Source organism: Simochromis diagramma, unplaced genomic scaffold (assembly GCF_900408965.1).
Source record: "Simochromis diagramma unplaced genomic scaffold, fSimDia1.1 OVJJ01000361.1, whole genome shotgun sequence".
NCBI lineage: Eukaryota > Metazoa > Chordata > Actinopteri > Cichliformes > Cichlidae > Simochromis > Simochromis diagramma.
The window spans coordinates 18,842,052-18,902,999 of NW_024386860.1; the positions used below are offsets into that span (position 1 = coordinate 18,842,052).

Consider the following 60,948-nt stretch of genomic DNA (forward strand, 5'->3'; position numbering starts at 1 on the left):
GATCAGACACCTGATCAGACACCTTATCAGTCACCTGATCAGTCACCAAAGTCTGGGAGCATTACCCCAGAAAAATGCTTTCTGGTACCTTTTCAGTCACCTGATCAGACACCTGATCAGACACCTGATCAGTCACCAAAGTCTGGGAGCAGTACCCCAGAAAAATGCTTTGTGGTACCTTTTCAGACACCTGATCAGACACCTGATCAGACACCAAAGTCTGGGAGCAGTACCCCAGAAAAATGCTTTGTGGTACCTTATCAGACACCTGATCAGTCACCTGATCAGTCACCAAAGTCTGGGAGCAGTACCCCAGAAAAATGCTTTCTGGTACCTTATCAGTCACCTGATCAGTCACCAAAGTCTGGGAGCATTACCCCAGAAAAATGCTTTCTGGTACCTTTTCAGTCACCTGATCAGTCACCAAAGTCTGGGAGCATTACCCTACAAAAACGCTCTGCCAGTGTTTCAGGCTCACCCAAGGATTCCTCTGACATGTCAGAGATGAGGTCTGTATCAGCGTCATCTTCTGATGCTGAGAGAATTTGCAGTGACCTCGCCATTCTCCTCATGATGAGAGTCATCAGAAAATCTAACCCTGAAACTCACCACTTTTTTGCCAGTGCAGCATGTACTACAAAAGAACCTGAGGCGATCCTCAAGCGTCTGAGAGATCTGATGCAGCCTGAACTCAGCAGCACAGAGTCCGTCACAAGTCTGATGAATGACAAGAAAAAGTTCATCAAGAAAATGACCAAATGCCTCATCAAGGAGTTTGGCTCCCCAGACACTGTGTTAAAGGCTGCGATGGCAAAGGATGCGTCTTTTGATGAGGTTCTGACAAAGCATCTACAAATGCGCCTCGGAGTCATCCCCGGTCCTCCCAAAAAGTCCAAAATTTCCAGGTTTTTTTCAGCGTTGGGAAAAACTCTGCGAAAACCCTTCAGGTGGTTCACTAAAGCCAGAGATGATTGAAATGACCATCCTGGCTTTTCCCCGCCGCCCTGCTTCTTTTAACATCTTGAAGCAGAATTTTAGCACCAATCCAAATTCTAACAACTGTAGTTCACGCCATCTCGTCTCCTTTTTGATTTCCATCCCCCCCAACCGGTCGCAGCGGATGGCCGTCCCTTCTGAGCCCGGTTCCGTTGGAAGTTTCTTCCTGTTAAAAGGGAGTTTTTCTTCCCCACAGTCGCCTCGTGCTTGCTCAGAGGGGGATCGTTTGATTGTTGGGGTTCTCTGTAGTACTGTAGGGTTTTGACCTTACAGTACAAACAGGGAGGAGACTTTGTGATTTGGTGCTTGATTATGCAAAATATCTAATTTGGCATAAAATAAAAATTTAAAATAATTAAAAATACATTCCGACTTTGTTTGTGTTTTTCTTCTGTTGTCAAATATGTAGAAAGTGTTGCACGTGTGATTTTAGTCATTTAGCATCAACATGTAGCCAACATGTGTCTGTTTGTGATCCTGCTGCATCTGTTTTTGTCTGATTTGTAATGATAATAATAATAATAATGATAATACTTTTTATTTATAGGCGCCTTTCAGACCCTCAAGGTCACCTCACAGTAGCACGTAAACAATACCATGAAAAACATAAGAAAAATGTATATATAGCAAACATGGTAGATAAAATTTAGACATAAACAGTCATAAAAGTATAAAAGCAAATATAAAAACTGAGCAGGTAAAAATGGCCTAAGACAGATCAGCTGTATGCAATTCTAAACAGATGGGTTTTGAGTAGTGATTTAAAAGTATTGAGACAGTGTGTGGTCCGTAGAGCAACTGGAAGTGCATCCAAAGTCTCAGGCAGAACAACTAAAGGCTCTGAGTCCAATGGTAACCAGGCGAGCAGGTGGAACTGACAGAAGGGAAGCTGAAGAAGAGCGGACTGTACGAAGGGGCGAGGATGTGTGGAGAAGATCGGATAGATTCTCACCGGGCTGTTTCTGTCTATCAGCTGTGCCCGCTCTCATTATTAGCTTTGCTATTGATTGTGAAGAGCAGGTAAAGCATCCAATCACCTGTGAGGATGGATGGATGTAGAGGAGAGACAGAGAGGCCTCTGCTTACCGTCTCTACTTTTTTCTGCTTTCAGGACAAAATGTTACCAGTGATGTCATCATCATCATCATCATCATCACTGTAACCCATTAGTCACATACTGACGGGGAGCTCAGCGCCTGCTTCTCAGCAGTGCGCACAGCGAGCGTCACACCGATGCCTGCGTGCTGCAGTGTGCTGGGATGGCTTGTGCTCTCCTGCCATGCTACAGTCAGCTGTCACAGACTTCACCGTCATGGGCAGTTTGTTCTGATGCATCTCTCCTCTGGATACATCTGCAGCTGAGTCCTCCCAAGCTTTTGCTCAGCAATTTCTATCAGAAGAGTCATTTGTTATCGCAACAGCAGGTTCTCCTTCAGCCTCCTGTCGTCCATCTGAACGGCCTCGCTGTTGAACACTTGCCTGAGCTCGCACTGGATCTTGGAGGCAGCAATTCATGCTGAATGTTGCTTTTACTGCACTGTTATTGCAGCGCATTATTAGGTCACCCCGTGGTTGCAGCATCACAAATATTTGCAGCAAATCTGTCCGATAGAATGAAAAATGAAATCCATCTTATTTCCTTCTGTTTTGCTGCTGTGATCCAGCGGTGTCGCTTTCTTTCTCCCAGTTTAGGATTTCTGTGGCTGCAGTAAAGTTGCCTCCATGCATCACTGTACTGAGGTACCCACGGATCCCGTAGCAAAGCACATTGATGATGAAGAAGCACGCATCAGTTCATCTGGATCACAATCGTGAGCGCACACAGCGTTCTGCGTGCAGAGGAAACTCAACAGGAAGTAGTTTTTATTCCAGCAGTGTGATGTTGAACAGCTGCTGTAAACACTTCAGATTGAGAGCACGGAAAAAGCTTCCTTTAACAGAACAAACTGCAGATTATGGCATCCCCTCTGCAGGGGGAGGAGGAGGGCTGGGGGCCAAATGAAACTCCATGCATGTGTTTGGACTGTGGGAGGAAGCTGGAGCGCCTCGAGGTGATGAACCACCGCCAACAAACAAGCTGCTTGAGTTCTTTGTTTTCTAACGTCTGTCTTGTGCAGAGCGCAGCCAGATTTGCGTGAAACAGTAATCGCAGCCTGGATCATTCACTGTGATGTTACTGTGAAATTCATCTTTAACTTTGGTTATTTTGTGTTTATTCAGACGCACTTACACATTGTAATGAAGTCATAGCAGCTTCCATGAGCTCATTTCGAACAACACATCTCTGCACACGAGGTTTATGCTGGAAAAGCACGTCTGTTCCTACCACCTCATTTACAAGTCAGTATTCAGAACGACTACTTAAGGAAGGAGAAGCCACTACATGCAGTTACCTTCACGTGTTTTCACTTCTCGGGCTCTATAAAGAAGCTTCTTTAACCCTCATAATGTCCTCCCGATTTCCATACACCTGTGGTCCTCAGGGGTCAAAAATGTCCCCACTTCATTTGAGTGTTTTTTAAAGTATAAAGTATAAATTGTCAATCAATTCAGTGTTACATCTTAGTTTAACTTAAGACCAACACATTAACACAAAATTTACCCTACATTATATGTTCTATGGCCACCAGACCTTGTTTACATAAAGCATACTTTGATTTTGAGCGAAAACAAAATGACACAATAAAATATTTAATTGTTTAGATAAATTTTACTATTTGTCTAACTACAGAGTGCTGTATGTTGAACTTTAGTGAGAAAGTTTTTTTTGAAGCGTTTATAAATTTTAAATGGCAGCACATAATCACAGCTGTGGTCCTCAGGGGTCAAAAATGTCCCCATCTGGTTTGATTGATACTTAATTAATATGAAGTGGATTTTTCCCCACTTTTAATTAAAACTTAATTCAAACATTTTGACACAATTTATTTTATTCCATTTCAAATTTAAGTCTGATAAAAACCTCATAAAAATGATTTTTTTCTTTGTTTTCGGGTAAAAAATAAATTAAATCATCAGTTATTGTGATTATTGTTTCACAACCAGAGTCGGCTGCTTTAAGGACTTGTTTTAGACGACGTGACGGCCGGAGAGAGCAAACGCAGACAAACTCTTTGTCTTCACACTGTTGCTTCTGTTTGCTCTGAATTTCACACTCTTTGCTAAAATCGAATCGATTTTTCTTTAATGGAAACACGAGCAGAGCGTCGTTCACGCACGCAGCCGAGCACGCTCGGATTAACGTGCACAGAGGCGAGGAGTGCTGTACATTTACGCACTGCAGTACAGTTTTTATGTCCTTTCTGCTGCTTTCTAGGATTCGTGTGGAAATTTTTGTTCTTTGTTCTGCAAACCGCTGATTTGAAAATGTTCATTTCTTTATATTTTATTAGATATAAAACTATCCAGCTGTTTCCAGCTGTGACACTAAAGCAGGGGTGGGCAATCTCAGTCCACGAGGGCCGGTGTCCCTGCAGGTTTTAGATGTGTCCTCGAACCAACACAGCTGATTTAAACGGCTAAATTAGCTCCTCAACATGTCCTGAAGTTCTCCAGAGGCCTGGTAACGAACGAATCATGTGGTTCAGGTGTGTTGACCCAGGGTGAGATCTAAAACCTGCAGGACACCGGCCCTCGTGGACTGAGATTGCCCACCCATGCACTAAAGGGATGATTAATGAATCAGGTAATGTCTGTTTAGGATTCTGCAGAATCAGTGCGTCTGCTTTATGGACTTTAAGTGTTTTTGAATACTAAATCTTTCCCTAAAGTTATGGCTGTTATTAAAGGATTACGAGTTCTTGACAGTACGAGAGCACCGAGCCAAACACGAATCTGAGAATCAAACCCACCGGACAGATCTTCTGATGTCCTGTGGGCGCCGCGTGCGTTTCGTAAAATACCTGAAACCTTCGTCATATTACGTCAGTCTGCAACCAAAATACTGCAAAATGCCCGACGCACTTCCAACAAGCTGAAACACCCAGATGTGTTTTTCAGAAGCTGATTTATGATCTGCAGCTGCACGGGTCCAAACAAACACTTACGATGCTGTGATCACCGCAGAGCGCCATCTGGTGTCCACATGTTTAGTAACATGTCACAAATGTGATGTTCTAACAAACTGAAATGAGGAGCGCGGTGAGACGTTCTGAAAAAGCAAGAATTGATCCAAGTGTGACGCAAATTTGTCCTTAAAATGAGAAGTCCCCGAAAATAGCAGCAGAGACAGCAGCTGCGCAGAAGAGCCACAGACGACGGCCCTGGATGGGAGTCGGTCCTCCTCGGGCTCTGGGGGGATCTCCTCCATGCCTGCCTAATGACCTGTGGGGGCGGGGCCATGGCTCCCCACTCCCACTATCAGACACTTACATGGAGAAACCTGATGAACACAAGCGCTCACACACACAGGTGTAAACAGACACACACTGTCTGGGTTGGCTGCTGTCTCCAAACATCTCGTGCGTTATCAGTCCTGTGTGCTGCTCAGTAACATTCATGTTTAGTATTGACTGTTGCTGATGCTGAGGTTGGCTGTTGCCATGGTTTCCCTGCTGTCTTCTCTCTCTCTCTCTTGCCCTCTTTCTTTCTCTTTCCCATCGCCCGGTCCTGTAATAACTCCAAATAAAATCAAAATGAATAATAATAATAATAATAATAATAATAATAATAATAAAAAGACTGGATAAATATGACAATCAAGTGGACCAGTATAGCAGGAGCAGTAAAAGAAATCTGTTGGGCATTTTTCTTATCCTTCAGACAGGACAGGAAAAAAAGATTGGGGGACAGAAACATTTAAATCTTTATTGATGAGGTTCCTTTTATTAAACTTACATTCATGTTTCCTGTAAAATCACAAATAAAAGGCTGTAAAATCCTCTGAAATGACCCAGATTGTGGAAAAACTAGCAGATATTTGTCCCATAAAGAGTCTGGAGCACAGGAGCCAACAGAGGGAGGAGAAAGTGGGCTGAAGCCAGACAGAGTGGATGCTGACGGCGGTTCCAGCGACGGTCCGTCAGAGGAGGTCCATGCCTCGGCCCTCCTCCTTCCGGCTCAGTTCCACTTTGTTGCAGCGATTCCTTCTCTCCTTGGTTTTGTACCGAGTTTTCAGCAGCAGCCGATCATCCAGCCGCAGCTCTTCCTGTGCCCGGGCCAAGCTGCGAGCCTCTGTCTCCTCGTCGTAGTCCAGCTGGAACAGCCTGAGGTTGGTCTGGTCGTTCAGAGCCCGCCTCTCTGCCTGCTTGCTCTCTGAGAACTCGGAGCCCTGGCGGGGCCGGGGCCGGAGCCGGCGGACGGCCGACAGCACGTCGCGGTACTGCTGCACACTGGCCTGATCTGGCTTCAGGACACGTTTCAGTCTGCTTCCTGTCCTCCTCATGTGGACCAGCTGGTGGACCAGCGTCCCCTGATAGAACCTGGAGATCATAAAGAGAAGATGGAGAATGTTCGCTCTGCTGGATTATTTGTCCAAACCAGCCTTTAACTAAGCTCTGCTCTCTTTCTCCTTCCAGACAAACATGTTGGTTTAAGCAGGCGAGTCCAGAGCGCTCTGAGCTCATGTGAGAACCTCCTGAAACTCTACAACACAGTCCCCGCTCTTTGCTGCCACTTTTTCATCAAACTGTGAGGGAGGGGCTCCATCCATCCATGGATCAGGAGCCAATTGAGGCTTTTCCATGCAAACACACAGCTGTGTGAGTCTGCCTGCATATGCACATTTATACTGTGAAACAGCTGCGAGTCACTGATCCTGCAGAGCGATTGTACAGAACTGTACTGATTAAAGCCTCCGCAAACACAAACGTCACATAGAGGAAGTCATGTAACGGTTTCTACAGCGCCCCATAATTAAAAACACGCCTATGCACGTTTGGCACACTGATCTGCTCCACGCCTACAAACGACCTCGTGAACAAGCGCTTTGAGAGAACGCCTCACCGTGCGACGTCTGGTTCAGGCAGAGGGAGGCCCAGCAGCTGGTTCAGGTGCATGCTGTCCTTCATGCACACCTGCCACTGGCTGAAGGCGTGAGCCACGCCCACATCAGGCTTCTGATGACAGCAAGCCTGCACAACTGCAAAGCACACACACACACACACACACACACACACACACACACACACACACACACACACACACACACACACACACACACACACAGAGGGACTTATTTAGAAACATTTTTAAACCAACAAGATTTCTGCAGCACTGAAAGAAGAAAAACCTTCAACTAAACATAATAATAAAAACTAAGATCAGAAGAATCAAAGTTTTAAAAGCTGATTTTATCTTCAGAATCGTAGATTTGAACCTTTCTTTGTCGTGTAATGTAAAACAGACTAACACGGTTGATATTTCTGGACTGAACTGAGCCTGGAGATTATTTCACAGGTAATAATATCCATGATACAGTCCACACACACGTCTCTGCTGCTAATAAACCTTTAGCCTTAATCCAGTTTAAACAGGTGAGCACTGTCCAGAGAATGTCCGAGAACAGAACAGTATCAGGCTGTAAACATGTTTATTTCTGCTGTAGTTTTAACATGGGACTCTATGGGGACTGACTCACTGCTGCCTCTGCTGGACACCAGAGGAACTGCAGGCTTTGGTAACGTCTCCTCTGGTTGTGTTTCCTACCTGCGCTGAGTCGCGATGTGTCTTTGAGGTTCATTCCCAGCAGCAACGACTTCAGCAGCTTCAGGTCCGGACGAGGCCGAGCTCTGTTCCACCAGTAACAGGTCACAGCCACTAGGAGGCGCAGCTGAGGCGGCAGCTCGTTCAGAAGTTCCTCTTTCACCCCGAGAGCCTCGAGTAAGACCTCCAGACGTTCAGAGAGCTGCGCCTGGGGCCACGAGACAGCCGGACGAAGAGTCGAAACGACATTGTGACAGACGTTAAAGTTAGCTTGCTGCACTGAGGATTAAAAACACAAACCGCAGTTCATTTCCACTAAAACTGTCACCTCATGCAGTGAGTTCAGCTGGAGCCGCTGAGCCACTCGACTGAAGGTTGGTTTGATTCGGATGAATTTCAGCTGGAGGTCCTCCCTGTCTCTCTCCTCCACCTTATATGACGTCTCTTTGCCCAGCAGCAGCCCATACATCACCTGGCGGAGAGGTCTGGAGGTCAAGTTAGCACTGGGCAGGTCTTTGTGGTCCACGGGGGTGCCGAGGGTCAGCCTGTGCAGCAGCAGTACGTCCAGGGTGTCCCCGGGTAGCCGGGCCTGCATCACACACAGCTGCATCCAATCTGGGATGCGACCAATGAGCTCCTGGAGACCAGGACACGAAGGTTTTACCAGACATTTACCTCAAGTAACATTTACATTTACAAACCCTCTGAAGTGTAAATGTCCCAACTCCCTAACCCTTTGTTCAGGAGAATAAAACTGTCATTTTGGTGGGAAAAAAGACATTTTGATGTTTTTTAAGTGTTTTTTTTTTTCTAGTGTAATTGCCAGTAGCTAGGAGAATCCTCCAGTCCACCCATGTTCTGCAGCACATCCACATCCAGCTCACAGGCACAGCAGGCAGGACACATCCTAACCAGACGTCCTTTAGATGTAAAGGACCAGCAGCTCTATTTTCCTCCTGAGTGCCTGAACTGCTCATCCTGTCTCTGAGCCTGGACGCCCTTCAGAGGAACATCCTTTCTGCTGCTCGTATCTGAAATCTTCATAGCAATTGGTGAAAGTAGCTGTCTGTAAATTTACAGCTCTGGTTATAAAGCATCAAGATCAGAGCAGATGCTGGTAGAACAAAAACCATTCTGATATTTATGGCGTTTGAGTTTAGGATATGTCAGAAAACATATGTACTGATCGTCACGAACTAATCTGAAGGCTCGTTTGCCCGATCCCTACAGAAGCTTGCCTTAGTTCCATCAGTAACACTAACTTCTTGGACCTGACGATGGTCAGATGGACATTTAGACTGTTTCCAGTCTTGAACTTGTAGCCATGGTCCTGAGTTCTGCTCCCATTTCCAGACTCTTCCACCTGCATCTGCAGCACTGAACCCTTCCAGCACGTTATACTTAAAGACCGTCTGAGGACCTCTGTCTCTGAGAAGAAGAAATCACCCAAAGTCCTTTTTTCTAGACTTTGGGTCCGGGGAGAAAAGCCGTCCACAACTTGAACCATCCCTGAGTTCACATGTGATCTAGGTCCTCAACATATAAACCTAAAAACTTCTTAAAACAGTGTTTGACTTCAAAGGGTCAAAGACTCAGATGGTACAGAGTCTTGTTCTTCATCAGGGAACAGCCACAGACATCAGGAAAGATGGACACAGTTTCCAGGTCTGAAAAGTGAGGCCAGTGAGGAGCTCCGTCATGTCTGCATTCTTGTCAGTAGCCAGCAGGTGGCGATAGCTGTAGGGGGAAGCGGCTTCCTGTCTTTACCACTGTAAACACTTTATGTGATCAGTAACTCGTTTTAGGTTTTTACTAAATTAAACATTATTGCACTGTGTAAATGCATTCTTGAGGCTTCAAAGCAAGACTTCAAAAACCAATGACTGCTGTCGCAGCTTTGCCTCTATGAGAAAACAGAACTGACCTTCTGCACTCCAGGTTGGAAGACATTTGGTCTCCACAGTGGAACGACAGACCTCAATAAAGGACATTTTGCTTTGAATGAGAATCATTACCTCATCTAGGAACGGAGGAACAACCCCACGGACGAAGAACTCCACCAGCGAGCTGCGAGGTAGTTTGTATTCCTCCATCCCCACAGACAAACTCTGCAGCATCTTCTCCTTGTTCTGGCTCTTTCCTCCCATCAGCTCCACTGCTGCCTTCAAGGTGTCCTCTGGCTGCTCAAAGTCCTTCATCCAGCACAGCAGGCCCTCCAGGCGGCTCTGAGGCCTACTGGCGTCTGGGGCAAACCGACTCCAGATAAACTTCGGCAGCTTCACGTAGTCGTTCCCAGCCAGGGCAGCGAAGGTGGGCAGGAGCTGGGGCTGGATTTCGAAGTAGATGCAGAAGCTGGAGGTATAGTACCTCTTACAAGGGATGTAGCTCTTTGAGCCATTCCCCTTTACATCCTGCCACTGGAAGTAAGAGATGGGCAACAATCCTGCTGAGAGGTTGAAGATGTAGAAGTCGCTGTCGTTGGAAAGCACTGGGCACTGCCACTTATCAGCTAGGGCGGCTATCTCCCGGTCGGCCTCGCCAAAGCACTGGGCGACCGGGACCTTCAGCCGGGTCAGCGTCTGTCTGAACACCCACTTGGTCATAATTGGCCGGATGTCTTCCTTACCCCCGTCCTTTGCTGCTCGATGGGCTCTTTCGATCCGCTGCTCTGCCCTTTTTGTCACAGTTTCGAGCTTCTTGTCGGTGTGGTCCGAGCCTCCGTCCAGCACCATGTAAGGATCGACCTCGCAGGTTCTGAGGGCTGTGATGAACCTCTCAATCAGGCTTTCATAGGCAGCATACTCCCCGCCGTGATTCTGGTCCAGACCTGAAGAATCAGCCAAAACAAACACAACAAAGAGACTCCAAGAGTCAGTTTTGCACGTGGCGACAAACCATGCTGAACTGACATCAAGCAGAAACTGTCTGAAACAAATGCTGTCACCATGCTGTGACATCAGGAAGCTCGAGAAGATGTCAGGAAGGTCAAAGAATACTGAGGCGAGTAGTTTTACATATCCAGGACATGCGTAATGTTCACCACGTCTGAGTGATGAAAGTGTGCATGAACTCAAACCAGTACTTCAGATACTGATCCTGTGATGTTCCCTCAGCACCTTAAAGGCTTCCATACTACACATATATATATATGTAATGTGGTTTTTATAGATTCTGGTTCTGAACAGTGAAGCTGTAGGGACTTAGGCCTCCAGCAGGGGGCGACTCCTCAGGTTGGGAAAATGATCTCTGAGCTTAGTAATCTCTCCTGATGAGCTCAGTCTGTGGGTTCAGGTCTGACTGAATCAAACGTGACTGTCTACAGTCTGAAGGTGTTTGAGTTTAGTGCTCCATCAGCTGATTCTGGGTCAGTAACTCACTAAACTCTGCACTCTGTGACTTTGTGGTTGGTTAGGAGCAGTGTTGGTCAAGTTACTTGAAAAAAGTAATCAGTAACTAATTACTGATTACTTCCCCAAAACCGTAGTCAGTAAAGTAATCCCGTTACTTTACTGATTACTTATTTTCAAAAGTAATTAATTACTTAGTTACTTAGTTACTTTTTAAAAACACGATTTACAACCTGAAGAGGTGATAAAGCGATAGATCTTTCAGCCCAATTCTACTTTTTCTGCATAATCCATCATACAAAATGTAATCAAATGGAAAAGTCTCTTTTTTAACTTGTTTAATTAGTTTTAATCTTTTAACTTTATGCATCAAGCAAAAATTTAATTATCTGCAACATTCTCTGAGTTGAATAAATTAGTTTAACATTTAAACCTATATTCTGCACATTCCAGCACATAAAATAAAATATTTTTTGTGTTTACACTCAGTCTTTCAAATAGATGCAAGTAAAACACAGCAGAAAATAAATAAAGTCAAAGACTCAGCGGTCCTGTTGCTCTATTTTCACCTGTAAAGCAGGAGTGGGGTAGGCGGAGGTTTACCCTGGTGCAGGTGAGTCTCAGCGGTCAGTGGAAGAATCCGCGAGTTTCTCTGTGAGTTTCCCATTACGTCGTAGCTACTCGGTGCTTGTTTGGAAGTTTAGGGGTTTTTTTCGCTGTAAAAAGAAGTTTTCTTCCCACGCACAGCGGACGCTAATGTTTTTGTCACTTTTTATGGAATCAAACTCAAAGTAAGGTCAGTACTTCCACGCTTTAAACGCTGCACGCTCATACTCTCTCCCGCACTCGATATATGATCCATTGTTGATCTGCACACAGCTGTTGTCACGAACGGCGCACTCGCTTACGTCGCTGTCATGAGACATTCTCGCAAAAAACTCACGGTTTTAGTAACGCAGTAACGCAGCCTTCGTACGGGAAAGTAACGGTAATCTAATTACCGTTTTTGCAATAGTAATCCCTTACTTTATTACAGTAACGCGTTAGTGGCTGAAAGCCAAACATCCAGATCACACACCAGAGCAACATCTGCAGAGCTCAACAGCAGCGGTCAGGTTTCATAATTCTGCGGTTTAATGACTCAGACATGTTTAAAATCTTATCTGTTATAACATTCATCACACGTGCGCGCATGGGAAGACGTGCGCGCGTGCACTATGTAAGTAAAGTTTATTAAGCGCTTTTCACAGACAGGCAGTCACAAAGTGCAGTACACAATGATTATAATAAACAGTACACTCAACAGACATTATACAAGGTAAAAGGTTTAAATGCAAATTAAAAATGTGAAGAATATAAAACACGTAGATCAACAAAAGGCTTGTTTGAACAGAAAAGTTTTTAACTGCTTTTAAAAAGAATCCACAGAATCAACTGGTCCACAGCCGTGGTGCCACAGACTTGGAGGCTCCGCCCCCTGTTGTCTTCAGACGGGTTCGAGGAACAACCGACAGACTCTGAGTCTGTGCGCGGAGACACGAGCCGCAGAGTGTTTTAGAAGAAGCTTGGATAAATAATCTGCGGCCGTTTAATGCTCTGTATGTTAAAACAAGAATTTTAAAACGAATTCTTGCTTCTATAACACAAACACACGCGCGCACACACACAAATACACACGCGCACGCACCATAATAGACACACACTTTTTGCCGGTCACACCTCCGTTTGTCCGTTTGTATTAACAGCAGTATTAATAGTAATAGTACTAATACTTCTTATCAGCAGAATCAGTGACGATAATGACGTCAGTAAAGAGGGTGCGCATAAACCTGCAGATCACAAACTGAACAGACTCCTGGAGTTCAGACCGGAGCTGCTCACCTGACTCAAAGTACAGCCGGTGGTACAGGTTGGATCCATCGATCACCAGCCGGCTCCTGCCGAACTGGACGTCCCGGTAAATCTTCTGGTGGTTGTCTAAGAAGGTGGTCAGACCCTGAACCCCCATCCTGGGTGTGAGTGCGCCGCGGATCTCTAACTGCGCCTCCTCCGCTCTGTGTTTCCTTAAGTTTCATTTCTTCACATCAGCTGATTACAGCTGATAGCAGCGTGCACGCGCTGAGAGGGGCTGGGTGATATTTGGGTGATCCACCAAAGTCAGCCTGCAACAGCGGAAATATCATATGCAGAGATGGGCAGTAACGCGTTACTTGTAACGCGTTGTAACGCGTCAGTGATTAGTTACTGATTACTTTTTTCGTGATTACTCTTTTTGGCCAGAGGGGCCGATGGCGCTATATGGCAGCCTCGCCTCTGTCAGTCTGCCCCAGGGCAGCTGTGGCTGCACCTGTAGCCTCCACCAGTGTGTGAATGTGAGAGTGAATGAATAGTGGCATTGTAAAGCGCTATATAAATGCAATCCATTATTATTATTATCATTATTATTATTTTTTCAAGTAACTTGACCAACACTGATCATGTGTTCACGTGCCTGTGTCCCCCCAAATGTGTGGCCATGGAAACAACGTCCTCCTGCCCTTCGACAGAAATATAGAAAAACATTCATTACAGAGATGTACAGTAATGTCAGTGATTACATGAAATAAAGTTACACGGGACCTCGTGTTTATCAGGGCAGGCACGTGCAGAGGGGGGGGGGCTGGAGGGGCTTGAGCACCCGCCCCTTTCCTGATGGGTGCCCAAGGTGCCCTTTTGTTGAGGCAACTTTTTAAAAAAAAAAAAATTCATTTTTTAATGTGTGTGTGCGTGCGGAGTCCTGTCTGTGCCCCTCAACAATAATATTTAACTATTAATCACAGTTTTGCTAAATAAAAGGATCTGGCTTGCATCAGTCACATGATCACATTTAACCAATGATCTCCCTTGACGGCAGAACGCGCTGGTTACGAGCCGGGAACGAGCTCACAAAGAGCACGCGCATTTTTAGCGGTCCGGAGCTGTAGGAGAAACTGAAACTGAAACAAACGAGCGTGCTGTGCGTGCAACAGCGCGACAAACATTACCTGTCCTTTTATTAACTGCACAAGTAGTGCTGGTCACAGCTGCTGGCTACCTGTGTAAGGCTGTCATGGGTCTGTAGCTCTGTCACCGTTTTAGGGAACATATTTAGTTTTAAAGTAAGTTACAGAGCTTTTCCTGCCTTTCTGGAGGGATTATATTTCACTAAAAAACGATCTAATATGCATGTCCACATAATTATGCATTATTATAATTATAATATATTAAAACCACACGCTGTATTTTAAAGAACATACATTAAGAAGCAGATTATATTAGATTTATATTTTAAATAAGACAAAATTTGGATTTTACAGCAGTAAAATGATTGTATCTCTACAGTTTAAAAATGTAATAAGCTTTGCCCCTGCACAGAGTGGATAGTGAAACAAATGGAATCATCATAATGACATTATTTCATATTTATTACTTCCCCCTCCTCATTGCTTTATTATTGTAGCTCTAGTAATAAATAATAATGTAAGGATTCTGGATCAGCACCATGATGCCCATAGTATATACAGTATTCTGAAGAAGGTCTAAAATGTCACTGTGTGTGCGTGCATGTGTGTGTTTTATGTATATGAATAATTTTAAATTATTATTCGTGATATAACATTGTCCAGACATGCCTGGTAAGGACATGAGGAGGAAACAGTAGAGCTGTGTGAGGCTACTAAAGGCAGTGCTGTAACATTTTTCTGTCATCATTTTATTTTAAATTAAGTGCAAGAGTTGTTAGGTGTGGATAATTAGATTATAGTTTATTGCAATAGCAAGTTGTGCCTTGTTCTCAGATAGACAGCAAGTGGAGCAGTGGCGGCTGGCCCATAGGGGGCGCTCGGGCTCCGCCCCCCCAAATGTGGAGGAGTAAAAATATATATTTTTAAAAAATTCATCAATGATAGTTTTACTATGTGTGTGCCCATATACAGCCAGGCGTATTTTAACATTTTCACCAGCTGACTCATTAAAGTTCAACCAACAAACGGTGTTTTTCTTCTTCTGGGGCGCTCGTCAAAGCGCCCTTGATATGCAGCGAAATAGCCTATCATTAAATGGTTGCCAGGGGAAAATAATAAATATTTGACCTATCAGCGTCGCTGAATTAAATGGTTTGGGGGCGCTTAAAATTGCGCCCCTGCAGAAAACGCGCGAAGATTTGCTGTTCTAGAATTTTACCTCAGTCAGTAGCCTAAGTGAGCTATAAGGTCAGAGAGAGACGATGGCAGCGGTATTGTTAACGGTTGAGGCACAGCCTCCCCCAAATTCGGTTAGATCGCTTCTAACCTACCCTTTTGCCAGAAGGACAATGGCAGAAAAACTGCAAGTTAAAGAGTTGGGACCTGACAAGCCCGAAATTCAACTAACCCAGGCAACGAAGGAGAAGTCAAAAGCATACAACAGGACTTTTTGTCGGAGTTGGTTCCAGCGCAAGTCGTGGCTGACAGGCTGTGCATATTGATTTATATGATGCAGCCGGCTTTATATTGTTGCTTGATTACACCACACAACATTGGATTGATGTAGCCTAAGTAATGAGTAAGTGGACACATTCATTTTTGCTTAAAGGCTACTGGATGCTAATTTCTTTCGCTTTCTACCTGTAACTTATGTAGCTAGAGGAAAGCTTTCTGTTGTGTGTTGCCATCTAGTGGGCATGAGGTATCACTGTATGAGTTAATCACCTAGCAACAAATTAAAATTGTGTTGTTTGATGTACTCATTAAATGGGTCATTTTAGTCGATATCATAAAAATTGCCCCCCCTGAGATTTTTTTCAGGAGCCGCCACTGAAGTGGAGAGTGATATATGAAATGATGGAAGGAAGAAGAGAAGCAAAGAGTGATTCACAGGCAGAGCCTAATTTATTTCTCACAGTTTTTTGTTGCCTTATGGTTCCAAGCGCTGTCACCAATCTTTGCATTTTGTTATTATCTCATGACACTTGTTTAATCTGCTACCATCTCTCCTGTGGACTTTTTAATGTCTACAGTCTCAGATCAACACAGCCCTGCCCTTCCCATATTAGATTCCTGATGAATGTGTGTTGTTGTTATTCAGCCTGGTTCAACGTGCCCCTTTTTAACTTTGAGCACCCGCCCCTTTAAACCTCTCTGCACGGCCCTGTATCAGGGTGTTACATGGATTTTAAGAATCGCACGCTACGTGTCAGACACTGTCTCAGCTGTAAGAAGAAAAATGATGTGATGGTTTCTGATGAATCTGGATGAGGTGGCTGCAGATGCTGCAGTGTGCACTGAGCGGTAAGAAGGTGCAACACTGAGCCCAGAGTGCTTGTGTTGTTCCTACATCGCCATAACCATGCAAGGGATCAATCGCATTGTTATGATGTCATACCTTTGCAATGTGGGGGGCGGGACCTTTGTTTATATCAAACACTTTTCAGGAACCAATGTTATCTTTATCTGTTATCCAATGTTATCCAGTGTTATCTTTATAACATACCTAATATCAATCTAGGTTTGCTGTCAGGCAAATTTAAGCAAGTCGTGTTGGTTTAGTGGTGATGCTAATGCTAAACAAAGCTGCAATGTTTGTGTATCTGGACTAAGGTTGTCATGGTGATGATCCCACCACTGAACCCACAGACATGATCACACTGGAGGGTTCCAGTACCTGTGTCTGGCAGCTTAAACGCGTTGGGTTAGGGCCCGAGCCGCTGAGGGAGGGGCAGTCATACCCCGACTGGGTGACAGCAGGCTGCTGTTACTGGGAGGCGGAGGGGGGAGGAAAGAAAGGGCCGGGACCTACAACATCACATGATCAAAAGCATCAGCATCCCAGTTCCTTCATCAGGCTGCCACAGGGTGGCGGTGTATCTGGACTGGGAGGAGGGCATCCTGTGCTTCTACAGGAAGGTCCCTGACACACCTGCACACCTTCTTCACCGTGGGTTCGGAGTGTGGATGAGACTCCTCTCTCAGACTGTGCCAGCTGCACTAGGCCTTGGCTCGGCTTCATAGACCACTGTGGGAGATGCTGATGGAGGCTGAAGAGAGAATATCATCAGCATAACCTCAGACCTGCTGGTAACCATCACTGAGCTTCACTCTTTTTCACCTTTATTCTGTTCCTCTGATCATGTTACCACCACGACGATGATGATGGTGATGATGGTACTGGTGTGGGTATGTGTGTTTCTCCCGCCTCTAAAAACAAACTTGTCCCCGGCAGAGACAGGGAGCTCCGGCCAGTGTTGCCAACTCCCCAGTAAGGAAAATCGCTATTGGCTGTCCTAAAAGTCGCCAAATGACGTCATCGCCTAATTTGCATAATTGGTCATGCTAATGTAATTGTAACCTACGCTGTTGGAGAGAGAAACAACATCGTGGAAGAGACAAAGTGAGTAAAAAACGTCCTAAATGCATTTAGAGTTTATTTAGAACTACGAATTAAATTTCTTTTAGCAATTATTGTTTTTTAATGTCACAATTCCAACCCTGCTCCTTTATCCGGGCTTGGACCGGCAAAAGTGACCCGAGATAGGCACTCTGGTGGAGTTACTGTGTGTGTGAGAGTGTGTGTTTATAAGTAGTTTTAAACCTTTTGATCCACAAAACAGCATCACAGTAAAAGAACTGACTGCGTTATGCTGGGCAGACACTGTGCGACGCACGATGAAGGCCAAAATCGGGCCGATCGCCAAAACGGTCGCACGACTCAAAAATCGGCTCAAAATGGGCCAAAAATCGCACAGTGTAAGCCCAGCATTACTCTCAACAAGCAGCGGTGCTGCGGTGGGCACCTCACCCGTGCCAAAGCGCTCACGGGCGGAGGACAGTCCTCCCCCAGCTGCTATCAGGGCAGGAGACGTTCATACCTGTGCGTCCAAACGGCAAATGAATCGCGCATGAGTGACGCCGCTGCTCCCGCACTGACTGTAATGCTGGGCTCACACTGTGCGATTTTTGGCCCATTTTGAGCCGATTATTGAGTCGTGCGACCGTTTTGGCGATCGGCCCGATTTTGGCCTTCATCGTGCGTCGTGCATCGTGTAGTATACGTGGGGTAACGAGACGCGATTGACACCTCACGACCAGCTCCCGATCATCAATCGCTTGGTCGCGAGGATTTCAAACCTGTTTGAAATCCTCGCGACCGTCTTGAGGGTGTCACCGCAGTTTGTCACACTGCGCACGCGCAAACACAAATGTCAGCGAAAAAGACGGCGCAGCACGGCAGTGCAGCGTGTGATCTGGACACAAGCGATGGAGGCACAACTTGTAGAACTTTGGAAAGCTCATCCGAGCCTTTTCGATGTGGCCTCACAAAATGATCACGACCACAACAACCATGAAAATAGTTGGATCTACACTGCTGCTCAATCACAGCTGCCTGATCATGTTTTTCATTAGCAATTTAGCAAAGTTGATGGCGGTGGTGTGTCTGTGTGAGTGAAAGACAGAGAGAGCGAGCGACAGAATTTCTGTTATAACCTTCATGTTATGGACGCACAGTGTGAGCACTCAGGTCGCATCAGAGCATCGGGCCGTATAGTGTGAGACCTGCATCGTGACCTATGAACTTCTAACCCCTGCGAGTCAACCGTACAGTTTGAGCAGGAGCTGAATCGCGCGACTGAAAAAAATCGCACAGTGTCTGTCCAGCATAAGAGCGATCCGCGTTTTCACGTCAAAAAGTCGTCATAAATAAGTCTCCAATAATACCAGAAAAAGTCGCCAGATTTGTCGCTAGTCGCTTTTTAGGAAAAAAGTCGCTAAGGGGCCTGAAAACTCCCTAAATATAGCGACAAGGTCGCTAAGTTGGCAACACTGGCTCCGGGCGGAAGGCTCACTGCGTTTGAACGGAGTCACGTGACTGTCGCACCGGTTGAAACCGACGGAAAGCCGCGGGAGGCTCCAGCTGCAGACCTGCGCGAACGAACGGATCAAACATCCAGCATAGAGTCCGGCTCCCCGGCTGCACACCCCCCGGTATGTCCGCTGCTGTCTGCGTGCTGAAGACCCGCTGCTTCCTCCGGCAGCTCCTCCCCGGCCTGCCCGCCGCCATGCACAGAAGCTACAGCCTGGATGTCTCCGCTCCGCTCCTCCGGACGCAGGGCTACGTGGACGGCCGCTGGATCTCCGCTGCCTCGGTGTTCCCCGTCCTAGATCCGGCCACCGGGCAGGAGATAGCCCGGGTGTCGGACTGCGGCCCCGCGGAGGCCAAGCAGGCGGTGGACGCTGCGTACAAAGCGTTTCACTCCTGGAAGCAGTACACGGCCAAGGTAGGCTGCGCTCTCACAGAACTCCACTTTAAAAACCGACTATTTAAAATTAATGTCCCATTTCCGCCCTGAAAATTAAACGAAACAACCCAACGCTGGCATCTTCCCGACTGACAGAAGCCAGACATTTATTCGGATGTCATAAACTTCACCGGATACTACGATATGTGCAGGTTTCACTGTTTAAATTGGACTTTCTGCCCTCCGTAGTCAACTCAAAGCCTGGAACTCTTACGCAAATGATTGACATTGACTGACGGAGTTTATCTCAAAGATGTTATACACACACGTCAGACTTTAATACGGCTAACACAGAAACCACCTGATTTACGGATTTTCACACAAATCCAAAACTTTCTTTCACGGTCTTCTCCGCCCTCCGTACTCCACTAAAAACCTAAATTTACCTTAAATTATAATAATTGACTGAGTATGGCGTCAAACAGCTTTCGTAAACGTTAAATGTTTGGAAATGTTTATTCGGTTAACTCATAATTCACAGAAATCCGTTTTTAGACTAAACCCAAACTTTAACAAGTGTCTTCCTGCTGCCGCGCCACTCGGACCGGATGCGCACAAATCAAAGGTGAAGAATGACTCGCAGACAGGAGACAGACACGTGAGCCGAGATGAGCACCGCCCCTTAAACAGTCACAAAACAAAGCTGCAGTCAGGAGACGCGGTTTCCCCGCTGACAGCACACTCTACAATTACGCCGTATTTGAACGGAGTTTGGTGGACAGCAGGTGTTTAATGCAGGTATCTGCCAGTGTTGGTCAAGTTACTTGAAAAAAGTAATCAGTAACTAATTACTGATTACTTCCCCCAAAAAGTAATCCCGTTACTTTACTGATTACTTATTTTCAAAAGTAATTCATTACTTAGTTAGTTACTTGGGGCGACTGTGGCTCAGGGGGTGGGAAGCGCATCTGTAACTGGAAGGTTGCTGGTTTGATCCCCCGGGCTCCCTGTCCTGGTCATTGTGTCCTTGAGCAAGACACTTTACCCTACTGGTGTTGGCCAGAGGGGCCGATGGCGCGATATGGCAGCCTCGCCTCTGTCAGTCTGCCCCAGGGCAGCTGTGGCTACAACCGTAGCTGCCTCCACCAGTGTGTGAATGTGAGAGTGACTGAATAGTGGCATTGTAAAGCGCTTTGGGTGCCTTGAAAAGCGCTATATAAATCCAATCCATTATTATTATTATTATTATTATTATTATTATTATTATTATTATTATTATTACTTAGTTGCTTTTTAAAAACACTATTTACAACCTGAGTAGGTGATAAAGCGATAGATCTTTCAGCCCAATTCTACTTTTTCTGCATAATCCATCATATAAAATGTAATCACATGGAAAAGTCTCTTTTTAAAACTTGTAAGCAAACATTTAATTATCTGCAACATTCTCTGAGTTGAATAAATTAGTTTAACATTTAAACCTATTTTCTGCACATTCCAGCACATAAAATAAAATATTTTTTGTGTTTACACTCAGTTCAAGATGCAAGTAAAACACAGCAGAAAATAAATAAAGTCACAGACTCAGCGGTCCTGTTGCTCTATTTTCACCTGTAAAGCAGGACTAGGATAGGCGGAGGTTTACCCTGGTGCAGGTGTGCCGCGGTCAGTTTCTCTGTGAGTTTCCCATTACGTCGTAGCTACTCGGTGCTTGTTTGGAAGTTTAGGGGTTTTTTTGCTGTAAAAAGAAGTTTTCTTCCCACGCACAGCGGACACTAATGTTTTTATCACTTTTTATGGAATCAAACTCAAAGTAAGGTCAGTACTTCCACGCTTTAAACGCTGCACGCTCATACTCTCCCCCGCACTCGATATATGATCCATTGTTGATCTGCACACAGCTGTTGTCACTAACGGCGCACTCGCTTATGTCACTGTCATGAGACATTCTCGCAAAAAATCACGGTTTTAGTAACGCAGCGTTCCTACGTGAAAGTAACGGTAATCTAATTACCGTTTTTGCAATAGTAATCCCTTACTTTACTCGTTACTTGAAAAAAGTAATCGGATTACAGTAACGTGTTACTGCCCATCTCTGGTTATCTGCTGTGAGGCGTCAGCAGTCAGTGTGTGGATGCTGCTGAGCTAGGTTAAATGTTTAAACGCTCGCAGCCTCAGACACAAAGTCCGGCTTTGTTAGAGGTCAGCAGGGTGACTGAGCTCCACCTCCATACAGTCACCAACACAGGAGGTGACCCGCTGAAGGATGAACCAACAAGCAGGGACGGAAATCTACAGGAGCAAACTCAGGACGGGATGTGTCCTCACTCTGGTCCTTCACTCAAGTTTATATAGATTTTTTGTAAATGAGAGAATTGTTTGTGTATTGTTGATGAAACTAAAGTTCTCTCTCCGAGTCTCCATCAATGTGAAGCATGTTGGCGGGGGACAGGTGCGAACGGTTAAATGTGACGATGAAGGCGTGCAGGTGACCCGTGCTGTGCTCTGATTGGTCGTCCTGCAGGAGAGGAGCGTCCTGCTAAGGAAATGGTTCGAGCTGCTGACGCTGCACAAAGATGAGCTCGCCCAGCTGATCACGTTTGAATGTGTGAGTATGACACATGAACTCACCTGTAGGACACCTGAACATGCAGTACATGTCAGCAACGAGTGAGTACTTGTACTGTAGTACTTTTCAAATAAATACTACTTTAAAATGTTTGTTTGACGAAATAAGAAAACCTCAAGAAGTTTTTGTAAAAGTGTTTATTGTAACAAACACTCATCTTCATCCTGCTGCGCGTCTCTGCGTGTCTCTGCGTCTGCGTGTCTCTGCGTGCGTGTCTCTGCGTGCGTGTCTCTGCGTGCGTGTCTCTGCGTCTGCGTGCGTCTCTGTGTGTCTCTGTGTCTGTGTGTCTCTGTGTCTGTGTGTCTCTGCGTCTGCGTGCGTGTCTGTGTGTCTCTGTGTCTGCGTGTCTCTGCGTGCGTGTGTGTCTCTGCGTCTGCGTGTCTCTGCGTGTGTGTCTCTGCGTCTGCGTGTGTGTGTTGCAGGGTAAACCGATGCGCGAGTCTCTCGGGGAGATCTCGTACTCCGCCTCCTTCCTCGAGTGGTTTTCTGAGGAGGCGCGGCGAGTCTACGGTGACATTGTGCCATCTCCAGCCAAAGACAGAAAGCTCCTCCTCCTGAAGCAGCCGGTGGGCGTGGCCTCCATCATCACACCGGTGAGCAGCTCGTTAATGAATTGATATCACGTTATCCAAGCTAGAATCGATTTTAATCGATAATCAAACCCACCCCTAATGAATCCATCACATGACGTCCCGCAAAGAATTTGCTTTTGGTTGTTTCCAGTGGAACTTCCCCAGCGCCATGATCACCAGGAAGGTCGGCGCCGCGCTGGCTGCCGGCTGCACGGTGGTGGTTAAACCAGCTGAGGACACACCGCTGTCGGCTCTCGCTCTGGCAGAGGTGAGTACGTCAAACATCTGGATAGGGGTCGGCACATTGTTTCCTCGTGGGACACACATTGTTGAGTCACTTCCTGTGTTTTGGCGTGTTTTTTTTCCCCCTCAGCTGGCGGAGCAGGCGGGGATCCCGGCAGGGGTGGTCAATGTGGTTCCGTGCTCCAGAGAGTCGACGCCCTCGGTCGGGCAGGTCCTCTGCACAGACCCTCTGGTGGCTAAAATCTCCTTCACTGGATCCACGGCGACCGGGAAGGTCAGAGTGCAGCGCCACCCGCAGCGCCGCCCGCAGCACCGCCTGCTGGCTGCGGGTAAGATCCACATAAAAAGCAGAAACTCTTCTTTAAATAAAACTTCGGTTTCAGGTGTTGCTGAAAATGGCCGCTGACACCGTGAAGAAGGTATCCATGGAACTGGGTGGCCACGCCCCCTTCATTGTGTTTGACAGCGCAGACCTTGACAAAGCGGTGGGCGGAGCCATGGCATCCAAGTTCAGGAACTCAGGCCAGGTGAGGGTATCTCCTGCTGACCTGTTCCACAGGTGAACGCCACCATTGTGCACACTGACGCTTCTTCTTCCTGCAGACGTGCGTGTGCTCGAACCGGTTTCTGGTCCAGAGCGCCGTCTACGACCGCTTCGTGGAAAAGTTGGGGCGAGCGATGGATGCCGAGCTGCGTCTGGGTCACGGCTCGGAGCCCGACACCACGCAGGGGCCGCTCATCAACACCCGCGCCGCAGAGAAGGTAAACGCCGTTTCCACTATTAACCCCGATTGTTTCGTCCCCGTGACAGAACAGAGAAAACCGACTCAGCGTTAGAACATTTATTTCTTTTATTCAATCATCTTCTGCAGAGACGCCTGCACAGCCCAGACGCCAGTTGCAGCATCTCTAACGTTAGAATCATAACCTGTGTCTCATATAGGTGTTATTTTGGTACTTTACACGTCACAGTTTCAATACAAACATTGTTATATGGCAAACTTCCTCTTTTCTGTCTGGCTTCCTGTATTTATTAACATGCTGTACAGCTCTACACTTCCTGTTTTCAGCCTGGCTGAGTGCTTAGTTTGTGAGTCTACAAACCTTCATTATTAAAATACATAAAACAATAAAATAAGGATACTAAGGATATATTAATTACATGACACCACATTACTGCCGACGATAAATGACTGAAGTTTGTTTAAAGACCGCACCAGCACGCCGCTGAACGCTGTCTCTGCCTCCCAGGTGCTACATCAGATTTCGGACGCCGTGTCCCGCGGGGCGAAGGTGGTAAAAGGCGGGAAGCGCCTCGATGGCTCCTTCATGGAGCCGACTCTGCTGGCCGACGTCACCGCCGACATGCTGTGCACGAAGGAGGAAACCTTCGGGCCGCTCGTGCCCGTCATCAGGTGAGTCCAGACAGATGATCGAGACGGGATTTGTTGATCTGCGGGTTTAATCCCGGCTAGACGCAGATTCTTGTTCATCGTGAAGCCGTCTGAGCTCGCCTGTGTCTGATCTGCAGGTTTAACACGGAGGAGGAGGCTCTGGCTATTGCTAACGCGACCAGCGTCGGGCTGGCAGGTGAGTCCACCTGCGTGCATGCAGCCGATTGGTTCCTAGACTGCAGATCGCGGGCTGTTCATGCGTCGTCGCAGACGTGTCGGTTTCTGAGAGCAGGACTCAGAGCTGTAAATTAGACTTTAACGTCTGACCCTGTAGAAGAAAGGTTCACGTGGCGGCGCCTCATAGTTCTAACCCCCTCCTTTGTTCTCAGGTTACTTTTACTCACAGGATGTGAGTCAGATCTGGCGGGTGGCGGAGGCGTTGGAGGTGGGGATGGTCGGCGTCAATGAGGGGCTGCTGTCCACGGCAGAGGCCACGTTTGGTGGGGTGAAGGAATCCGGCATGGGCCGCGAGGGCTCCAAGTACGGCGTCGACGAGTACCTGGAAGTGAAGTACGTGTGCTTTGGAGGCCTCAAACCGTGAGGAGGAAGAGGAGGCGGTACAAAAGCTGTGACTCGGTGGAGGTGGTCTGATTCTTTTATTAACACGTGATAACTCCTTCAATAAAGTTTGAGTTCATGCAGGATCAAAAACGTCCAACCCCGGACTTTGTAAATCACATTTTGAATCAGCTGTCGCTTCTACACTCACACACTCGGCACCAGCACGAAGCTTAAACTTATCTGAACCCGTCTCAGACTGGTTGAACTGCCCAAACTCACACCAGTAGGAGGTGCTACTCAGTCCGTTTATCTGCCCTGTCTGCTGTGATTGGCTATCAGCGTTAAGGGATTGTAAACTGAAGGGGAGGGGCTAACAAACCGCCACATTGTGATGAAACTTGTTTTTAAAAATTATTTTCTGCTTCACCCGTGGCGCAGCGAGTGTCCATAAAGCTTCCAACTCGCATGAATCCTCCTGAATCGTGAAACTTGATTCATTCCTAAAGAAATTGTACGTGATGAGCGACACGCCTTTGGAAACGAAGCCGACAGAGCGACAGCCGGCGCCGCATCGAGCCATGAAAACACGAACGGGTGCAAACCTGTCGACTCGGCTCGTCTACATGTGAAACGTTCTCGTAGCAGTTTAATGAAGTCTGTAGCAGTTTAATACCTGGATGTTTGTCTCTAACTTTAGCTGATGGGGTCAAAGTTCATGTGTGCGTTTTGTATTCTGACCACATTAAAGACGAGTTTGTGTTACTTCTGTGTTGGTGTGTTTATGTCGGAGGTGTCGGCTCACATCCTTCGTCTCTGATTCACACGCTGCTTCTCGTTAGCCAACAAACGTTGATGAAGTTTAACCCGGCGGACGGCGTCTGTGACCCGGGCTCAAACGAACCACGACCGTGTGATCGGACGCCGTCGTCAGCTGACTCTGCCGTGTTTCCTGGTGAGCGCTCTGTTAGCTAACGAGCTCACAGCTGTGAATCGGGCACGTGGCGGTGGTGCGATGCCTGATGTGTCCCGCCCTTTTGCTCTTCCTCTTATCTGTCCGAGCAGACGCGCGTCCGTCCTCCAGGTCTCGAGTTCCTCGCGTCCTTTGAAATGGGACATGTTAGCATTCTCTTGAAAACTGGGTAATGTGGTCCCTCATACACGTCCCAGAATGCACCATTCTGCGTCTGCGAGAGGTCGGCCGCCCCGTCATCCGAAGGCGTCGCCGTTGCGGGCAGCCATGGTGCTGATGCGGTTCCTGCTGCGGACCGGCCGGTCGCGGCTGAAGATGGTGTCCTGGTCGCTGTCCAGCTCCGACTCGGACATCATGAGGCTGGAGTTGTGCTCCGTGCTGCGGTGCTTGATACCTGCACAGGGGAAAGGTCAGCGGGGGTCATGGTTTAAGTCTCAGTTATTGAATAAAGATGGAGGACGACCTCCCGCCGCTCCGGGGAAACGTCTGCTCTAAAGAACAGCGGGACATTCCCAGGAACGTGGGAACAGTCAGGCGCTTTAAAAGAAGGAAGCGGCTTCGCTTTGGTTCATGAAGACGACTCTGCTCTTACCTGAGGTCCCGAAGGTCGCTGAGCTGAGCTCAGTCACATGACCCAAGGTGGGAGTCCTTTAGGAGAACGCATGGATCACCTGGGAAAGGACAAGAGCGATGAACCACACCCTGGTCACGTGATAGCTGCAGAGTGAATCAGCGACCCCGCAGGACCGCCTCCAAGGTGACGACTAACTGAGCCGCAGTGAAACGACTTCATGAACCAACAAGAACGCCGCCGCAGACCGACCCCGACAGCCTCCGCAGGCGGACTATGGCAATGTGACTCACTGAATTTGGGGCGGAGCTCCACCCTCTCCTGCTCGTCCATGTTGTCCAAGATGGTGTATTTGGTTTTCTTCCTCGCTTTGGTCTGTCGTCTCCTGAAAGCAGCAGAGACCAGTTCACGCACAGAAGCACACCTGGGATCAGTCTATCACCTGCAGCGGCGTCCTCACCTCTTACAGCAGCAGATGAACGTCCAGCCGAGCGACAGGATGAGGACGACGAGCACGAAGCTGGTCAGGATGACGTACAGGACCCTCCACTCTGTCAGAGGAGCACAGCCGACAGGTCAGCGCCTCGTGCGGAGCTTCACCTGAATGTGTGCTGCGTGATGCGTACAGGTACATTTACAGGTGTGTGCACAGGCTTCACTGCTCGTTTGGAGGCCAGTTTGAATAAAGAGCTCTCCCCCTCCGTGCACTCAGAGACCAGCTTACCATCAAATCTGGTTCCTGCATTAGTCTCTGCTGCTGTCGGCCTCGTTTACTTTCTTTTATTTGGCTTTTATTGATATCTAATTTTATTCTATAGTTCCAATGTACAGCACTCAGCTGGGGTTGTTTTAAAGTGTTTTATAAATAAAGGTGACGACACTAACACAGGGTGTGGCGCACAGTTACCAGGCAGAAAAGTCCCGCGGCGCTCATGTTTAACATCAGCATCGCTTTCACAGCGGAACAAAGAAATTCGCTGCAGTTACATTAATAACACGCGCATCTGCTGCAAAGCTGCAGCTGCGCGTGTAAGTCGACAGCCGCATTAAAGAAGTGTCGTGAAAAGTGCGAACACGTGGGCGGGTCTGTCACGCCCCAGTCCCGGGTTGCAGCACCGCTGTGCGGCTGTCGCCTTACACGCGCAGCTGCAGCATTTTGGCCACAACAACAACAACAGGACCCAGTTCTTTCTGTTTTAAGCCAGCGAGGCGTGATTGGGGACGCTGCTCACAGGCCCCGCCCCAGCTCTGCAGTCAGAAACGGGCTGACTGCAGCCAGTAAGACAGAAAAGTATGAAACTCACTACATGATGTTTCATCTCCATTCACAAGTTTCTGGACTTTAAGACTGAACTTTGTTTCACATCCTGTTCAACTTGCTGCTGCAGACGAACGAAGCAGTCGAGGGACAAACGTCACAAGTTTGTGTGAAAGTTGTTTAAACAGAAACGACTGAAGGATTCGTTGTGAACGAGTTTGTAAATAAAGTTTTCTGTCGTTTCTCGCTGTCACGTGAGGAATGACCCGCTGCCGTGACCGAAGATACTTTACCGCAGTTGCTCTCTCCGTCGCCAAGGTAACGACGAATCAGGTTCTCGGTCCAGAAGGGGTCGCAGGCACACTGCTTGGTGATTGGATCGCACTGACCACGCCCCGAACAGCTGAGCAGACACACTGAGGGAAAAACGAGCGTGTTAAACCCAGACAAACGCCCCGCCCCTTTCTGAGATGTCACAGGTGAGCCGTGCCCCGGCTGGACTCACAGACGGTGTCCACCCTCAGGACTCTGAACAGCAGATAGTCGCTTTTCTCGAAGAGCAGCTGGCTGCGCAGCACGCCGACCAATCGGGAGGCAGAGAGGGGCCCCGAGGCGCCGTGCACGGAGAACCGCAACACAGTGCTGCAAGCAGAGAAAACATCACAGGTTATGGCGAGCCGGCACATGGAGGGGCAAGTCCGCGGTGCGTGCAGGTACCTGATGTGGGAGTGTCCCTGCAGCGCTCGCACGTGGAGGTCGCTGTCAAGGACGTGGATCAGAGCGGCGAGCTGTCGGACCACCGTGTCTCTCTGAGCCACGCTCACCTGAGACACCGACACCAGCATCTCCAGCTCCACCTGCTCGCCGCCGCCGGGCTCTGCAGACACGTGGGACAACACATCTATGTCAGCGCAAGCCTGCGTAACACAAAACGGGACGAACGGCGAGCTTCCAGCCTCACCTGGTCGCACCTCCACAGTGGCCGTGGCGGAGCCGGAGCGCCCCTGCGCGTTGGTCACCTTCAGCTGGAACAGGTAGGTGCCTTCGACCAGGTTGGCGAGGTAGAGCGAGGGCTGAGTATCTGAGCCGTACAGTACGTCCTGGAACCAGCAAAGGTCAAAGGTCACTCCGTCACACACACACACAGTGTGAGGTCGATGAGCCGCCACTGATTTAAACTGAAGTTTAGTTTCCCGCGGGTCACCTGCGCTCGTTAATAAAGTTTGATTTGAAGCGTCACAGCGCCGGTCGGAACTCACCCCGGCAGCAGGACTCTGGCTGTCCCGGGTCCACAGGAAGTGCACCGCGGTCTGATCGGCGTTGGTCACCGAACCTCTGAGGACCAGAGAGTTGTTGGGCAGAGTGAGCGAGTGGCTGCCGCTGGCGTGGGCGACCGGAAGAAAACTACCGGCTGGAGTTTGGAGGAAGCAGACGACCTTAGATTAGCGTGTTTGTGATTTAAACGAGTCTGACAGGAAGAGCTCCGCCTTCCACGAATAACACAGAGTCGCTCACCTTCTGGGACTTTGACGGTCAGCGAGGCGCTGTCTGTCGCCCCCTCCTGGTCAGAGACAGTCAGTCTGAAGGTGTAGCGCCCCGCCCGAACCCCCGAGGCTGTGGCGACGGGCTGATCTGCGTCGTCCAGCCTCAGCCCGGGAGGCCCGCTGGAAAACACGAAACCCGACCGAACAAATTTGATCTTTCAGTCACAGAAACATGAAAAAAGGCTCCAGACTTACCTGACCGCCTCCCAGCGGTAGCTGACGATGCCGCTGTCGTCACTGCTGCCGCTGCCGTTGAGCAGCAAGCTGCTCACCGGGAGAGACAGGCTCCTGTCGGGGCCCACGACGGCCACCGGACCGCGGTTTGACCCTCCAACCTGTGACACCGACGCTGAAGCTGGAAAAGCGAGAGGAGGTTTAAAGAGACGGCGTGAAGTCGGTGTGAAGCCACAGAAAGCATTAAACCCGTCGAGTTTACCTGCTGACTCAGTCGCCGTCGTAGGGTTAAAGCTGGCTGCTGACAAGGTCGGGGTAGTAAGGTCAGAGGTCACAGTCAGGTGGGTGGTGGAAGGTGGAGTTCCGGCTGCAGACTGAAGCATCTTCACAGCGTCTGTGCGAGAAATTAAGGTTAAATTCTTCCTTTCATTTACCTGCTTCCTCACCTGGTCTCTCTGAGGTCACCTGTTTGTCTTTAAACTGAACTTTGACCTTCACACTGTCTCAGGTGAACACCACCCACTTACTAAAATGAGTCACCTCCAACCACCACAAAGTTTCTCCCGGGCAGTAACTACACTCCTACACGCCGCGACAGTCTCTGGTTTAACATGAACCATCTACAGTGACCAGCAGGGGGCGACTCCTCTGCCTGACATGAACTCAATAACCTGTTTTTCCTTAAAAAAGACTAAATAAAAATATTAAAAAAGATCAAATGTTGATCTAAACAAACATTTTTTAGTCATAAACTCACCTGACGTGGGTCTGCTGGTAGGTTCAGGAGCAGCTGGAGTGGCGGGTTTCACTGTGGTCGCCTCTACGGGGTTTCCAAGAGACACCAGCAGGGGTGGAGCTGCATGTGGAGGACAAGTTACTGCTCCACTGGTCAGAGGGACAGGACCTGTGAGGCTCTTCAGACACGTTTGCTAAAGTTTATCTTTAAAACAATGAACTGGAGTGAACCTGCAACCTGACGGAGGTGTGCTGACCTGACCTGACGGAGGTGTGCTGACCTGACCTGACCTGACCTGACCTGACGGAGGTGCTTACCTGGGTTTGCTGTGGGGCTGCTGGAGGTGTGGGCTGGCTCTGAGCTGGTCTCGGGTGTCAGGGGTGGAGAGGTGGAGCTGCTCTGCGTCTGTAGGGAGAACAATGACAGGCTGCAGACTGGTCTCCATGGAGACAGTTATCATATGAGCTCACGCTCTGAACTCACTGATTCCTGTGGCGCCACCTCCGTCGGTCTCTTGGCCCCACCCTCCTCTCCCTGGCGCACGCCCGGGGCCGCGCTGCTCTCTGTCGGCCTCCTCTCTGGACCATCCTCAGCCTCTGATTGATTGAAGCTGCCCCCCCCCTTTCAAAGGTGGCTGATTGGTCTCCTGTTCTGGGCTGGCTCCACCCCTCTCCTCCTGGCTGTCCTCTGAGTACTCGACATCCAGCATCCCGGGGTCCGGGAAGCCTCGATGTGGCGTGTCGAACAGGGAGAGATCTTTCAGGGCCTCCAAGTCGCCGGGCGCCTCAGACGAGCGTGAGAGGGGCCTCCAGCGCCCGCCGTACGGCTCCCCCCTCACCAGGGACTGAAGCACCAGCGTCTGCGGGGACGGGCGTCGCAGGAAGGCGAGGAACGAGTCGGCGCCAGGCGTCTGCCGGGGCTGGCAGTTCTCCCTCTGCTGGCAGCTCAGCACGTAGCAGCGGCCCTCGAACAGCCACGCCAAGTCGTAGCCGGGCAGGTCGCAGCACGCCGCCACGCACTGCGGCAGGGACGACACGCTGGGCACCCGCAGAATACCGCTGCTCTCGACCACGGGAGACACCACGGCCTCGGAGAAGGTCGCCCCCTGCCAGCACTGAGATGCCACTGCAGCTGCAAGAGAAACGGGTTTAATAAGATGCATGCGAAGAGAGACAGCTTTACATTTTTCCTGATGAACTGCGGGCGTCCGCTCGCTGCAGAGACACCCGCAGCCTGCAGACGTCTGAGCTTTATACTGCAAAGGGCAGTTTAAAGGCAGCTCAGCGTCACTGCACTGCATAAGCTACCATAAATGATGCTCCGCCCTCACAGATTAAGATGAAGTCAGCTTCTTTAAAAGTCTGATCGTCTGAGGGGAAACACCACGGAGCCTGCTGCCCTTCTCTTTGTGTCTTTGCTGCACACTTATAATTGATCCTTTAGTTTTCCTCCATCACCAGAATAAGATTACAGGCTGGCAAGTTCAACATTTCAGTTCAAATAAATGGATTAAAGTGTGTTAAACACAGTGTTGGTGAGTAACGGAGTACATGTACCGCCGTTACGTATTTAAAATACAGAATATGAGTAACTGTATTCCGTTACAGTTACCGTTTAAAAAGGTGGTATTCAGAATACAGTTACTTTGTTGAAATAAATGGATTACACGGCGGTATTTTCCTGTTTCATATGTTCGGCTATGCCCGCTCTGTTTTTGGTTTCCACGCCGATGGAAACCCAAACCAAACACGCATTAAGAAGCTCTAAGCATGTAAATATAATAATAACCTGCAGCCAAACAGAGAGCCTGACGAGCCCAGCTGTAAGTAAGCTGTTAAGACTCGACTGTACGCTGTGTTCCTGTTTTCCTCTGAAACAATAAGCTCTGTTGCAGCAGCCTTTCAACGCCTCTCTCTGTCTCTTGCTAGCAAAGTAAAGCTAGTTTTCAGCTACGAGCCAACACGAACCCGATGTATTAGTCAGAGGTCCCTTTACTATGGTTCGGAGCCGCGGACCTGTTTTATATACGAGATCACTGCAAAAAGTGCAGCCTTACCCAATGTCCACCTACTGTTACTCATTTATATTAAGATTTAAACATCTGGTTGTGTTGGTGTGGAGAGTAACCTTCAGTAATAGTAATAAATCACACAGCAATAGGACATTCATGTAGTTGTAAAAAGCATGATAATATATTAAGTAATCCAAAGTATTTAGAATACATTACTGTCATTGAGTAACGTAACGGAATAAGTTACAAAATACATTTTGGGGCATGTAATCTGTAATCTGTAGTGGAATACATTTTAAACAGGTTAAACAGTCCTGGGTATGACACGTTTTAATCCATGCTGACATTTTTGACACGTCCACATTTCTAAATGGTTTTACCTTCCACCGCGTGGATCAGTAGCAGAAGCATGTTTTCCCACATGGTTGGTCCGTCAGCCTGAAACGATCGATCACAGCAGGTTAAAAAATCATCGCTGCTCCTCACACACCTGACAGCAGTGACGTGGTCCTCCCTGCACGGTTTCAGCACCGTCACGGTGGACAGCGCTACCTGGAGCCCCGCCCAGCAGCACGAAGCAGCCACGCTGTCACTGAAAACAAAGCTTCGGCCCCGCGAGGCCAAAAAACCTAATTTGATATTAAAAAAATCTCCCCATGAAGCAAACACGTGCTTGTTTATCAGGAGCTAAAAGCGCAAAAATCACATCCCAGGCATCGCTCTGGCTGTTCCACGCTCCTCAGGGTACCATTCAGAAAATTACTAGTTTATATTTCATTATTTATAAGTAAATATTCATAAAAGATTAAGCTTCATTCATAAAAATTGAAGGGCCCAAATTAGTCATCCTTTAATTCGGCAAAGGTTTAGGCCAGTAAACCCGAAACCTTGCGCTAAAAAATCAAACTCCGTGAGGCCGTTTGAGGGAAACCTGATAAACAGGACGAGGCAGGAAAAAAGCACCACCACTTATAAACGAGCCGAATCACAGCACGTAGTGAAAGAAAACTGAATTCACGTTAGTCATCTGATTTTTTTGTTCTGCTGAATAAAAATCTTTAATTTTGCAGATTTTTAAATGTAGTTCTGCATGATGAAGGCTAACAGCGCAGATTACGACGAGAATCCAACACCTGCCGTCGCAGGTCGCCGTTTTTAACATTTACAGCTCCAAGACAAAAGCAGACGTCTCAGTGTTCGCACGTTTCACCGATTACACCGTCCTCGCGCCGTTTGCGGGTTTTTATTATGGAACCCGCAAACGGCGCGCGGGTTATTAACCTGGATGTAACGCACCTGACTCCTGCGGCGCTCCGGGCCTCCCAGCAGGCCTCTCGGCTCCTCAGTGCTCCTCCCGGCCGGACCCCGTCAGCCCCGCGGGCCTCATACTGGACTCAGCGGTGGGGGTTCAACCACAAAGATTTACCTGCTCACACTGCGATGCTGAGAAAGCACGAGCGCCGTACAGTCCGAGAAAATCACACGCATACACATCCGGTCATACCTTTCAAAATAAAGCCTACAAATCCTAGTGTTTGAAATGAAACCGTTATATCAGCACCATGTCAGGGGAAATGAACAGGGAGCGAGCATACACTGGACGTTTTTTTATGGATATCTGCTTCATGTAACGCAATTTTAACACATTTATCTTTGTTTGAAAAGTTTTGTCCTTTACTGGAAATTTCAAAACCCAACTATGCTTTTATTTTGTCGGGAATAATGTGCGAGTTCCGTTGCGGATTAAACGAACTGCATTAATTTGCTCTTTGCCCTCCATTGTGTGCCTTTATTTTCTCTCCTGTGTGTTATTTATTCCTGCACAGTTGGCGTGGAGCAAAATGACAATAAAAATAAAATAAATTCTATTCTGTTCTATTCTTAAATTGTATTAAGGCTGAAGGCATTTGGGGCGTGGCCTCTTTGACTGACAGGCGGCGGCTCCATCCGCTAGCTTCACCTGCACTCTGAGCTTTTGACTATTTTTAATAACGTCATGTGACGATGCTGTGAGGTTACGGACGTCGGAGCTCCAGTTCAAAGAGAGATTCGCTAAAATGCTAACGTGGAAGCTTCACAACGGTCGAAGTCCAGCAGCCCGCACCAGCTGTGAAATATCACACCAAAATAATCATAAATTTAATGTATTTGCAAACTCTGCTCACTTTTATTTGTTTTCTTAAAAAACATTTACAACTGAAATCACGAGCATTTATAAATTACAACAGCAAACACAATATCAGTTTAAATACGCCCGCCTGAGCCGGCTCTAACCACAGGCGGTCAGCTGGCTGGTTACGGACTCAAACGAGTTTAACCACAGCTTGAAGTTCACGCCTGGCTCCGGGGCGCTCGGCTGCAGCAGGAACTATTTCACTGATGACGCAATCGTCAGCGTGAGCGTGCTTTAGTCTCATAACACGTTACAGTGCCCCCCCCTGTAAACCAAAAACTCACATTTATTCGGCCATCTGCCCCCCGCATGCTTCTGCAAGCTGTCCAATCAGAGGAAAGCTGGCAGCTTAAGAGACAGTAGCCAAAGCAGAGGGTGACTGAGGGGCTGAGCCCTGACACAGGAGGATTATTTTGAACTGTGAATCATGCAAAGCTGCTCCATGACACTAAAAATATGAAGCTGGAAATATCAGTGAGAAGTCGCCGGTTTGATTCCTGCTGCTGCTGAGACGCCCTAGAGCAAACTGTTAGCTTTGTGGGTCAGCTGACAGACCAGACGTGAACGGGCATCTGGTTCAGGACAATCACACACGACCCAACAAAAACATCAGCCGTGCAGCGATCGTGGCCTCAAAAGGAAATATGAAGTTTTTTGTTTTTTAATATTTAAAAAAAACTAACAAAAGATCTGCAGAGGCTCCACCCACTGCTTATCTGAACAACCAATGAGCTCTCAGATCAGGTCAGGTGTGTTACCCAGAATGCCGTGGGCACAGTGATGCGGCACTCCTGACTCCTGCTGCTCAAAATAAGCAGGGGTGCTATTTTTGACAGAAACCACACCAAGCTACTCAGAGCAGAGAACAGGAAGTCAGAAACAAGCCACATTTCAAAATAAAAGACCCCATGCAGGCTAAATGCTCCTGGTACAACTTGAAGACCCTCAGAGACGTGACGCAGTGATTCAGGATTCAAATCATCTGGACCTGCGGATTCCTCGGTCAGGCCTGAACTGTCTAGGGTAGCTGCTGGTGCTCGCAGGGCGGACAGGAAGGAGAAGGCGACGCCTTCGAGGGGAACTTGTCTGTAAATTGGATCGTTTATTTCCTCTGACCTCGCTCGTCCCAAACCAGACGCTCTGAGCTGAAACCAGCGAAGCTTTCGAGCATCAACACATGACAGCGTGCATTAAATCCGTCCTCTTTCCTCTTCAGCCTTAACGCTGAGTCGCTGAGCTCCATCAAAAAGCTCTGCTCTGCATTCTGCCGCTGAAACAACCTGTTTATTACACCCTCTGCTTTATTAGAGCCATAAATATCTACACTTTGTTATAATACAGATTTCACATCACACAGCACTTCCCGAATGAGTGCGTCGGGCCTCCAGGTGAGTCTCCAGGTCCAAACAGAAGGGAACTTCCTGTACTGCCATCTGGATTCTAACAGGAAATAGTTCGAGCTTCATCGTGGAGGTCAGGCAGCGGGCGGTGGATGAGAGGATTACAGCCGTGTGTGTGGGAGGTTATTCTACTCGTTATGATCGGTGATCTTTGTCGCCGGTCGGGTTTTACAGGTGACCGCTGTTGTACTTAGCTTGCTAACTCGCTCTCCGAGACTTTCACTCCGCCTCCGTGGAAGCTCGTGTCAGGTCACCTGCTTCAGTCGTGCTTCGCTGATGTGCACCAGCACCACAAAGCTACAGAGGGAATCCAGCGGTGACTGGAGGATCTGAGAGGTTCGGGTTTTTTGCCATTTCCTGTGTCCTAACCTTGGCCTCTGTGGTCACATGGAAAGACTCAAACTGCAGCTTCATTGTGACGGGCCGACCATCTTCTGGAAGACTCCCAGCACAACGAGTCGTTCAAAAACACTAATAAAAAAAACGTCTGAAAGTCCTTCTCGACCACGCTTTAAAAACAAACTGTGAGGCTCGCCCGTGACCATGCAGTGCATCTTTAAATCAGGCAGCCCGGCCCGAGCTTCTAACCAGCCCTCGCCTTCGACGCTGCACCAATCACGGCTCAGAATGCTGCTGAGAGAAGTGCGTTCCTTTTGTCTCCTGCTGCCGGATCTACTTTCAGGATCGTTGATGGAGCCGTAGAGCGTCTGGATTCACACCGACGAGGCAAAAGGACAGGACAGGAAGGAGTGCGGCACTCCGACCTCCAGCTGGAGGCAGCAGAGAGGTGAAGAACACGAGCAGGTGAAGGCAGCGGGGATCCGAAGGCTCGCCGTTTTCCCTTCGCAGGGATGAACGAGCGCGGGGGACGTCACCAGGACCCGTTTCAGCATTCGAGAGGCGGGTGGAAGCTGCGTCTGCAGTCGATGGCCTTCGGGCTGGGAGGCTGTGCTCGCTTCTTCCGCAGCTCCTCCCGACCCAGAGTACCGCTGAGCCGAGAGTACGCCGCCTTGTACTTCTTATCGAACGCCGCTGTAAGAGAGAGAGGAGGAGGAGTTACCATCGAACAGCTGACCTCAAAGATGTCGAAGGTTAAAATATGCGAGTCTGTGACTGAACTACAGACCACACCCATGTAAAGGAACAGCCGTCGTGTGCTTCCTCTGATTTAACACTGTTTGACCAGTTACTCTGTTCTGCTGGGAGCAGTCTCCACGCAGCAGCATGAGCACGTCTGCTGACGGTGCCGTGAGGAGCTCTGCAGTCATACTGCAGAGTGACACGACAGGAGGATGGACCTGAGCGATCTTCGAGCCCTGCAGGGCCTCACGGTTTGGCTCTTACTCCCTGAGTGTCTTAAAGACATAAAGACCCGGATGGCCGCTAACTTTCTGCTTCTTAACTCAGATCAAACTGAGGTTGTTGTACTCTTGTTGGTTTTTCTATCTATTATTGTACGATCTACTGTACAATATAAAGCGCCTTGAGGCGACTGTTGTTGTGATTTGGCGCTGTATGAATAAAATTAAATCGATTGTGTGGCGATCATCTGAAACCAGGCTCCACCTCCTGATGACGTGTTAGGAGATTAAATGGTGGACTCCAACAGTTAGCACCATCAATTTAGTGATGGGTGGGTGGATGGATGCATGTATTGGTGGATGGATGAGTGGATTGGGTGGATGGACAGGCGGGCAGCCTCGACCTTTGACCTCCAAAATCTAAACATTTCTTCCTTTGGTCCATGTCTGTAATTTATTCACAGACATCAGCTTCACAGGAAACGCCCACAAACACGAATGCAGAACATACTAATAATAATAATGCTAGCTGCTAGCCTGTGGCGTGTTCTTACCGACGTGATCTTTGCCCATGGCTGCCAGCGTGAGGAAGAGGAACTCTCTGTACAGACTCCTGCCAGACAGAAAACACAAAATTCACATCTCACCGCATCAAAGTAAAACCTCAGCTGAACGTTTTTCAGGTCGTCTCGCTGCCGCCCGTCTCCGTTTCACAAACTTCTGCGCCTGCCGGCTCACCTCTGGATCCTGGGGGTTCCCGGCTGTTTGGCCAGCGTGTCCAGGAAGAGCGTGACGGCCTTGTGCACCTCATTCATGCCCACCCACCGCAGCACCTCCTCCAGGAAGGACAGGGTGAACGGGTGGTTGTGCCTCCGCCAGCTGTAGCTTCTCATCAGGACGCCACCTGTTGGAAGGAAAGAAGGATGGCGGCTTAAATGCTTAAATGTTAAAAAGTCAACAACTCAACAATAAACGTGTGTTCATCTCACTGTGGATCCTCCAGAGGACGTAGAGGGGGGGCCACTGGTCTGTGTCGGGGGTCAGGGTGTCCCACAGGAGTCTCACTCTCACTGCCGAGTTCTCCGACTGGGAAACACAAACGACGAGAGTCAGCCAGGCGTCATCTAACCGATAACATGGCTGCTGTGAGGTCACCGCGGCGTGAGCTCAGGTTTTATTGGGATGTCACTGATTAGCAGGTGTCCTGTACAGTCTGTCGATGCAGACAAAAAAGCCACGCTGCTGGTGGACGTGATGCCAAAGTGCAGGCTTCAAATTCAACATCGAACCCCAGCCGGCACAGCACCGAGCCGACCCCACATTCACCACAGTCGACCTCATTTTGCCCTTTTTGTTTTTCTCTCCTCTTGGACACGCCCACCTGGCTGCCGTAACTTCACCTAACTGTGTTACCTGTGTGAACTGGCTGACCAGCGGTGAGGCTCGGACCAGCTGCAGCAGGTTGTTGGGCAGGCCGAGGCGCTGGAAGTACCACACCAGGTTCCAGAAGATGATGGAGTGGTTGTCCAGGAACTGAGGCTGGGCCAGGACCGCCTCGCCTTCGTTCTCCAGCAGACTCTCCAGCTCCTTCCTCAGAACCAGAGGGCTCAGGTAGGCCACGGTCACCTGGGGAACTCCGCCCACTGACGAACCCTGATGGAGGGGGTGGAGTCTGTGAGTGAGACGTCCGGTGAGGATGATGTGTGAGAGAAACGGCTTTGCGGAGCATTACCGTGGTGGTCCTGCTGGTCTCGGAGTAGCTGCTGGTCTCGGAGCTGGAGTCCTCGCTCAGCCCGTTACACTGGGGTCGCAGGGACGCCTCGTGACCACTGGGGGGCCTCACGGCACTCTCCACCTCGTCCTCCAGGTTCCAGTTGCAGCGGTCCGCACTGACAAGGCAAAGAAAAGTCAGCTCCGGAAAAGAAGCACCTGTCAATGCGGCATAAACGATCTATGCTTCTGGAGTTTGACCACCAGCAGATAACGTCCGTCCTGCAGGAACACCTCTGGTTACCTTAGGCCACAGCAACGTGCTAAACCAGCTGTACCTGCTGACGGGTCCAAGGTCACAGATCTCGGCGTTCAGGAAGGGAACAAAGGAGGAGCCGCAGAACGGGCAGGAGGAGTTCAGGTTGGAGTCGTCCGATGTCCAGCCCGCCATGATCTCCTCGTCGTAAACCAGCGAGTTGCAGCTACGACAAAGCGAGCAGCTGGACATCAACACCTGGACACACGGGGGGAGGGGCTCAGGTTAACCGACGGGACCAGTCCAGTTGCTGCAGCGTTCCTAAAAACGCTCCATTTACCTCTATTCCCACCCCCTCCTGATTGGCGTCCCAGGACCGGCGTAGAGGATACGCAGGACTCGGCACATCCATCAAGTCGAGGTCGCTTCCTACAGACAGCGAGCTCTGAGAAGACAGGAAGTAGATTAGCGACAGAGACTCTGTTAACACCTGCGAGGAGCAAAAACAAGGAACACTTTAATACTGGAATGTGTGCAGACGATGCTCACGAACCAACACCCGACACAGACTTCCATCAACAGCAGCAAACAGCTGCAGGCTCACATCACACACCTCCGAGCAACGATCTGACACGAGCAAACGCGAAGACGCCGCCGTTACCTCTGACGTGGCGTTGACCAGCTTCTCCTTTGCTTTCAGGAGAGTTTCGGCCACTTGACCTTTCCTCGACGGCCTCTGGTCCGACACTCTTCGTCCAATCACTCCTCCTCCCGCTCCTCCCCCTCCTCCCGGGCGCCGGTCGCCCACGCTGGCGGCTCGTCGCACGGACACTCGGTGTTTGGTCGGCGTGAGGAGTTGCTGCAGTTTGCCCGCCAGTCCTCCTCGGCTCGGGGAGGAGACGTTGTTGTAGTTCTCATCTACAGCTTTGTTCCTGCCGGACGAGCCCTGCACGTCGGCAGGTCTGAGGATCAAACACGCACACGGGTGAAGAAACGTCCAATCAGAGGCCAGAATCGATGTCAGACAGGTGAAGGTGAAACTGACCGTCTGTCTGCCTCAGCGGGCAAGTCCAGCTCCGAGTCGGCCGACTCCACGCACTCTTTGTAGAAGCTGGAGAGGCAGACCTGACTCCGCTGAACCAGAGCTCCACCGGAGGGCGCTGGAGGCGGCGTGGACGTGTCCCGCCGTCCCAGCGGGGGTTTACGGGAGACGGCGTCTGCGCAGCCATTGGCCCCCGCCTCACGGAGGACGGACTTCTTACCCGGTTTGACCTCTGTGGGGCAGAAAGGAGAATTAGTGAGACGATGATGTCACAGAGGAAGAGGAGGACGCGGCGAAGCTGAGCAGGCCGCCTCTTACTGTCGCTCGCCATCTTCATGCTGCTCAGACTGTTGCTCTTCACCAGCGGGCCAGTCAGAGACTCGTGACTCGAGCTTTCACTCAGACCGCTCCAACTGGACTGACGAATCAGAGAGGAGTGGGGGCGGGGCCTTCGGTCAAACTCCGCCGCCGTTTCTGTAACCAAACGTATAAATGAAAGGTCAGGGCTACTTCCTGCGTAATGGTGGGGGTCATCCATCAACGCTCCCCGCCGTCTGAAAATTAAAATCATAAACTTAAAGATGTCTGACCTCCACGCGAACCCACGGAGCCGCTCTTCTGCCGCCGTTTGATTGGCTGTCTGAACTGGGCCACAGCCAGCAGGACGTTCCTCAGCTTGGCCCAGCGGAGACGCCCGCCCTGATTGGTCGACGGCCACTTGCTCTCCAGCACCGCCTGAGGAGAGAGAACGGCGTCAGCGAGGACGTTCAGAGTTCACGCCGTAACATCAGGAAAACACCTGAACAGGTGACGCAGGTGACGCGCACCGTCCTCGCCACGTCACTGTGTGTCTGTGCATGTGTGTGTGTGTGTGTCTGTGCGTGTGTGTCTGTGTGTGTGTGTCTGTGGGTGTGTGTCTGTGGGTGTGTCTCTGTGTTGTGTGACCTTGTTGTAGTATCCGTAGGTGATGGTGTTCGGTGTGATTCCCGCCTTCTTCATCTCCAGCAGGACTCTGACGGCGAGGACTGGCTGCCCAAACTGACCACACAGCTGCATCAGGATCCGGTAACACACCTGCACGCGCGCACACACACACACACACACACACACTCAGTATAACCTGGTGCTCATATCATCATATTCGAGTCCTCCGTGTCAGCACTCGGGGCTCCAACGATCTGCGAGTTTGTCACAGCTGACACTCGGGCGGATTTTTCTAAACGTCTCAGGTCAACAAGTCAAATAAACATGTCACGGCAGCGACCTTTGACCCCGTCCGAGCCTCACCTCATCCGGCAGCACCACCTTGCGGTTCTCCATGTGTTTGAGGACGTCGTAGGCTGTGTGCAGGGCGCGGACCTTGGCGGTCTCCGCACGGACGAAGGTGGGCAGGTAGATGAACCAGAGGCCGTAGCAGTGACCCAGCAGGCACTTGGACCACATGTCCGGCACTGCCGAGTACTTCTGGGCCCGTTTCTGAGCCAACTTGATCTCCTGGAGAGAGGAGGAGGAGGAGGAGGAGGAGGAGGAGGAGGTCAGAGCAGGTGTTCAGCGTCTGAATCATGACTTTAAAATCAGCGTTTTAGATTTAAACACAGAAATGTGAATATCACAGCATCACGTCCGAGTCACGCGTTAGAGAATAAACTGAGCACTGGCTGCACGCTGCATTACAGCCTAAACAAAGTCATGCTTACACATTTAGCCCTGAGATTATTCTGGGCTGTCAAGATTATTGCAAAGTTTTTAACTTGTGTTTTAATGAAAGGCTCTGAAGCTCATCTTCAACCTCTCAGTGAACAGCGCAGAGTCTCCTCCAGTTTGGATCGTTTCACTGTAAAAAACTGAGGAAGGTCCAAGTTTCTACACCCAACACGCACCAAGCCGTCTAACAGCCACTTCTAGGACTGGAAGCTAAATATTAGGGGTGCAACGATACTCGTATCGATATTGAACCGTTCGATACAGTGCTTTCGGTTCGGTACGCATATGTATCGAACAATACAACATTTGTAATTTATTTTATCAACTTTCCTTCTGACTATGCTGTCTGTGTGGAGCGCTCAGTGGATCTGCGCTCGACAGTGCAGCCTAGGCGGAGTAGTCGAACGCAGATTCACTGAGCGCAGGGCAAGCTAGCGAGACAGAAGCTAAGCTCGTTGCAACATGGACCTCCCCCACTCTCATTCAGATCTGGCGTTTGGAATTATTTTGGTTTTCATGTGACGTATGACCCTGAAGGTAAGCGAGTCATGGACTAAAGTAAAACAGTATGTTGGATGTGCCACGCAATGCTCAATTACATGGGTGGGAGCTAGTGCGTTATCACGGTTTGCTCGTTAACGTGTTGGCCGTCCAGCCCCACGCACGGGGCGATCCGCGGCAGCTCGTTAACGGAGATTTGCCGTGTTGTGGCGTTAACGTCATTTCAGATTAACGCTGACAGCACTAGTGGGAACACAACGAGTATGACTGCACATTTACGCCGACATCATCCTAGTGCAAAGACAAGTGGAAGCAGACAAAAACAACAAGCACGCATGCTACAAACTTTACCCGAGTCATTTAGACAGCCGTTAGCACAGGATTCTCCTTATGGGGACCTGATATGTTTAATATGCTGCTGAGAATATAGCCCAGAAGAAGCGGATAGTATAGCTTTTATTTTGAAAGAGCCATTTCTCTGTAATAAACTCTCTGTTCCAAAGATGAGGGATTCCTCGATCAGATATTTATTTTTTTATTACTTTGTTGTTTCAGCAACATTAAATTTAAAAACTGTACTTTTGAGTTAAAATATATATTTATAATTTTAATAAATGACAAATTAAAAAGGCATGAACATCTTTTGTATCGAAAAAATATCGAACCGTGAATTTTGTGTATCGTTGCACCCCTGCTAAATACAGCTGTAAATGTTGGTGATCGACCTGCAGAGAGCACGTGCAAAGAAAACAGGACGGGGTCCCGAGACAGAACCCTGTGGAGCTCCACATGGTCCCGAGCCTGTTGCAGGGTTTACAGAGTGGAAGCCTGCACTGGTCTCCGACCAGCAGAATCAGGATCCCTTCCTCTGCTCCCAGCACCGACGCCAGCCTACAAACCTGTGACAGTTTGACCTGAGTCATAATCTCAGACTTTAAACTCACAGCACTCAGAGTCCAGCTGAGGATCGGACGCATTATTGAATGTTAGCGGTCTAACAGCTGACCGGCGTCGCAGCAGCACGCTGCTCTTATTCAGCTCTTTGCGCACAGAGTGTCAGCACTTCCAGGAGCATCGCTCACAGGAACCAATCACAGCTCTGATATTATGACTATTAGTTTAATCAGGATGCCTGTCGTCTGTGTTTGCAGAGCGTCCAGTGAGTTAGCTCGACGACAGCAGAGAGCGGGCTGAGGCTAGGCGTGGAGCCTCAAGTGGACATGGGAGGAACTGCAGGCTGTGACGGTTTTCAGCGAGCAGTAGAAATGAGATTCACTCCCACTGATGAAACTGCAGCTCTCCTGCAGGAGGAGCTTTAACAGCACTGCTGCGATGTGTACATGACTAAATCCTCCCAGCATGCTCTCCTCCTGCTCAGATCAGAAAACACCGTCTGTGCCGCTCTCAGTCACGCCGTCTGTGGCCTCTGCATGTTTAATGAGTGCTGAAATATTGATACCAGTTCATTAAATTACAATGATGAATGGACGCCTGTTAAAGCTCCTCCTCTCGCTTCCACTCTGAGGGAAACTGGGTCACAGCTAGCTTCAGCTCAGAGGATGGGAGGAAACCTCCACGCGCGGCGCTCCCCTGAACGCATCGCTGCTCCCGTCGGAGCGTGCTCTGTACACACGAATGAACACAACACGGGACCAGATCATTTCTGCTCAGCATCTTTGTCTTACCTGTTTGGTGCGGCGGGGGGCGGGGCTACTGGGGGCGCTGCCCTTGGCTGGGACGCGGAGTTGGTCCTGGGGCTGGTCGAAGAGCTCTAGTTTGAGGGTGGGGAAGGTCTCATAACTGGACAGGTGAGAGGGAAACAAGTGTGAGCAGGTGGTACGGCTGACGTGGCTCCTCCTCCCCGAGAGGACGCCATTCAGTCTGTTTGCACGCAGCAAATAAGAACGTGTTTAATGAAAAGTGTTGAAACCGTCTGTTCACATCGAGACGCTCCGTGATGGCAGAAGGATGGAAGCTCATTGGCTAACATACAGAAGGAAACGGGTCACCTGGGTTAACATCCTGACCATCCTCCCACCTCCACAGCAAACAAGCCACCCCACCCATTTCCACGGCCCCTGAGGGCGGAGCTGTACCTGTAGAGGGCGGGGCACTCAGACCCATCAGGTTCCTGCGGTTCCTCGGGAGGCATGATGAAGACGGTGTGCTCGCCGCTGTGCGTCTCGTCCAGATCGATCAGCCTCACCTCCTCCGGCTTCTCCACGTCCACCTGCTTAGCAAGAGAACACCAATCAAAACCTTAGCTGGGCGCTAGCCGAGCAACGCGAGAAAGCATCGCCGCTCTGACCTTCTGCACGCACTCGTCGAAGAACTCGAGGCAGGCGTGGCGGTCGCTGACGAACGAGCACTCCTCGATGAACTGGGTGAACATCTGCGTCTTGGTCAGCTGGGTGTAAAACTTCTGCTGCGTTCGATCCCGAGACTTCAGGAAACCTGCGGCACAAAGAGGAAGAGGCGCAGCTTCACTCACAGGGCAGCGTGTGCATCACACGCCCCGATTCACAGCTCTGCACACAAAAGCCGCCAACGTTACGAAGGGCGCACCCTGCAGGTTGAACAGGGAGCTGCAGTCGGTGGTGGTGTCGGACGGCGCCTGCGTGATGGGCAGCAGGAAGGCTCTGTAGCCTCGCAGCAGGCAGCTCATGAAGCGCAGGAAGGCCTCCTGGATCTCCAGCTCCAGCTGCTTCTGACGCCTGTAGATTTGGTCGTAGTCGGTCAGCAGGAACTCCAGCGTCGCCTCCTCCTGGCCGGGAGTGCAAACTGCAGCCACAAGAAGTGAGAGTCACTAAATGACGCAACCCTGTTTACACACTGGTTCATGTGTTCAGCCGTTGCAGTCGCTCACTTTTCTCCAGCGTCTTGTGGAGGTTGGTGAGGACGTTGAACAGCATCTTGCCGTGTTTCCTGGGTAACGAACGCCATGACAGTGGCTTCTTGTCATCTGACCTGAAACGAGGAAAAGGAGGAGGAAAGTTTTCTCCAATGAAGATAATGCTGAAACATCAAATGCTGCAGTTCCTCTGACGTCCAGCAGAGGCAGCAGAGAGGCAGCCCCATAGACTCCCGTGTTAAAACTATTCAGCAGAAATAAACATGTTTACAGCCGGATACACAAACTGTTTGGTTCCTGTGGATAATCAAAGATTATCAGAGCAGATGCAGGAAGAAGACTGCTGAAGATACGAATAAAGGGAGTTTTTTAACCATCTATCCTGGGCTCGGTGCACAGGTGGCGTCAGACTCACTGGAAGATGGTGTTGGCGTCCAGGTCAACACACACCACATCGGTGGGGGGGTCGTGCAGGTCGAAGTAGCTGGAGTGGACGCCCACGATGAAGGGCATCGGTGCCAGCAACACGTCTGCCATCTGCAGCGGGCACAGAGGGATGTAGGGACAGAGCCAGCGGAGCGGGAACGTCATCTGGACACAGAAACCGGAGTTACAAACTTCCAGGACAGATTCAGGCCTGTCTGCAAACCATGAACCTGCTGACGGGATCACAAGGAAAGATTTATCCTCCCGCCCGGAACAAACTCTAGATTTGCTTTGGATTCAGTGTTTTCAATCCGTGGCTCAGGGGCCAGCGGGGGCCCTCATTTTAATTGGCCCACGAGAATAAAGATGAAGCATTGGGACTTTTGTCATTTGGAATGAGGGCGTGTGCGCGTCTTACGGAGACGAGGGCCTCGCTGACGGAGGTGAGGACGTCAGGTCGGAGCGAGTGCAGCAGCAGCTTGTGTTCGGTGAGGACGGCGAGCAGCAGCGTGCAGGCGTTTTCTGGGCCGAGGTTCTGCAGCAGCTTCAGGAAGCTCGCGCCGCTATCGTAAACACACAGGGGTCAAAGGTCAAACACAGGCGTGACGGTAAAGGTACTTTGGTTCGTCTGGATAAAGCTGGCACTCACCTGAGCGGGAGCGGCGAGGAGACGGGCTGGCAGAGCAGCAGGTTGTCGTACGGCGAGAGCTGCGAACACACACAGCTGGCATCAGTACACACACACACACCCACACACACACACACACACACACCCACACACACACACACACACACACACACACACACACACACACCCCACACACACCCACACACACACACACCCCCACACACCCCATCTTCTCAAGAACTAAAAGGATCTTTGAACCGAGTACCAGACAAAGAAGGATTATTCTGAACTGTGACTCATGCAAAGCCGCACTGGTAAAGTCCAGGAATAAACGAGCGACTGTGACGTGATTAATCCAAATCAAGTAAAATCACACGTGAAGCCCTCACTGATCATCACCCAGGTTTGTTTCTTGTTAAAAATCATGATTTCAGGATGAGAGTGATTCATGGAGAGGCTCTGAGTGGGCGCCGTTACCCGGTTTGTTCTGCAAACAGATCGCCTCCTACGTCCTGTCAGGAGGGAGCAAAGAATAAAGTCACAGCGTTTTCGTCCATCTACGCGTTTCATCAGAAAAACACGATCCGATCTACAAAGTGAGGATAATTACACAACGTCAGTCACGTTTGATCTCAGTTTTATTGACACCGTCCATCAGAGGGAAAACTTGGCAACTGTGGGGAGGAAGAGCTGCCACAGGAAGCAGTCACACAAACAACACATTTGTCCACCGTGCAGCGTCGAGGCGCTCTGCAGGAAGAAATCTAATGCAAATGCAATGACCTGGAGGACAAACACTTCCTGCTCCAGCTCACACAAACCTGCGTCAGGTTTGTTGTATCAGTGTGGAACAACATGACTGCGCTGTGAACTTTCAGAAGGCGAAACATTTGCACGGTCGGTTCGTTGGGTCTTACCTGAACGAGGATTCGAGGACGCTGCGGGGAAGGAAACGGGACGTTGTGCATGAAGCTGGAGATGTGTCTGCAGGAGGGGAACAAAAAAAACAAAACAGGAAACGGACATCAGGACACATCGCTTCTGTGCACAGATCATACGTGATAACGTGTTTTTAATCAGCTGGCAAGCGTTTATCGGTCAGAGGCCGGTGTGAAGGCCTCTGACCGAGAGAGAAGACGGTTCACGGACTTCTCGATCGGCAGCACGTGGGGCCCGGAGATGGAGTATCTGTAGACGAAGGTGAGGAACTTCTGGAAGACGGTGAAGAAGGGCCAGTGAGAGAGGACGCAGATGCTCTTCTTCACCTGCAGGCTGCGGTTGGTGATGGGCCGCCGGTCGACGACGCTCAGCAGACCGAGGCGGATGCTCTGTCGCTCCGACAGCAGCTCTCTGCAGAACGACTCGTAAAACTGGATGGCGGCGCCGTAAACCTGCAGGGACGAAGCAAAGATGGAGACGTAACAGCGGTTCATGCTCGAGTTAGGAGCCAGTTTATGGTTCAGAGGTCGGACTGAAAGACGACCTCGCTGCTCTGTGTAACAATGGTTTAAAGCATCAAAGTTGTAACTGCACAGTAAACAACACAACGGATCACCTCCACCCGCTGATCATCTGTGGTTCCAGTTAACCCACCTTGTCCCCGGAGGCGGAGGTGAGGACGAAGGTGGAGAAGACGGGCAGCTGGTACTTGGTGTTCTGAGGCCAGCTCTCCACGGTGACGCCCATCGGCAGGCAGAAGACCGGCACCGACTCGGGCAGAGGAAACGAGTCCAGGTCCTCCTCCGGGTAGCGGCTGATCAGATCTGCAGGCAGCGATACTCTGATTACTCCAGCACAGATCCTGCGATACTCTGATTACTCCAGCACAGATCCTGACTTTTCCTGTTGGATTTATTGCGACCCTCAGTTCTGGTTTTCCACTGGGAGCGTACTGGGAGCTCCATATGATGAAAACCATCACCCATGTGAGCAGCTGGGAGCTGTGCTGCACAGACTGGGGAAACCTCCCCGTGTCTCTGCAGCGTTTCTAACTCTCGCCTCCTGCAGGAGGCTGAAAACACACGGGGTCACGCGGGTACTCACCGGCCTCGAACACCAGGGCATTGGCTGTAGCCACGGCTCTCTTGTAGCACACGTGCAGTGCTGGGCCCCACTGCAGACACACAAACAGCAGCACAGCGACAGGGTCAGTGACGCAGCACTCACAGGGGGCTCAAACCCCTGAAACACCCCCGCCTCCCCGCACTCACCATGCCCGTGTTCAGGTTCTTGTCGACTCTGCAGAAGGTGTGCGGCGCCACCTCGCCCTTGCTGGGCAGCAGCAGGGCGATGTCGGTGACGCCCAGCGTGTGGAGGCCCTGCGAGTCCGGAGCCCGGCGGTACGTCAGGAAGACCCGATGAGCCGTGGGGGCGCCGCCCGCGCTCAGGCTCGCCGAGCGGCTGTACGGCGTGGTTTCAATAACGTACCAGCCCTGCTTCAGCTGCTCCTTCCCCTCGTACAGAACCCTGCAGACAGGGCAGTGCATCAGAGCGCCTCCATCGGTCGCACCAGCAGTGCGATGATCGCTAACCACAGCCTGAACCGCCGCAGGGAGGAACGCTGCTCACACCTTTTCTCACCCTCTCCCTCCCTCACCCCCAACCAGGCCCTCAGACGACTGTCCTTCCTGTTTAAACACAGTTCTTCCTCCCCACTGTCACCTATCCTGCTAACAGGAGGCGGACAAGGCTGGGTTCCCTCTGAGGTTGGAGGTCTGTCCAAACCTGCAGCTCCACCTGCTGCTTCACTCCATGAAACACCTAATCTGAAAGGACTAAGCTCGTTATTTCCCAACACTGAGTGTAAACTAACGAGGCGAGCACGACGGCCTGCCCACTGCGTTACATAATCCTGTGGATGACATAACCTCGGCTTTAATAAGCACCGCACGAGCCAGAAACCCTGCAGCTGCATCAGAGCCTCGCACGCTCCAGCTGTTACTGACAGATACCACGAAACGAGCGCTGGATGAAAAAAGCCTCGTGTTTAGGGAAATCTTCACACTGTAAAGAATAACGAGGATTTCTTATTGATATACAGCTGATGCAAAATAAAACACGTCGAATGTTTTTAACGTTAAATTCTCACAAAAATGAAGAAAACGTTTTTTCATTCAGCTTCAACTCTGAATCGACAAAATCAGTCGGCTCATAACCACAAACGTGTGTGCGTCTCACCCCAGGTCCAGGATGGGCGGCTTGTCCCGCCCTCGGCGGTAACACAGGTACAGGTGCGGGTTGTTGATGAGGCCGGCGCTCAGCTCGGCCGAGTGTCCGCCCAGCGTCTTCTCGATGCAGGTGAAGCCCTCGGGAACGTCCTCCCCGAGCCCCCGGGCGATCACCACCAGGTCCGTCACGGGCTCTGCCGCCCGGCCCGTCGAGGACGAAGACGAGGACGTCGTCGAGGAGGCGGCGGCCTTCCCATCCTCGTCCAGGGGCCTCCACGGCCCCGCGGGGTCCAGGCCAGCCACTACAAAGTAGTCCACCAGCTGGGGACATTTCTCCTCGGTCATGCCTCCTGTCGATCCTCCACTGCAGGACAGAGAGCACAGGTCACCACAGCAGGCGGGCTGCAAAGCAGCTTGCAGATGAACAGCAGCAGAAAATACAGTCAGTCACACCAAATACATTACTGCAAACGTGACATCACCAGCAGGCGTGGCCCAACGCCGGTATTTACACCAACTCTGATACGCTCCAGGGTAATAGATTACTTTTTCAAGTTAGTTAAATGAGATTATTACTGGACCTTTAGTCTGACACACACTGGAGGTCGGGACGATGACTCGCAGCCCCGAATCAACCAATCAGAGAGCAGCAGAGAGGCTGCTGTGTGGATCCGCCCTGACGGAGCGTGACGGTAAACACCGACGCTGATTCTGCTACGACGTGCGATTAAACTGAAGAGTGTGTGTGTGTGTGTGTGTGTTTGCTTCAAATCAGTCTTCTCTAACTGTAAACTCTCCTCTGATTGGCTGTGGAGCCTCTCACTGATGTTTTCACGCCATCACGTGACGTCACAGCAAAGAACCCGATTTAAAAACTCAACACATCACTGCTCATTCAGATCAGACAGGAAGTGAACGTACAGGAAGTGAACAGACCGGAAGTGAACAGACCATCAAATCCAAATAAACAATAATCAGAAAATTAATCTGCAAAAAAGAAAAAACAAACAAATGACAGGAAAACGTGAAATAAAAACTTTTTACTGATTCTGCTGATGTCACTAATGTTCACGTAACAGCGCTGTGATTAGCTGGTTGCTAGGCAACCTGAAGACATCTCCATCAGCGGGCAGAGCCGTGTGCCGAGTTTGGTTAGTATGGATTTAAAAGGCACATGATCACATGACCGCCGTGCGCAGGTAAACAATCATTTGATATTAACATCAAACATGAATTACAGACCAGCTGAGCGCTGCGTTCGGGAAACCCGGGAAACTCCAGCGTGAGCGACGGCGTTCGGACAAACTCCGATCACAGCTTTAAGTTTAAAACGAGCGTTTTTCAGTCGCGCTCCACCTCAGCATAAACGCTCAGCATCTCCGTTTCACCTGAGAATATCAGAGCGACTCTTCTTCATGGTTTATTGATGACACGGCCGCTTCCTCAGCTCAGACGCGATTTAAACTTTTACAGCTGATGTCAGCAGACGCGTCCAAACAGCTGCTTTCCTTCCTGTTCTGTGAGGAGGAGATATTCAGTCGTGCAGGGCGGCGCCGCGCTCGTCGCTGTCATCGCAAGGTGAAAGTGAGAGGGACCAGTTGAAGAGGAAGTGCAGCAATCGGAGGGTCAGAGGTCAGCTGGCAAACAGGAAGCGGACAGGCGACCTGCTTCCTGTTCATCAATGACGTCACACAGCGAGGTGATAAAACACGGCGTTATCTCTTTAACACAAACCTGCTGTCCGTCGTCACCGAGCACAAACACACCTCCACCCCCTCAGCAGTTTGCACATCCACACACGACACCGCCCACCGAGGAGTTTCCATCCCAGCCTCAGAGACGGACCCGCCTACAGGAGCTCGCCAGACCAGTTTAAACTGGCCTGAAACTGGTCCAAAACCAAGGTCCAAGATGAATCAGACCCCAATCGAGCCCATCCCAACCCAGAGTAAAACCAAACCAGCCTCCATGAGCACAATCCCAGTTAAAACCCTTCAACATAACCTGAGATGCTGCAAAGCTTCTCATTCGTATTTGTCACCAGGTTCTGTGTAAGAGTCAGAAAAGCCTCAGCTGGACCTGAGCTGATCTAAAACCAGAATAAGAAAAGGAGAAACTGAGCTGTAGTGAGTCACAGTCAGCTGCTGTGGTAAACACTAAAATACTTCATCCTGTGCAGATACGACACAACTTCCCCCAGTGACAAAATAACCGTTTAGTAGGAAAGGAAAACCCCCGAACACCGTTACCTGACACCTTCAGACCAAGACCAGGCCCGGCCCACGCGGTGAGCCTGAAACACGAGTTTAACATCAAACATGAAACAAACCCACTCAGCTCCGTGACACAGGAACACACATGGGCTGAAAGTCCAAACCAACACTGACCCAGTCTGCACCAGGTGAACACGGGCTCGGGTGCGGAGCTCGAGCAGCAGCTGATTCACAGGTAGAATCTGCTCGTGTCGCCTGCTGTCTGCACACACCTGAGGGGTCCGACCTGGTTAAATAAATGTGACATCAGACGGTGCGCCCTGGTCTTGAAATCAAACGCACCAGCCTGTGTTTGCTGAGTTATCACAGACATTTCAGCTGAAACAGCTGCTTTCATCAGTCAGTTCCCTTTTTAATATGCAACAGTGGAAACGCACACACACACACACACAGACACACACACACTGGAAATCCCAGAGACGCAGCAGATTTCCTCACAGACCAGCATCAAACACTCAAACCTTTAAAACCTCGCCGTTGCCAAGCGTGAGGGGCAACCACACACTCTGACCTCTGACCTCCAGAACACAGACATCACCCGCTGGTTTAAGTCACTCCTGAGGTCTGCTTTTTACATTTGAGCTTTTTGTCTCCAGCAGTTTGGACAAAAGGGTGGAGCAAACTCCTGTCATCAAACCAGAGCTCCGCCTCTCTGGGCTCGCCTAGCCTGTTGTCATTAAAACGCACCAAACGGCACAAACACGGTGGGGCTGTCGGTGTCGGGCCTCCCTCTGCAGCAGTCTGACCTCTGACCCTTTAAACAGTTTCAACAAACTGTTCGAGCGCAGCAGGAAGTGAAGCACCTAAGAGGAAGTGAAACGGTTAATAATAATCCCGATCGCAGCTGAAACCGGAACCTCTCCTCCGCTGCGAGCGGCGGTTTGTCTCGCACACCTGAAGAAGCGCCTGGTTTTCTCACGCTCCCTGACGCTGGTTAGAGGTCAGCGCTGCGATGATATGGCGTGAGGGAAAGTAACACAGGTGTGTAACGAGGTCACCAAAATACATGAAACTATGTACTACAAACGTGGAACCACGAGCAGGAGGTCACACCTGACCTACAGGTACAGCCAATCACCTGCCTCCATCTGCTCCTATCCCAGCATCGTCCTGCGCCGCACAGACATCTGCACCTGTGCAAACCAAACATCAGCTGATCACCTGTCACACCTGACTCAGGTGATGTGAGCCACATGTCAGGTGTGTTGTTGGGGCCAAACGCCTGAGCTGTCGATGCCTGACTCTGCCCAGGTGAGGCTCAGGTGTGCTGTTCTGTTCGAACCCAGAGGTTACCCTCACTGCATGTGTGTGAGCGTGAGTGTGTGAGAGGAGTGTCTGAGCTCTGCTCGGGTCTCTAACTTCCACAGACTCCACGCTTCACTTCCTGCTGAGCGACGCATCGAGCCAACCAATCTGGCAGCTCCGGCGGGACCGTGCCGAGGTGCCGAGCTAAGAAGACGGCGAGGTTTTACTGACCACGAGCGCGACGAAGCCTAACACACGAACAAACACAAACGGGCTCTTACTGCGATCGTGGATCGGTCCGTGCGTCCAGGCTGACGAGCTGTCAGTCACACGCCTCGCTCGCTGCAGTGCGTTAGAGCGAGCGGCTGCCACAGGAAGTGAGCGGTGCAGCGAGGGAGAAAAATAGAGCTTTCATTTCCAGTGTGAGCGCGAGCGCCGAGGCAGGAAGGTGTGAAAGCAGTGCTGTTTCCCCCGAAGTAGAGGTGACAGCAAACAGGAAGTGGGTGTGTCTGTGTGTGTCTGTGTGTGTGTGTGTCTGTGTGTGTGTGTGTGTGTGTGTCTGTGTCTGTGTGTGTGTGTGTCTGTGTGTGTGTGTCTGTACCCTGGTCCTCACAAGTTTGAAGACATTTTTGAGGCTCAAAATGTGGTTTTAGTGTCAGGGTGATAATCAGGTTCAGGTTCAGGCGTTCATTCATGGTTAGGGTTCACAGCTAGGGAAACCATTATGTCAATGAAGGTCCTCACTAAGATAGCTGAACGGGGTTGTGTGTGTGTGTGTGTGTGTGTGTCTGTGTGTGTGTGTTAACTGGTACTAGCCGCTGGGGGCGGGGTTTGTTGAATCACAGCGCCTCTGTGTCTCCCGGGGCGTCACGCTGCAGTCACTCACTGGCATCAGCAGCCTCAGTGACATCACTGTCACATGACTGCCTGCAGCTGCGGTCACTCGCTCACATTTTCCCATCAGGCTCTGGGTGTTACGAAGGTGCTTCACTTCTTACCAGGTACATCACCATGGTAACCAATGCCGCACACCTCACCGTTCGAGATTAGAGATCGACAGGTAAGAAACCATCGCCTGCTGACCAATCAGATCTCAGGAAAAGGGCGTGAGCCCAGGAAGAGTCGTGTGTTTGCGTGAGCGTCGGTGACGAGAACACTATTGTTATTGGTCTGTTAGGACGAGCATGTGACCCTGTGTCCAATCAGGAAGCGTCCAGTCCCAGTCTGACATTTTATTTTTTATTTCCTGTCAGACCATTAAACTTCCCCCCGTCCACCGCTCCGAGGCCGCGGCGCCCGTTGCCTATTGTTAGTCATACCGAACGGCGCAGAGAGCAGACCGAGGGAACCGTACGAGCATGCTCAGTAGTTCACCTCCACACCGTAAACACATTTAACCCGGATAAAACCCCGACCTTTAACCCTGACCGTCGGTGATCAGCTGGGCTGATGTGCACCTGAACCACGCCCACTCAAGTTTTACTTGGATGCTTTCTGCACCCTCGAAAAACGTCAGGTGATTACTCAGCGGCGCGCAGTTCGCTGAGGGACCAGAACAAAACCACAGAGCGTGCATCAGAGGTTAGCGAGCACACGCTCTGCCTGAGCAGCTTACTGGGACCGCCCTCAGAACCACCCAGAACCTCTGATGTGTGCGTGAGATTCGCTGAGGCACAGGTGAGGTCATCGGGTCATCAGGTGGTTTCACGGGGACACAGTGAAGGACGCACTTCTGATCCTGCTCCACACTTCTGGAGCTTCAGGGATGTGCAGCTTTCTGAAGAACAACCTCAGTGAAGCCGGCCGGCATCATCATCATCATCGTGATGTCACCGAGTGCCTGTCACTCCAACTGCACCGGCCTTCTTCTTCTGTGGTCACTTTAAAACAAACACTAAAACTCTTCATTACGACCGCCTGAGCTCAGCAGCTCTCACCTCCTTCAGAGCCCCACAGCGCAGCCGCCGTCGCGCAGCCGCCGTCGCGCAGCCGCCGGAGACTCGACGAGTTTGTCACCGAGCCTCCTCACGAAACCGTGCAGTGTCGCTCACCACGTTCACGTGTGTTAAAGGGGAACAGGTGAACTCTCACTGAAGGTGCTCATCAGTCCAGCTCCAAGCACAGGAAGGAGGCGGAGTCTGCCTGGACAGGTGCGTGTGTCACCTGTGACATGTACATGTGATGTCATCCAGTTACAGGTGAGACGCGTCTGTGCTCACCTGAGCTCAGAATCCACAGCAGCAAAGTTATTCAGTCCATAATTAAATGAATTCTTCGATCTGATGACAGCAGGGAGCTGAAATTTCCCAGAACTCTGTTACTCTGAGTCGCCTTCAGTCCGTGTGACTGAAGCGCTGCTCTCGTATCCCAACCCGTCCTCGGCCCTCGGAGCTTAGAATCCCCCAGCAAGCCGAGCTATTTAAAGCATCGTGACAAAGGCCCGGGACGGTCAGCGACGCTCCGGCTGCTCCTTAAACTCTGACCGGCATCCGGAATATTCCTCACACAGACAGCACGGAAGGAGATCCAGATACACGAGGCTAAATTTAGTCTGTCCACAGAGCGCCGGAGCTCCGAGGACACACTGCCAGCTTCCAAAATTAAGTCACATGATGATGATGCAGCAACCGTGACGAAGAAGAACAACCGAGACACACAAACAGGCAGCAGGACGAAGCTTCGGCGTCTGCTTCATTCACACCTCCGACCACAGCTCCTGGTCCCATATAGGACGATGATGTCATCACGGATAACAGTGATGACATCAGGAAACACCAATGACAGCACAGGAAATAAAACGCTATTCATCACAGTGTCTGCTGCTTACAAACAGTCATCAGATCATGTTGTTATTGTTATTATTGTTAGTGTCATATATGTCAGGTGAGTCCAGGTGAGTCCAGGTGAGCACCTGAACCGGAGGATAAACATGGAGGACACGAGAGAGCAGCAGGAGACAGGAATGGATTACAGAGGACATCCTGAAACAGGATCTGTGTGTGTGTGTGTGTGTGTGTGTGTGTGTGTGTGTGTGTGTGTGTGTTTTAGTGTTGAAGGTTTGGAGGCTCAGCAATAAACTGAAGGACAAACACAGAGCGGCTGACGCACCTGTGCACAGGTGAGCCGCTAGAATAAAAACTGAAGAGCACGAAACTAACAGCTGACCGTCACCAAGCAGCAAACCTGCGCTTCCTCCGAGCCAGCAGTCAGACTTCCTGTCTGCCCTAAAACAGGAAGTTATACCAACCCAAAACAAATATGCTACCCTTTCAAAATAAAATCACAGATTCAAAACACGACAGCTGCAGGCAAACACCGAGTGTGCGGTGTGATCGTCCTGACTGAGCGACTCCTGCATGGTTCAACACACTAAAAATGACCTTTGACCTCTGTTTGGTGATGCTGTAGGTCGCTGGTTCGATCCCGTCTACTCCACATATGGGGCAGCAAGCTAATCCACGGGAGCGTGCAGCGTGCGCGTTGGGCAGGAACTGCGCCTTGTAGAGCGACACAAGAATCAGACCAATCAGGCGTTTTCCTCAACAACACGCACGCTGTGTCTTCTGCATGTTGTTGTTCCAACATGGCTGACACCCACCGAGGTCGAGGAGGTCAGAGGTCATTTCTCTGACTCTGCTCTAAAAGGCCACACTAAATCGATCTCAAGTTCACTCGTGTTATTCTAAAGGAAAAAGGAAAAAACTCTGGACGTCGGCCAACATGGCAGAGCACGCTCAGACCGCTGAATCCATGACAACACGCACAGCTAACGGGTCAGAGGTCAAAGTTCAGCTTCCCCCTTCTGAGTCCACTTCAGTCACACAGGAAGTCATCTTGCACTGACTGTGGATCAATCCACTGCTGAAAATAGTCCCTGCAGACTTCAGCTTCAGGAAACCTCCGAGGCCTTTTTAAAAACGCGGACGTGTGGCGAGCGTTCAAAAACACTTCCATCACAGGAGGACACAGAGGTCAGAGGTCAGCCCGACCAGTCCCGTTACATAACTGTCAGCTCACGCCCCGCAGCAACGTTCGGGACATGAAACCGTCCAAATGTTGGAGGCTGAGTCGTTGCGTAATCTCCTGGAAACAGAGTCGCTCACGCGTCCCAGTTCAGCGCGGAGGCAGTGAACGCATCACAGGAAGAATGCTGAGCCGCAAGTCTGCAGACGCGGCGTTCCAGTTTATGCTCCAGTCGGCTCGTAACGCTCCCATTCCACCACATTCTGCACCCCTAAAACCACCCAGTGCTAAAACCAGCACTAACCAGTCCTCATCCACAAACCACTAAAACTAAACCAGCTCCTGACCGGGTCTCAGAGTCGACCCACCAACTACCTGCTGCCCCACAAATTCAGTCCATCACTATTTACAGTTAGTCAGGTCAAAGGTCATCCAGGTGGTACACCGAAGGTCAGATTATGAAGATGAATGTGACCACGCCCCCTTTATGGTTGCAATGGTAATAACCTGCTCATATGTAACCAGCTCCGTTTCAGCTCAGAGTAAAGGTTAAAGGTCACCTTCACGTATCAAAGGTCTGAGCAGCAGGTCTCATTTCTAACACGAGACAGGAGCGTGTCAGCAAAAAACCACAGACGTCCAATCAGGAGCCTTATTTAAATAACTGCTACAAGGCCACGCCCTCTGATGACATCATACAGTCTGGGCGGTTTTCAGCCTTCAGGTGTGCAGCAGGTATGTTATCAGCGTCTGACACGCTCCTGTTCTTTGTGATCCGTCACATGACCGCGGCTTCGCTCTGCAGCTACAAATTCTTTACAAGAAGCGACACGTCCTGCAGGCGTCTCAGGTTTCCTCGCCGCCGCAACTTTGCTGTGTTTACCTGTTCTAGTCACACGGACCAATCACATCCAAGCCAGGCCTCAGGAAGGAAGTCATGTGACTTGCATGAAGCTGGTTTCACATCAGAATTATTAACATTTCATTTTCAGTTCGAGTTATTTTGAGTTTTTTTATATTTTATTGAATTTTAAATATATTTATTTTTTATTTCCTCGATTGTTGCTGCTCGTGTTCACTTTTCCTCCTTTGTTAATCGCTGACCTGCCGTACAATGAAAATATGAATCTATTGATTGCTGTTTGTATCAGCAGCAAACTGATCGATCGGTATTGATCAGTTTTAATAATAATAATAAATAATAATGGATTGCATTTATATAGAGCTGTACAATCCCACTGTTCATTCACTCACACATTCACACACTGGTGGAGGCAGCTATAGGTGTAGCCACAGCTGCTCTGGGGCAGGCTGACAGAGGCGAGGCTGCCACATCGCGCCATCGGCCCCTCTGGCCACCACCAGTAGGCGGTAGGTGAAGCGTGTTGCCCAAGGACACAACGACCGAGACTGCCCGAGTCGGGGCTCGAACCGGCAACCAGATGATCAGATGATCGAGCTCACCGTGCCGATTTCTGATTTGTCCGTTTTTACCTTAATAATCTGATGATTTCGTTCTCCATGAGAGCAAACCTACAACACACAGACAGGGACAAATTAAAGGAAAAAGAACGGGAAGGTGAGCTTGGCTCTGACTGAGGAGGAGGAAGGAGCCTCCGTGGATTTCACCTGAGCTCAGGCTTTGTGGCTGCAGGTTAGAGGGCCCTGTCTACCTTCAGGAGTTTGAGGATGATGGTGGAGCTCAGAGCTGGAGGAGTGATGCAGAAGAGAAAGCAGCAGCAGCTTCCTTCATGCAGGCTTTTCCTTTAATTTGTCCCCCGCTGAACATGACTCGTAGGTGCAACAAGGAGACAGACAGGTGTGCAGACAGGTGCTGGTGCTGGGGGGGACATCAGCTGCGGGACATCCAAAACCTCCTCCACAACATCCCCAGCGGGGTTCCATTATCGGACAGGGCTCTGCACGCGTAATTTCCACGCTTCAATAAACAGGTTCGAGACTGAAGAACGTCCGAAAACCGAACCACGGTGAAACCACCACATAGCTCCGGGTTAGGCCTTCTCTGAGCCCGCGGACCGACGCTGGTCGCCGCCGGAGCGCCGAGCGGCCCCAGCAGGACGCGGGTTCCATTATCGGACGGAGAATGCCCGCCTGGGTGCGCTCGTTTTTGAGTCTCGTTCTGCGCGTTTACCGCAACGCGACCCGCTTTCGCGAACAGCGGGATCACGGCGAGCCCACCGAGGCCCGCTGGAGCACGGTTCCGTTCCTCCCGGTTCGCACACCGGGCAGCTGTAGATGTTGACATTAAACGCGGTTCCGTTAAGCTAGTCCCACCCGCAGCTAGCGCGGCGGTCGCTCCGAGTCGCGCGTGAAACACGGCCCGTTCTCCCCGGCCCCTCCGGTCCCCGGTACCTGTGTGTCGGTGCTGGTTGTTCCCGCGGCGGGCTCTACGGTCCATGATCAGGTCATTCTCTCACATGTGACGTCCATGTTTGTCCGTCTGCTCCGACGAGCCGCAGCAGGCAAGCAGCCAATCGGCGCCGACAGCTTCCGGTAAACCCCTTCAAAATAAAATCATTTTAAACGGCCCTCAACCACAACAACAAAATTCCACAGTCTCGTTATTTCGCCATATTAATTAACACAATCGTTACATTTGATATGGTTTAATGTTATTATATATTAAAGCTAACACAGCGAGACAACCAGTCACTCTCACACCTGTTTATTTGTTTATTTGTTTATTTATAAGGAACCCCATTAGCTTCCACAACAGTGGCTGCTAGTCTTCCTGGGGCCCAAACCATCAAGTACCACCAAATAAAATGTTACACAATGAGTTGGATGCAAATTGTCCACATAATTTGGCTCTTACATCCACAATAAGGTTTTACAATTCTGAAAATGTAAACATGTGAATATTAAAAATTATATAAAAAAAGCAAAAAAAACCCAAAACAAAACACTCAAACAAAATACACAATTTCCATTACAAGTGACATTACCCTCTACAATTTTTACAAATAAATTAAAAACTGCCTAAATAGGCTTTTAGGTGATTTTTAAAATTATGAATAGAAGCTAATTCTCTAATTGCATAAGGCGACTTATTCCACTGAAAAGATGCTCTAAATATAACAGAGTTTTTCAAAAAGTTACTTTTAACTCGAGGAGTTACTAAATTGTGGTTAGTTGAAAATCGTGTGGCATGATTATGTATTTCATCTGGATGCTGCAACTGAGCATAAAAAAGTGTGGTGTGTTTACCAGTATTGCTTTCTTTAAAAATACAAGTAAGCCATAGTATAATTTAGCTTGTACAGAAAGCCAAGACAGTTTATCGTGCATTTTATCAATACTTGTATAATATGAACACCTTAACACTAATCTGGCCGCCCTATTTTGGACTAACTGAAGTCTGTTCAGATCTGTCTTATTAGCTGCTGACCAAATGACTGAGCAGTACTCTAGATGAGATAATACTAGTGCATTAATGACATCTTTCATAATTGAAGAAGTGATATAAAAAGAGCATTTCCTAGCTATAGCTATGCCCTGTCCCATTTTCCTTATAACAGAGTTGATGTGCTGAGACCATGAAAGGTGGTGGTTTATGGTAACACCAAGTAATTTAGTCTGGGTGACCTGTTCTAATACCGATCCAGCTATGGAAAGGTTTAGCTGTGGGCTGTTGACTAAGCGTCCTCTACTTCCTATTAACATGGATTTGGATTTAGACACGTTTAAAATCATGTTGTTTTTACTTATCCAGTCAAATATGTTCAGCAAACCTAGTTGTAATACGCTGGTCAATTCAGAGTAGCTACTGGCTGAATAAAACATGGTGGAATCATCAGCATACATTACAAGACGAGATTTATCCAGGACGTACGGCAAATCGTTTGTAAAGACTGAATAGAGAAGTGGACCGAGGCAGCTGCCTTGGGGTAGAGCACAGTTCATTTCACAGCCCTCAGAGAAATAACCGTTATAATAAACCTTTTGCCTTCTTCCAGACAAATAACTTTCCATCCAGCACAAAGCAGCTGGTGAAAATCCATAACATTGTAGTTTATCTATCAAAAGATCAGGATTTATCAAATCAAATGCAGCACTAAAGTCCAAAAATACCACCCCGGCCAAATTCCCATTATCTAGATATTTGTACCAGTTATCTGTCATGTGACTGAGAGCTGAGCTGGTGGAATAACCAGGTTTGTAAGCATGTTGAAACTGAGAGAGTAACTGATTTTCTGTTAGGTAATGTTGAATTTGTTCATAGACAATCCTCTCCATAATTTTACTTAGAACGGGGAGCAGACTAATAGATCTGCTATTGACACCATTAAAAACGTCGTTCTTGTTTTTAGGAATGGGAATTATTTTCGATTCTTTCCACTGCAATGGAAATAAGCTGCATGCCAAAGATCTATTAAATATGTGACATATAGGAAGGGACACAAACTTGG

General features: G+C 49.6%; 4 protein-coding genes across 10 annotated transcripts; 1 reads left to right on the forward strand and 3 right to left on the reverse strand.

Annotated features, from left to right (window-relative positions):
- Positions 1–5,784: 5,784 nt before the first annotated feature.
- Positions 5,785–13,233, reverse strand: aste1a (asteroid homolog 1a). Of its 2 annotated transcripts, XM_040030941.1 has the most exons (6): positions 12,867–13,233; positions 9,654–10,465; positions 7,967–8,275; positions 7,642–7,846; positions 6,940–7,075; positions 5,785–6,416 (listed from the first exon to the last, which is right to left on the reverse strand). In XM_040030941.1, the coding sequence occupies exons 1-6, from the start codon at positions 12,991–12,993 to the stop codon at positions 6,017–6,019; spliced, it is 1,989 nt and encodes a 662-aa protein (XP_039886875.1). In that variant the 5' UTR covers positions 12,994–13,233; the 3' UTR covers positions 5,785–6,016. The 2 variants fall into 2 exon arrangements, with proteins under 2 accessions (XP_039886875.1, XP_039886874.1); XM_040030940.1 differs by lacking the exon at positions 12,867–13,233 and having other exon boundaries at positions 9,654–11,149.
- Positions 13,234–18,568: 5,335 nt separating this feature from the next.
- Positions 18,569–25,376, forward strand: aldh5a1 (aldehyde dehydrogenase 5 family, member A1 (succinate-semialdehyde dehydrogenase)). Its single transcript, XM_040030949.1, has 10 exons — positions 18,569–19,254; positions 21,740–21,823; positions 22,267–22,437; positions 22,568–22,684; positions 22,790–22,933; positions 23,043–23,186; positions 23,263–23,421; positions 23,911–24,074; positions 24,191–24,249; positions 24,443–25,376. The coding sequence occupies exons 1-10, from the start codon at positions 18,964–18,966 to the stop codon at positions 24,652–24,654; spliced, it is 1,545 nt and encodes a 514-aa protein (XP_039886883.1). The 5' UTR covers positions 18,569–18,963; the 3' UTR covers positions 24,655–25,376.
- kiaa0319 (KIAA0319 ortholog) lies at positions 23,493–33,894 on the reverse strand. Of its 3 annotated transcripts, none has more exons than XM_040030947.1 (16): positions 33,175–33,894; positions 32,259–32,316; positions 30,351–30,998; positions 30,185–30,272; positions 29,889–29,987; positions 29,394–29,525; positions 29,153–29,312; positions 28,929–29,077; positions 28,673–28,824; positions 28,375–28,513; positions 28,131–28,290; positions 27,919–28,055; positions 27,707–27,829; positions 26,616–26,706; positions 26,449–26,540; positions 23,493–25,978 (listed from the first exon to the last, which is right to left on the reverse strand). In XM_040030947.1, the coding sequence occupies exons 6-16, from the start codon at positions 29,512–29,514 to the stop codon at positions 25,821–25,823; spliced, it is 1,482 nt and encodes a 493-aa protein (XP_039886881.1). In that variant the 5' UTR covers positions 29,515–29,525; positions 29,889–29,987; positions 30,185–30,272; positions 30,351–30,998; positions 32,259–32,316; positions 33,175–33,894; the 3' UTR covers positions 23,493–25,820. The 3 variants fall into 3 exon arrangements, with proteins under 3 accessions (XP_039886881.1, XP_039886880.1, XP_039886882.1); XM_040030948.1 differs by adding an exon at positions 26,177–26,255 and having other exon boundaries at positions 25,863–25,978; positions 28,131–28,513; XM_040030946.1 differs by having other exon boundaries at positions 28,131–28,513.
- A 127-nt stretch (positions 33,895–34,021) lies between these two features.
- LOC120732989 (DENN domain-containing protein 4B-like) lies at positions 34,022–59,019 on the reverse strand. 4 transcript variants are annotated; one of them, XM_040030942.1, is made up of 29 exons: positions 58,892–59,019; positions 49,048–49,401; positions 48,081–48,336; positions 47,914–47,983; positions 47,464–47,633; positions 47,020–47,261; positions 46,788–46,854; positions 45,892–45,950; positions 45,661–45,805; positions 45,232–45,407; positions 44,832–44,932; positions 44,531–44,746; positions 44,274–44,419; positions 44,062–44,195; positions 43,651–43,765; positions 41,048–41,254; positions 40,706–40,834; positions 40,351–40,495; positions 40,079–40,234; positions 39,764–39,992; positions 39,380–39,680; positions 39,059–39,163; positions 38,801–38,976; positions 38,485–38,641; positions 38,166–38,405; positions 37,742–37,838; positions 37,491–37,656; positions 37,307–37,365; positions 34,022–36,483 (listed from the first exon to the last, which is right to left on the reverse strand). In XM_040030942.1, the coding sequence occupies exons 2-29, from the start codon at positions 49,380–49,382 to the stop codon at positions 36,338–36,340; spliced, it is 4,545 nt and encodes a 1,514-aa protein (XP_039886876.1). In that variant the 5' UTR covers positions 49,383–49,401; positions 58,892–59,019; the 3' UTR covers positions 34,022–36,337. The 4 variants fall into 4 exon arrangements, with proteins under 4 accessions (XP_039886876.1, XP_039886878.1, XP_039886877.1 ...); XM_040030944.1 differs by lacking the exon at positions 58,892–59,019 and adding an exon at positions 52,837–54,447; XM_040030943.1 differs by lacking the exon at positions 58,892–59,019 and having other exon boundaries at positions 49,048–50,265.
- Between the last annotated feature and the right edge of the window lie 1,929 nt (positions 59,020–60,948).

Bases quoted from the DNA above. Each gene is read 5' to 3' on its own strand.
- aste1a (XM_040030940.1), bottom strand. From the start codon at position 10,595: ATGTCACAGCATGGTGACAGCATTTGTTTCAGACAGTTTCTGCTTGAT. The intron at 7,847-7,966 runs GTGACAGTTTTA...TCGTGGCCCCAG, and splicing joins AGCTGAACTCACTGCATGAG to GCGCAGCTCTCTGAACGTCT. The intron at 7,076-7,641 runs GTAGGAAACACA...TGTGCTTTGCAG, and splicing joins CACATCGCGACTCAGCGCAG to TTGTGCAGGCTTGCTGTCAT.
- aldh5a1 (XM_040030949.1), top strand. From the start codon at position 18,964: ATGTCCGCTGCTGTCTGCGTGCTGAAGACCCGCTGCTTCCTCCGGCAG. The intron at 19,255-21,739 runs GTAGGCTGCGCT...GTCGTCCTGCAG, and splicing joins GGAAGCAGTACACGGCCAAG to GAGAGGAGCGTCCTGCTAAG. The intron at 22,934-23,042 runs GTCAGAGTGCAG...CTTCGGTTTCAG, and splicing joins GATCCACGGCGACCGGGAAG to GTGTTGCTGAAAATGGCCGC.
- kiaa0319 (XM_040030946.1), bottom strand. From the start codon at position 29,514: ATGCTTCAGTCTGCAGCCGGAACTCCACCTTCCACCACCCACCTGACT. The intron at 29,078-29,152 runs GTAAGTCTGGAG...CGTGTTTTCCAG, and splicing joins TACCGCTGGGAGGCGGTCAG to CGGGCCTCCCGGGCTGAGGC. The intron at 28,825-28,928 runs GTGAGCGACTCT...TCCAAACTCCAG, and splicing joins GACCGTCAAAGTCCCAGAAG to CCGGTAGTTTTCTTCCGGTC.
- LOC120732989 (XM_040030942.1), bottom strand. From the start codon at position 49,382: ATGACCGAGGAGAAATGTCCCCAGCTGGTGGACTACTTTGTAGTGGCT. The intron at 44,196-44,273 runs GTCAGAGCGGCG...CTTGCTAAGCAG, and splicing joins TCGACGAGTGCGTGCAGAAG to GTGGACGTGGAGAAGCCGGA. The intron at 39,164-39,379 runs GTAACGGCGGCG...CTGTCTTCTCAG, and splicing joins TGGTCAACGCCACGTCAGAG to AGCTCGCTGTCTGTAGGAAG.